Here is a 70,782-nt window from a genome sequence, read left to right on the forward strand (position 1 = left end):
CCAAAAGCCCACTGCTGCAGGCAAACCCCTCTTGTCTGGACACAGTTACAAAGCAGAGCTTTTTCTTTTGCTGTAGCCTTTCTTGGTGGTGATCTTCTCACATTTGCATTTCTGTAACAGCCTCCTGTTTCTGTCAGTAGGGTTCACTTATAGCCTATGATACACTGCCAGGGCAGAGCAGGGCCATGGAAGGTATTTTCATTAGGAAGCATGCATAGGAAATGACCAGATTTTCACAGAATCATCTAATAGTTTGGGTTGGAAGGGACCTTAAAGACCATCTATTGTCAACCACGGGTACTGGACCAGGTTGCTCAAAGTCCCATTCAGCCTGGCCTTGAACATTTCCAGGGCTGGAGCATCCGCAGCAACCTGTTCCAGCGCCTCAGCACCCGCACAGCACAGAATTCCTTCACAGAATGGAGTTTCCCCCTGTCCATCAGAGTGGTGCTGGGGGAGCCGGTGTGAGCCCCCAGCCCCTCCTGCCCTGCCCCGGCTCCTTCTCCGCCCGCCTTGGGCCCGGGGCCGGGCGCGCTCGCTGCGAGGCTCCATCGCTGCTCCACGCTGGGTTTTGGAACTTCAAGGGCGAAGCGGATCCGGAGGCGAGCACAGATCGAGGTGTGGGACAGGCGCCGTGCTCCGCTCCGGTCCCTCCCAACGGGCTGCAGCGCACTCCGGTGCCCCGGGCTCCACAGCGCCTTCCCCTCACCGGGACACGGAGCCCCGCGCCCTGTCCGGACAGCGCCGGCGGGGGACAGCGCCAGACGGGACGGGACGGGACGGGACGGGACGGGACGGGACGGGCGGTCCCCTCAGCGTTCAACCGGGCGGTCACGCCGGGCCGGGCAGCGCGGCGATGGCCGTGACGGTGACGGTGCCGGGGCCGATCCCGGTGCCGGTCCCGCCCGCGCCCCGTGACATCAGCGGTGACGCGCTGGGGGCGGCCCTGGCGGCCCACGTGGGCGCTGACGTGGCGGCGGCGGGCGGGCCGGAGGCAGGTGAGGCGCGGCGAGCGGGGCAGCCCCGGGTGGGTGCCCCAGGCTGATGGCAGAGAGCGGGATCTGTGCCCGGGGCCCGGCCTGGGCACGGCTTTCCCCTCCAGCCGGTCTCCGGAGGGTCCCCAGGCCCAGCCCGGGTGCCCAGGCCCCGCAGGGGATCCGGCACTGACAGCCGGGCCCGGCCGGGGTGGCCAGGCCCAGGCGGCTCCGTCAGTCCTCTGGAGGGCTGGGGGAGGCTTTTAGCCCAGGTGGGCACGAACATCTCCCTTACGAGGAGATCCGGTGGGAGCTGGGCCTGTTCAGTCTGCAGAAGAAAAGACTGAGAGGGGATTTCATCAATGCATGTAAATGGTTTGAAGGTGGGTGCAAGAGGATGGTGCCAGGCCCTTAGAGGTGGTGCCCAGTGACAGGACGAGGAACAATGGCCATAAGCTAAAACACAAGAAGCTCCACCTCAACATGAGGAAGAACTTCTTTACATTGAGGGTAGCAGAGCACTGAACAGGCTGCCCAAGGATGCTTTGGTGTCTCCTTCCCTGGAGACATCCAGAACCCACCTGGGTGTGTTCCTTTGTCACCTGCTTCAGGTGACCCTGCCTTGGCAGGGGTTTGGACTGGACCAGAGGTCCTTTTCCACCCTAACAATTCTGCTGTTCTGTCTGGTGAGTTTGAGGTGCTGCAGGTGCTGTGGAGAGGGGACAAGCAATGGCCTTGTGCCAAAGTGTATGGCTGCTTGGGCTGCCCTGTGTGCAGGGAAGCAAGAGCAGCCTGCCTTTGAGGTGGTGCTGCTGGCTCCTGACTATCCAAGCCAATGTGCTTATTTTGAACAACACTGTTCATAAAAGAGAAAGTGGAGAGGAAATTATCACAAGGATGAGCATATCTGAAGAAAACATGACATAAACGCTCAGGGTGGTCTACACAGCAGCCACAGGCAGACCCAGCTGCAGCCAGAGCTGCTGGCCTTGCTTCCCTTCCCCAGAGTGGCACTGGCACACACCCTGACACAGGGAGCCTGGTGGCCATGGCCATTGCTGGCACTGGGGCTCACAGCAGCCCATCACTGTGCATGCATGTGGGAGGCAGGAGGACGTGTCTGCTTCCTCTGGCAGCATTTTCGCGGTTGCTCTTTGCCCCATGTGTCGGATGGAGATGCTGTCCAGGCAGGATCTGGTCTGGGCTCTTGGAGAGCTGCCTCCTGCAGTCTGAGTGAGGTGTAGATAATATATGTCTAGACAGTGGCAGATTTTGGGATCCAGCTCTGACTCTTGTCATGCTACAGTGGTACTTTGCATGTTACTCCTGCTCTGCCTTAATTTCCCCATCTGTAGTATGGGGAGTGGGCCCTGATAGAGTGACTAAGAAAACAAATTGGCATAAACCAGCACACGCTTGCAAGATTTAATCATAAATCTTGACAAGCAAATGCCTGACCCTTGACATTCCCTTTTCCCTCATGGTTCACCCTCAGTGCATCTCTAATCTTACCACCAAGAACACAGTGTTCATGCATGTTCAGCTCAGGCTGGGGGATGAGAATGTTTTATGGGCGGGCAAAGTTTGTTAGCCACTTCAGTTTTGCCCTTTGCTTTCTCAGGCCTGGTGGAGCTTATGAAGGCCGAGCAAAGAGCTGGATGGTATTTTGTGTGAGCAGAGACAAGTGGCATCCAGACGCGGGGAACTGCAAAGACAGGTAACAAAGGAGCCTGATACCTTGGAAAAAGTTGGGGCAGGAAATAGGGGTGGTTCTTGTACTGCTACAGCCACTACCTTAATTTCACCTGTGTTTCGTTTTAATCTGATTAAATAATGATAGAAGTAATGATAGAGAAGCTGTTTTAACTTTGTAGAGGCTTGTAATTATGGCCAAGAAAGGAAGAGTAACCTGTTAAGGCTTATAGGGGTGACCAGAGTAAATGGCTACCAACTATCTCTGAGAAAACAGCTTCTATTTCTCTGGAAACTGAAAACAATTTTTATTGTAAAGTTTGTGAAGAATCTTTTGAAAGCCATTTCTTATAATGTGGGGGTTATCAAAAGTGGAAGTACTCCTTAAGTTGGGTTTTGATGCTAATCTACCTTAGTTGTGTTTTTAATATTGAAAGCAAATCTTTCAACGGTTAGAATACTTTTAAAATTAATTTTTTTTGTCCTTGAGAGAATCTCATCTTGCTAAGAAAACCATGGCTTGTCAGCAAGGAGCGTTATTAAAAGGCAAAGCCTTGTCATGCCTTGCCTATTTATATGAGACTTCTAGACTCCTGGAGACAAAGCACAGGCCAAGAAAGGAAGCTGTGTCCTTATGAGTTTGTAGAAGGAGATTCTTTTCTGCTGGCTAGTCACTATGTTGTTGTTCTCTCTCCTGTGTGTTTCACTCTATCTGAACATAAATCAGCAGCAATGTTATAGAGTATTACAGCAGCTCACTGTGGAGGACAAACAGAAACAATCACAGTATTGTAAAGTTCAGTGTAGCTTGCAAACACTGTATAAAACAATGACATTTGTGCTGGAAATAAATCTGAGGTGGAATCCCCTGCAAAGGGATGAGATACCAGTTTGAGGATACACCAGTATGGTGCCTTTTGAGATTGATTTGCTTATTGTGTTCTGGGTTTTAAAAGACTGTACCTGTGTACCTGACTCTGTGGGCAGAGTCAGTCTCACACAAGTCTGGTGTGCTCTAAAGTTCCTGTGATGAGACATGTGAATGGTGGTCTTCGGTTTTCTTTACACCTGAATGCACCAGATCTTGGTTCAGGTTGTGATTTGGTCACAGGGCTACTGTGTGACCTCGGTCAAATCAAACCTTGTGAAAGGGAGGCAGCTTTTCTGCCTTCCTGTTCAGATGGCAAACATCTCAGGGGAGGGACTGTGCCTTATTGTGTTTTGCCATAAGAGTGTAATGTCATCTGGGAGTCCTGGTAGCTACTCAGGTGTAAATAGAATAAGTGCCTGGATAAGCAAAAAATGTTTGAGACTTGCATGCTGTTTGCTTCTCCCCTCTATGACCCATTTGTAGACATGGCTGTGAAATGAGCTGTGAAATTAACTGGTCAGAATAAAATACTTTATAGCATGGCCTTCAAGCAGCACATAACCCACCTTGCCCTGGAAAGCGACAGCATTAAAGTTATAAGAGTTCTTAAAAATGTGAGAGGCCTGGGGAGAAAACTGGGAAGGGAATTATCCCTCTTTGGGAACACTTTGGAGATATGAGTGAAGAAAAAGGTGGAGAACCTCTGAGGTTCAGGCTGCTTGATTTATTTTCCTGGTTTTTCTGGCCAGTCATCCTCTGCAGCCAGCATGTGCCTCCCACTGCAGCCATCTCTCGTGCCAGCACAGCAGCAGGGCCTGGTGCGTCACTGTGCTGGCGCTCACAGCGGGCACTGGCTCGTGAGGGTTTGGGGGAGCACATGGAGAGGTTGGTGTTCACTGCAGTGCCAAAGACTCATCCATTGCAAAAATACACCCAGGGAGGCTGGCCTGTGCCCTTGGTTTTCCCTCTGATCTGCTATGTGCCACCCAGGCTGTGCCCCACTCCTGCCTGACACCAGCTGAGATCTGCAGAGCATTTGCCAGAGGTCTTTAGAGAATATTCCCACGTTCCCATAAGCATCCTTGGTTGTCCTCTGGCAGTCACTTTGAGAGCTCAATGGGCTGTTCCTCCTGTTACAGCTAGGTTCTTGCTAGGTGAACTAGTGTGCAGCCCTGAGGTCAATGTAGCCAGTGAATACATCCCTCTGAATGTCCTTGGGAGCAGATTTCTTTTGTCTGAGTTAATTCAGTCAGCAGTTCACGATGAAACTCTGGGCTACGTAAAACATCTAAAAGTTACATGTATAATTGGTCCATTTCTGAGTTCCTAATGGGCATGTCTTCCTCTCCCAGCAGCCTGTGCTCCTGTGGTGTATAAGCCACAGCATCCCTAGCCCTAAAGTGAAAAGACTGAGAGTTTCTCTCAGTGCACTTGGTAGGTGGGGTGATTCTGATCTGTGTGTACTTGGCTCCCATGCCAGGACCTTTCCTGGCTGTCACAGGGCATGTCTGAGGTGCTTTGTTCCTGATGCTCTCCACGTGCAAGAAGGGGTTGACCAGTGCATTAAGCTTATGTGTATCACCACAGGGCATGCCATCCTTCACCAGGTGGGAAGGATCCTTTCCAGGACAGGCCAGCTTTGACTCTCTGGCCTTAACCTGATTTCTTGTTATCAAGAAATGAAGAGACAACACAGGTGAAATTCTGGTCTGAGAGGGGTGAAGTTGGCACAGTTGTCCTCAAGGGGAGTTCCCAGTGGAAACAGCTTCCTTCAGCCTGTGCACGTGGGTGACCTGGGATGGCTGGGAAACACTGAAGTTTTGTGCTTTGTTTTAGTTGCAGGTAGGAAGATGAGTCCAAAAATTACAACAGAGCTGCTGAAGCACCTGCGACAGGTGATGAAGAACCCCAGATATGTACAGGAGCCTGTCCAAGCCTACATAGTGCCCTCTGGAGATGCCCACCAGGTATGGATGGATGCATTATGGGAATGGTCATACTTTCCTTCCCTGCAAAAATTAAAAGCCAGGTATTACTAAAATCGTCTTTCGTTCACTCACTTTAATGGTTCTAGCATAAAAGTCTGGGAAACCTGAGAAATATCATGTTGGAAAACATTTCTGGGGTCTGTTCAGGAGATGGAGGTTTTCATGTTCTTGTAACAAATCAGGGTGGGTGTTCCACCAACAGCTTTTCATCACAGTGTCTTCAGGGAGCTCACATGGCAGAAAAGGGAGCTTGCCAGGGCACTTGCTGTGCCCATCCTGGCTGTTGGGAAGAATGGGTTTACTGGGGGAGGAACAGGCCTTATCTGGGCTTTACTTTCCCAGTAGCATCTCTCTCAAGCAAGGTAGCAAAGGTTTAGTTGCAGAATTTTCTCTTTGCTAGATCCAGTTCTTGGTGGAATTTGTTGCCTTATGCTGGAGCCCTTCAGATCCCAGATGAAGGGGCCTTAGGAGAGGCAGGGAAGGAACAGGCCACAGTGGCAAGTTGCCTTTCCATGCTGCTCTGTGCACTAAAGACAGGAGGCAAGTCTGGACCCAGGGTGGTAACCCATGGCAGTAACTGTTGTGTGCTGCTTCCACTGTTAGGAATTTTGTAGTCCATGACATAAATTTTAAATTGCTGAACTGCCTTTTACCTCCCCTGCTTGCTCATGTGTAAGGTTCACTCTGTTAGGAGACCCAAGAACTGCTGAGGGTTTTCCCCTCCTCAGCCATTTTCAGGAAACAAAAGACCTGAAGCTTTACTGGCACACACCCAAAGCTCCCTTTTACCCCAGGGTGCACAAGAGCAAAATGCAACTGAATCAGAACCTTTGCCCTTGACTTGGCACTGGGGTGAGCCGGGTCCAGACTTGCCTGTGCCCTGGGACCATGTGTGCAGCATCGTGTTTCCTCATAGGGAGATCCAAACTTGGGCAGGTAGGGGGAAGGCGTTTTCTGCAGCTGCTATTGTCTGCTGCATTCCTGCCTCAAGCTGCCTCTGTCCATATATAACTCTGGTTTCATTTCACTAGACATTAAATGCTGTCATGTGAGTTGAAGAATGTGACCCTCAGGACTTCTGGGTTTTTCTGTTGCTTTCTTTTCCTTGACAAAGTGCAGTTAAGCAGAGAACCCCATGTTGCTATTTCCTGCCAGGCGAGTTGGTCAGGTTTCTCTGCAGAGGGAATCTATCTGAATAGGAATGATTACTAAAAACTGCTGATTCTGGTGCCTCCTGAATAGCTGGTGCAGGATTTTTTTCTGTAAGGGTTGGGAATTGATGCAGTTTTTGCCAATGACAGAAACCTGTTGATCCCAGAACAGCCTTATTGATTCCAGGTAAATTGTGATGACCTGTGATTTGAAACTTCTCCATGTTCCAAGCAAGGGTTTGTTTCCTGTGTGCAAACAAGAACTTTACAGCCTTGCAGTCAGATTTTGCTCTTAGGCAGCTCCCTCCATGAGTCAGAATACTGTAGTTTAATGATACCCAAGTGTTTGGTGGCCTAAGCCATTTCCTCCCTACAGTCCAAACAAGATATTTATTACTGTCCTTGCCTCTCTCAGCTATTCCTGAGGCTGTCCTGGCATCTGCATCACAGAACTTGTCAACAAATAGGGCTTTCCCTCCTGTGGTGTTGCCACAGGGTTTAGATTGCGGGAAACTTTATTCCCTTCTGGGTTGCAAAAGAACCCTTGGATTGGACTGATGCTGATACACCCTGGTGCTGCAACTTGCTGACTAATTTCACTTTGTAACACTGGGAATGTTGATGAGCTCTGAGTTCTGTGATGCTTTTAATATTCGTTTTCCTGCCAGGCTTGGTGGCTTAGATTATTATACTGCCAGGAGTCTTGCTACCAGTTGTATCCTTTGCTTTCCATGTTTAGTTGTGTAAGGAACTGAAAGACTTGAAGAGCTTCTCAAACACACCTGCCTCTGACTCAGACTTAACCAAGGCTGCCTTGGATTTGTGGCTCTTACACTCAGCCCTGGATATTGGTTGGCTGTTTTAATTTTTGAAAACTTTGATGCTGGTGATAAGAAGTCAGAGAAATAGTCTCTTTCCTTGGGGGCCTGGGTGGTCCAGAGGCTGATGAGAAAGGAGGACGGTCCCAGCCAAAAGTGGAATGAAACTCAAAGAGTCCCACTTCCTTTCATGAGTGCTGGGTGGCTACAAGTACCCAAGGATCGTGAAGGAATGAAAAACCATGCTTTTAGGAATGAGGTGCCTAAACCCTCTGTGGTTTGGTTAAAAATGTTAGAGCTTTCGGGATGTTGCAGTGGTAAAAGCAGGATCCATTTTTATGTTGAGTCAATGTGTGTTTACATTGAATCTGGAGTCTGCCCATATGGGACTATTCAGAGACTGGAAGAGCTGCTTCTTAATGGGAGGGAATGAGGTTTGGATTACAGCTTGGGTTTGGAGCCAGTCACAGCTTAACTGCAGCTGGCTTCACCCTCCAGGCCTTGACTCAAAACAAATTTGGTCAGATTTGGCTGGTTGTCCCCATGAAGGAAGCACCTGCCCAGCTTAGGGCCCCGTGTTTGGGTTGGCAGAGGTGCTGTCTTCTGCTCAGGGCTGGCTCCTCTGACACACACTTGTGCTAAGCTGAGGAATCAGCCAGGTTATAAAGCAGGAGATGGCGTGTGCACAGGTTGCTCTGGTGTGTTCCAGATTTTAGCAATGCAGTTGTGTTTTTGGCAGTGAATGCCTCCCTCCCTCCAGGTACACTGCAGTGTTTGTTCTTTAATGACACCAGTGTCATGCCTCTAAGGGTAGCCAGATGCACTTTGCATTGCTGATCTTGGTTGACATTAGACTAGAATGAGCTTCAATGTGTTTACAGCACAACCATGCAGGCTCTGGGGATAAGCAGCACTGATTTTTTGGGGGTTCTTCCTGGCTTAGATGAGGGGTTTTTGTGATGTAGCCCCCAGTTTTGTCTGTGTGACTGACAGATGTGGTGAGAAGCAGATGTGAAAGGACTGAGGAGGGCCAGGCTGAAGGCCATCAAAGCTGCAAGACAAGCCCCAGGGAAATACCTTGTTCTCACTGTGCTGTGATCTATGCTTTGTGTGGCATACACAGGTGTTCCCCATGTAATTTTAGCTTGTGCAAAACATGAGCTCATCTTTACACAGTGGGGGTTGCTGCATGGAACAGAACAGGTGGGTGTGCAGGAATTCAGACTGGCATGAATGAACTGTCTTTCCCTCCAGATCCCTGATACTCCCTTTTAAAGCCCTTCTGCCTCATTGTAAACACTCAAAGCACTCCCTGGTCTGTGAATGGGATGGTTTTCACAAGCGTGAGGTATTCACAAGCAAACCAGCCTGTAGTCTCTTCTGTGTTGGTCAAGAGAAATGGAAAATAAATCACTGCTCTCATTTGTACATCATTTGGGATGTATTTAAGTGATGTGATCCATGATGGGAAGTTTCCAGGATCTCCTGTTGGCATTGGACCCTGGGAGATGATGTCCCACCTTTGAGCTGGGAAGTGTAGGAGAGGGGAGGCATAGCAGTCAGCAGGCTGAATAGTGTGAGTGTTGAAAGGAGGAATCCTCAGGTCTGGCTTCTCTCTGCCTTCATGTTCTGTCCTGCTGCTCTGAGGCAGGCAGTGAGGAAACAGACACTTGATTCTGTTCCTCAACAGCTTTGTCCACTCTATCTGCTGATGCCTTTGCCATTATTTTAAAGGGGCTCAGAGGTGATCATGTGCTGTGTGGGGTTGAGGGATCCACCCCATCAGCTGGAGCTGGCTAAGGGCACTCATCCTTTCCCAAGGTGGCTATCCTGACCTTCCTTCTCCCCACAGGAGACGTGTGACATGCTGAACATATCACAGCCCTGTGGGGCTGAACAAGAAAAGGCACAGGAAACTAACTGGGCCCTCATGGTCTCCATACCCCCCTCCTTTCTGCAAACTTTCACTAGTGTTTGGATAAAATGGAGGATTTCTTTGGAGTATATACCAGGAATCTTCCCTGGCAATTGGGAGCAAAAGCCACTCAACAAGATCCTCTAAGATTTGCTGTCCCAAGTTTCAGTTTCAAAATGTTAGTGGTGGATGGTTGGTTGGCTTCTGCCAGGAGGGGACAGACATGGCTGTTGTGGAAGGGGTTTGATGATGGAGTGATTTGGAGCAGAAATAAAGGTCCCAGGTGCTGTAATTTGTGCTGCTCACTCATTCCTGTGCTTTGAACCCTGTCTTCCTTAGAACAGTGAAGAGTAACAGATTTGAAGGGAGTATATTTTAACAATCAGGTGATTCTATCACAGTAGGGACTAAAAGCACCTGAGAATTGGGCTGTGATTTCTTAGCTCAGTTCCTAAGATGTTTCTTTTGCCCCAGCACAGCTGGGGGCAGAGAAACAGACTTGAATTTCAGGCCATTTGTAAGGTACAAATCCAGGGGTTTTGCAGCTCAAACGTCAGTGCTGTCAGCCTGGATTAAGCTGATTTGCTGATTTGCACTAGTTCATTAACAGGCCTACTCAGCAGTTCTGACCTACAAACTTGCCAGAATGGAATCCCATAAAAAAGTCATGTGGGTCATGTGAAGGTTCAGTTGTTTTAATTTTGGCAGTTCCTGTTAATATCAGGTGTCTGTGCATTCTCAGGCTCTTCAACATTTTGAAACGATGTATCCAGAAACACAAGTTGTAACAGGTTTAGGATGAAGATGAACTCTTATTCCCTCTCATCCATCAAACCATGCTTTTGTGGTTTTGGCTGTAGTCTGATTTTGAGTAGGCAAGGAAGAAGTGAAAGCATCAGCATCTATTTGTCCCAAGTGTTAAATTTTTTACAGTCTTACCACCTTGATGATTTTCTTTCAGTGTCACTATTGCAGGAAAAAAAAAGTCTTAAAGGAATTCTTATAAATGCCTATAAAGTGAGGGGGCTTCAGTGGAGATAGTGAATTTTACAGATTTTATGTGCTGATTACCCAAGAACAAGGGGTGCTTCTGGTTTCCCTTCCCTTCACGTTGCAGCTTCAAAGGCATGATTTGTTTGTTGCCCAAAGGGGAGGCTGAGTGTGAAATAAACGTCTGCAAACTCTGAAGCACTTCAGTGTTTACAGATGTTTGTGGGAGAAAAGTGCTGCAGCTTAAAAAAACCCACCAGTTGAACATAAATACAGTATAATCACAGTGGAATAGAGCCCAGGAATTTTTAACTCATTTTGTTCTCTCTGAGGTGTCCTTTAGGAGAAAAAGCTTATCAAAGTATTTGTCATCAGCTGATTGTTTTTTTCCCCTGCTGCTATAAATAATTGCTGCCTCTTTTGTTTTCTAGAGCGAGTACATTGCACCCTGTGATTGCAGAAGGGCGTTCATCTCTGGATTTGATGGCTCTGCAGGTACCTTTCCAGAACTTGGATTCTTGCATAATTTTCCTCTAAAGAAATAGTTCCTTTCATGGCATAGAGGCAGGATGGAAAAGAAAATCTATCCAGCTTGTTTGGACTGTTTTATTCCCATTTCAGCATCTGCAGAATTATGTCTTGGCTACCCGCTGGAATTATGTAATATCAGCGGAATAACAAGTTTTCACAAAATGTGTGACCCCTAAATGAACCTCTCATAAAGTAAAATCCTGTTAACTGTTTCATGTGGTGCCTGTAACCTGTGGTCATTTCTTTTGATGTGCAGCCAGTATGAACAGATTTTTACGTTGCCCGTTTGGGCTGGGTGAATAGTGGATGGGCTTTAGCTGGCCTTTCTGTTTGAACAGAGCCAGGGCCAGAAACTCTGCATTTGGAAACTGAGCACTGTGGAAAAGTTTGCTTATCTTGCCGAGACAGGATGTTTTCTTGGCTGTAGGATAGGTCTGTGTTTCAAGAGACCTAGTTTTTACCCTAGCTCTACCCTAAGCTGTGCAAATTACTCTGTTCTGTGGTTGTTGGAAAGTCACTTTAGTCTGCTGAAGTTATTTTCCCCTCTAATTGTATACCATTTTAATAAATACTGGTACCTATGTTTGGAGGGTCTATTCATCAGTTCCTATGAGCTCTGGGACCTCATTTGGAAGGTGATAAATCCAGGGCTGTGGGCTGCTGTTAATGGCTAACATGAATCCTGTATTAATTCTGCTCCTTCTGCACAACCGCTTCATAACCTTCCTCTCTAATTTTGCCCTTGTTATGTACTTGGAAGGTCTGTTCCCAGCCTAATGCACAGTGAGGTTTCACACAGGGGCTCACCTTGTGTTTCTTGCTTCATCTTTTCAGGCTGAAGCAACTTAAATGGGGTTTGTGTTGGGGGAATTTGGTAGAAGACAATGAGTTAATAATTGGAAACTCTACTCTGCTAATCTGAGTATCAGTTTTTTGTGACAGAGTATTGTCAAGATACAGACTCCAAAGACTTGGATTCAGTTTCAGTTTGTGCCATGGTTTGTTTTGTTTTGTATTGTCAAGGGCAAAGCAGCTTGAGTGCCTTGCTGGGATGTCGCTGCCCCTCAGCTGTTTGCATCCCTCCATCTGGAGTCAGTGGAATGGGACAGACAATGAAACCAGCAGAAGTTTATGTTCATGTTTCCTGTTCAGCCATCTCTGCTAGAGCTGTAACATTTGGGAAAGGGGTGCAGCTGACATATGGGGGTGATACCCGTGTCTGCAGGCCTGCTATCAGCTGTGTTTTGTGGGTGGCCAGAGCCCAGGCTTCCTCTCCAAAAGAGGCTGGGATGGAATTCAGAGATGTACAGTATATGTTACTGTGACAGCAGCCAAGTTAGACCACAGTCTCTGTTACAGAAGGTTTGGAAAGCCCCACTTACCCAGTTCCACTGGCTGGCTGAGATTTGCTTAAGTTGAGTTCATCTGAGGCAATTCATTAAGGTGCATCCTTGTGCATACTGTCTCCAGTAGGATTTGGAAGGTCACAGGGCAGGGGAAACAGCGAATATCTCCACTGAAAAAGGAGTAACTTGAACAGTGATCAGAGGTGCCTTTTAGGGAATTAGGGTGAATTTCAAACCCTGTCCCTGCTGTCTGTGTCTCTGCATGGTGGCTGCCTGACCTGAATCCCCTTTCTGCCTCCCTGCCTAGGTACTGCCATAGTCACCGAGCAGCACGCAGCCATGTGGACTGACGGACGCTACTTCCTGCAGGCTGCACATCAAATGGATAGCAACTGGACACTCATGAAAATGGGTATGCAGGAGCTTGGGGTACTGCTCCACTGATCAACGAAGAACAGACACTTCCCACTAGTACAGCTTGTGCTGTAGGGATATCCCATCTTGCAGGGACTTTGGGACATGTTGGATACACAGCTTCTGCTTTAGTGTCCTGTGAGAACTCTTGCCTCTGGGTCTAGACATTCATTAGTAGACATATCTAATGCATTAGCTTGGACTTTTTGCATAACGTGGGAATGTTTCAATGTGACTGCTTCTTTGAACTTTTTTTTTTTAATCCTTGAAGGTCTGAAAGATACACCAACTCAGGAGGATTGGCTAGTGAGTGTCCTCCCAGAAGGCTCAAAGGTGGGAGTGGACCCTTTCATTATCCCAGCAGGTTGGTTTTACTTTATACTCATAACTCTGGGTAGTGCAACTGGATTTTTCTTCCTTTCTTCTCTGGCTGAGCTGTTGTGTGATGGTGTGCAGCTAACCGTGTTTCAGATGTAGTGGTGGTTAAACTGTTATGCAAAACAAGTTGGATTTTGGTTTAACCACATATCACAAGAATTACATTGCAGTGCATTGACTCCAAAGCACAAGGGATGAGAACTGCTTTCTAGGCTTGCAGTGACTTTACCTGAAAAGCAGAATTCTGATCACCTCTTTTTGTCTGTGCTTTGGCTTGTCATGGGCACTTCCGTACAAAAGTGATGAGTGCCTAGGTCAGCATGTGAGCAAGAACACCCAGGCACAATTCAAGCTGTTATTCCTGCTTGGTGGCCTTGGGATCTCTGCAGCCTTCCCTGTAGGAAACACAGGGAGAGATATCATTTATATCAGAGTAGCCATCTATTCATGCTTCAGAACATGAGGCACAATGCAAAGGTCACTGGAGGCAAGGAGAGATACTTGCTTGTTCAGATGGATTAAGGACCTGTCTTGTGGCTGTGTGGAAGTGACTCTTATCTTGTCTAGCTTAGATCTAGCATGGTTCTGCACTGAGGGAGAGGACAACCTTAGGGCTTCTTCTGCTGGAAGAAGCTCGCTGTGCTTCTTCCAGAGACTTCTGTCTCCCAGGTGGAGCAGTTCTTCTTCAGCTCAAGAATGAGGCTTCAGTACCTGCCACTGGCTTCTGTGGCATGTTTGTGGAACTGTAACTGCAGTAGATTTTGCTGCCTTTTTTAAGGAAATGGGAAGAAAAAGAGGCTGGAAGGAAAGGAGAAGACTGAATTTTGAGTTTGACCTTTGTGAAGAGAGCTGTTGTTGAACATATGTGTGTTCCTTAAAGCCCCCACTCTTGACTTTATTCCCTTTGGCAGACCAGTGGAAGAGAATGTCCAAAGTCTTGAGAAGTGCTGGCCATGACCTTGTGCCTGTCAAAGAAAACCTGATTGATACAATCTGGACAGATTGCCCTCAACGCCCCTGCAAGCCTCTCATCACACTTGACCTGAGTTATACAGGTGAGGAGCTGAACTCCCAATAGATATAGGTTGTTCCTATTGCCCTATATCCCCCTTTTGCTCCTCTCTTACAGAGGAGAGGTAAACAGTACCACAGCACAATGTGGTCACTGTGAATAGGTGAAGAAGGTGATCAAACCTTAGCTAATGACCCCTCTGTCCTCAAAACTTCAAATAACCATTTTCTAGAAGTTGGATGACTTCAGAACAAATCCACGGGCATCTAGAAGGCAGCTCATTTGAGACAGTTCATATCACTTATTAGAAAGGAGTGAGGAGCACAAGTATGATATGTTGGTCTGTGTTTACATCATCATCCCCAACAAAGTTAGAGACTGTAGCTTTTCCTGTTGTGTTTTGCAGGGGTCAGCTGGAGAGACAAAATTGTAGCCCTCCGTTCAAAAATGGCTGAGAGGAAAGTGATGTGGTTTGTGGTAACAGCCTTGGATGAAGTAGCATGTAAGTCTTTGCATCTCTTTTCTCAGTTCTTTCTACAAAATAAATGTTCTTCCTGCCTTGGAAAGGAAGAATCATGCCAGGGTGAGAGGCCCTTGTGAAAGCATGTTTGTTAGACATGAATTAACTTCCTAGCAAGTGCAGCAGTGGTAACAAGTTAAAAACAGCAAGCCTGTATTTCTGCACAATGCCTCATTACACCAGTGCAGCTCCTGAGTACAGTTTTGGCCCAGGAAATGCAGCAAATCACCACCTTTGAAAAACAGCCCAGACAAAGGGAGAAGGTCACAAAGCCTGAGGCAGTGTGATGGAAAGAAAAAGACCTGTGAGATTTTCTGGCTGTTAAATATCCTGATGCTGCCTCACCCATTGGAAAAATGGAGACTGTTTTCTGCTGTGGAGTCTGGGCTATAAACAAAGCAGTGCAACATGTGGCTTTGTATACATAAAGCAAGGGTGGGGTACACCACATTCACAGTAATCTTCCTAATTGTCACAACTTCTTAAGTCAGTCTCTACCTCTCCAGTGTTCAGCCACTGCTTTGGTTAAAAGAAGTATGTCAGGGCTCAACTTGTTTTTCCAGATCATTTCAACCCAGGGTCTCACTAGAGTCCCCTCTGTGTTTGGGGCCCCAGGATGGCTGGGTCTCTACACCCTGGCTCCCAGCCCAGTGTGTAGGAAGGGAGAATGGCCAGAAACAGCAGTGATTTCCCCAGAACTGCTGTTCCTAGGACTGTGTGTCCTTTTTGCAGAAATCATCAGTGCACACACTGCTGTAGGGGGAATGTAACACTGGCAGGGTGCGAGTGCTGCTCAGCCTGGGCCCCGTGTCTGATCTGGAAAGGTAGAAATGGGGGTGCTGTTTTCCTCACTCCAGCACTGCCAGCACAATGTCCCTGGCACTGGGTGAAGCCAACCTGATGAGGTCCCTGGGCTGTTCTGGATCTGGGACACTGAGCAAAGAGCTTTTTTTGTGAAAGAACTACTTCTGAGAGTAGTGAATATGACTCCTCCCTGGGGAGGCCTGCATGAGCAGAGATTGTATGTCTTACCTTTTCAGGCGCATCTCCAATTAAATTAATGATAAATTGGTGCCCTGAGGTGGTTTCAGATTAAATGTCTCCAGCAAAGTGAAGCTTGGTTATGAATCAAGTGTGTTAAGATGAACCAGAGAAGGCCACGAGAGCAGCTCATTTTCGGGTGCCTGGTTGATTTCTTATCCTACAGGGGGAAGGGGAGAAGTTGTTTTAATTTTATCTAATTCAGTTCACTGTGTTAAACTCCAGGCAAGTTTCTGGGGACAGAAAAAGAGCCACAAAGGAGATTGTTGCCTTCTTACTGCATTGGGAGTTGGCTGAGCGAGGAAGTTTGTACCCATGCACTAAAAAGTTCTTTGTGTCTCTTTCCTGCATTCAAGTGACCTGCTGCTTCCCTGGAGAGAATTAAGCTCTATTTTTACTTTCATGGCAGAATTTGCACAGTTCGATGAATACAGTGCTGGGTTGTAATTTAGGACATGTTGGTTCTTTTCCCAGCTGTCCTGCTGGCTGGCCTTATTGGCTTGAGTAACTTATTTCAGCTAATTGGATACCCTGGAGTTTTTATTTGACCCTAAAATCAGGATTTTAGAGATGCTGGATATCCACTTCTCCTCTTGACTTTGCCCGGAGTTGTGTGGGACAAAATCTTTGTGAAAAATAGCTAAGACTGTACAGTCTGAATCTGAGATATTGGAGGGGCCCAAATGAGAGGCCTTTTTGAGGTATTGTAGTCTTGCCTATTGTGTTTTCCTCTTACCTCAAATGTCAAAAGGATTGGAATGAAATGATAGTTTGTAACCTTGAAGTTTTCTGGCTGTTACAAAGTGAGCTTTTATTGCATTGCACGGACCAGAAAGGGCAGACCCTACCTTTGGTACTCGTGTCCTTGTCTTTCGTTGCCTGTACCTGCTTTTTTCTAAGCCAGGCCTCCTTTAGAAGTTAAACACCAGTTTAAACACCCGGGAGTGTTCATGCTGTGGTTCTGGTGCCATCTCCTGGCACAAATTTGGGATTGCCAGGAATGAAGCAGGCTGTGGGACAGCTGGGTGGGAGCTGGACTCACAGCCTGCACCCACGATGTCTCATTGCTTGCCTGTGTTTTTGTGAGATTATTTTTGGCTTTCTCTGATGTTGCAGAAGATGAACCAGGACTGTGATTCTTGGCGTTCTTATTTTTCAGGGCTTTTCAACCTCCGAGGCTCTGATGTCGAGTACAATCCTGTGTTTTTTGCATATGCCGTCATAGGAATGAACACAATCAGGTGCTTGTATTCCCTTCCCCAAGATCCATTTTTCTGGGGGAGAGCTGTTCTAGCCAAGTATTTGTCTTTTCAAAACCACCTATGCTTGGTACTTTAGTGTCCTTCCTGAGCTCTTTTGTCTCCAACACTCATTACCCTCCTCCCCTGATCAGGGCTAGAGAGGCAGCCAAGAGCTCTGCTGCACTCCTCAGCACCTTGGCTGGCTTGCTGGGTGACCTTGGGCATGATGGCAGAGTCCTCTGTCTGTCACCCTGAGATAATGTGCAGGGCCTTTGGAGCTCTGGGTGAAATGTGGCTGGCCTGGACATTACAAACTTTAGGGAAAAGTCTTATTGCTGAGTCACTTCAAAACTGCAGGGACAGTGCAGGAAAGTTTCAGGGCTTATAACAGAAGGCTTCTTTCCTGTGACTGCCCCATATATTGAGCCTCAGCAAGCACAGTTCCTTTGGAGGCATCTGTAAGCTGCTACCTAGATCCATCTAAGGTAAAACCTAGCTGGGTGGGTGAGTACAGGCTGTGTGAAGGTTGAGCTGAACTTTTCAACTTGGTGAAAGTGAGAGCAATGTGATACTTAGAACTACAGTAGCTTTTCTCTTTCCAGATGGTGCCCTTAAAAGTTAGAGAGAGGCTGTTACTTGCCTCTGTTACTTTCCTGTTTCAAGCACAGTGATGGGATGTAGCCATTTTGACTATGTCATACAAATAGAAATGCTATCAGCTCCTCCCTCTCATTGGGGTGGCACATCTTAATTTCAAGCTGGGATTTAAACTGTGATTTTAACTGTGTTAAAGCTGGTGGTTAAAATGACATAGGACAAAGTAGAGTGCATAATTCATTATTTCCTTTCTCCCTGAAATGTTGCCAGAATGGTTTTTCCTTCCCTCCTTTATTCCAGCCACTGTTAGATGTTGTCTCACCTATTTGATCTCTCCAATTTGTTTCTCAGGCTCTTCATTGATGGTGACAGGATGATGGACCCAGCTGTGAGAGAGCACTTACAGCTTGACTCCACCCTGGAACCTGAGTTCAAAATCCAGGTGCTGCCCTATGGATCTATCCTGTCGGAGCTGCAGGCTGTTGGTGCAGGCCTCTCACCCAAGGAGAAAGTGTGGCTCAGTGACAAAGCCAGCTATGCTCTGACTGAGGCCATTCCCAAGGTCAGTGGCCCTAGCAGGGGAAAATGCTTTTCTCTTCTCTGCTCATTGTGGTTAGCAAGGGTGTTAATGAGGGCAGCTGGCCTCAGTTTCCCCTCTGCAAAACCCAATGCAGGCTGGAGCTTGTGCAGAAGGGACCCAGCCATGCTGAGGTATTGAGGAGTTGTTAATTCTGGGGTTGCTCCTGCTGGAGCTGCCCTTCCAACTCGCTAAGCCGATTTATCCAAAGAATTGTCAGCTTAAGATAAAACAAGTTCAGTGAGAGAGGGGAGGGAAGAGTCAGCAGGGTGAACTCAGGTCATTCTGCCCATGGGTGGAGCATCAGCCTCATGTGGGTGAGCAGCAAGACCTGGGAACTTGCAGAAATTGAAGCAGGAAAGTTAAGCAGGACTTGTGGGAGAGTGCATTTGGCTTGATTTGAGTGTCTGAGGGTGGTTGCCTTTATTTAGTTCAGTGGCTTGAGGATATCAGGCAATATGTGATGTCCTTTACTGAAGGCAGGAGGGAGAAGATGACAGTTGTTGTAGCAGGGAATCTTGTGAGGACACAGATAACCTGCAGGCACTGGTTGTCCATGCACTTAGTGCATCTGCTGAGGGACAGTTGTAGCATCAGAATAATTTCTGCACAGCCATACATGCTGTATCTTGCTATCCTTTTGAACTTGCTGTCTGGGACTTTCTCTGTCCAACTAATATTCTAGTAGCCATGAAAGATACCTGGGGAAGGAAGGACACAGCAACTGTGGACAAATGAGCTGGTTTCCATGCATCTTGTGTACATCTCTTGTTTGCTAGAGATCACATTCTCTGGAATACCATCCAGTTTATAGTGATGTCTAGTAACTAACAGACACTGTGAGTAAATACACAGGTTTTTGTCTCTGTCCAGGGTTAAATATTCAGACACCATCAGTCTATTTCTAGGCCTCCTAATACAGAATACTGACAGCATAGTGTCTATGGAGCATTCAGAATAAATTGTTGTTCTTTTGACTTCAGAGTAGAAAGCCCCTTGCTGTAGTTGCAGTCAGTGGTCTATCCCCAGTTTGGGTAAGCTGCTGTAGTTGATTTATGTACAGTATCCATATGGAGAAGTACAGAAGGTCTGACCTAGAGAAAGGAATATAATGAGTTGGAGTGACATTATTCTGTGAGCACTGGAAGTTTTGGCTGGTTCTGAGTCATTACAGTGCTGCATGCCCTGTGTGCAATGGGGAGAGTCCCTGCCTCAAGGAGCTCTGTGCAATAGAAAGCAGGAAAGGAGGACTGAAATGTCTTGATTAAAAGCCACTTAGAGAGTCACTGAAAGAGCCAGAGTTTTTCTAGTTCCTCCCTGGCTCTCCACCACTTCAAAGCACTCTAGGCCAGTTGCTCAGCTGGTGTGAAGAACACCAGTACTGGAAGTCCATCTACTGTCTGTCTCCATCAGAGCCAAATATTGACACTGGCAAAAATCCATTCCATTATTAAACACAGATCTGCAAACCCTTTACAGATTTGTTTATAGCTGCCTGTAAATATACTTTTCACAGAAGATTGATAGTACTTACCAGTATCTATAAAGGCCAAGCCAAACTAAGAATCTGACTGTTTATTCTGACTGATAAAAGGACTTTTCTGACTTTCTTGTGACTTCTTCTGTAATTTAGTTTCTGCATTATGTAGTGTAGTTGTTTTGCTGTTTTTAAGAATTTGGGAATTGTAAGCCTGTAGGATTTATGTGAATTCAGTCTTTGCAGAGGATCTACTGGGCCTTTCCTTGAATTTGAGTGATATATTTGTATATAATGCTGATGCATTTAAAGTAGGAAACAACATGTTGCTTGGGCTGTGCTTCTGTAGGTGTCATCCCATCTCCTGATATATAATGGGTAGGGCAGAGAACTGGGCAAAATACTTGGTTCTTTTTCTGATGCCAAGTGTGATGAGATTTGGGCAAGTCACCTCAGCTGGTGAATTTCTGAAGATGTGCTGAAACCAGCCAAGCATTCCTGCTAATCTAAGGACAGCTGGTGTTTGGGGAAGTGTGCAGTAGTAAGGGATCAGTTACTAGTTGTTAATGCAGGGTCACCCCATCCAAGCACAGGAGAGCTTTGTCTCAAACCACTGGTGTAAGCTCCTTTCAAAACTGGCAGCGTGTAAAGCTGAGCTTTGCAAGGGCCTTTCATGTTTCCTCAGTTCTTGATGTGTTTGTCAGAGCTGCTGATCATTAGCAGTGGTGGTGCTCAGTATTTGGTACCTGGGCTGGGTACCTTTGCTCCCTGCTACTTGAGGGTGGCTGTCAGGTAACAAATCAAGGTGTCTTTTAGGTCATTTCCACAGCCTAAGTTCTACCATAGCATCAGGGATTAGTGTTTCTCATTGGCCTCTGGGCCTTCAGTGTCCATCAGCAACAGGAATCTGTAGCACATTGATATAGATATATGGTATTTAGGATATGCAGGTCTTCACCCTGCTTGACAAGCTGTTGTTTAGTTCTTTGGATTTCCCTATGGCTGTTCTTCTTTCAGTCAGGGACTGTTTCTCCTCTCTGTTCCCCAGTGCACTTAGCTGACTGTTGGCAACCAGCATCTCACAGTGCTGAAGGTTGAGAGAGGCTGCCAAAGTACAAATTGTGGCCAGGCTGAGTTATTAAATCTGTAGGATTATGTAGTCTGACTAATCCACAAGTAATCCCTGTCCTTCTGCTGCAGGCTTACCGATACCTCACCCCATATACCCCCATCTGCATTGCAAAAGCTGTGAAGAATGCAGCAGAAACAGAAGGCATGAGAAGAGCACATGTAAGTGAAGCCTTGAGTGTCTCCTTGCACATGGCAACAGGTTTGCTTTACTTTAAGGGAAAGAAGTAACATTTTCCTTTCAGTTTTAATGTTTTGGATAAAAAGCAAATAAGAATTTGGATGGCAGGATAAAAAAGGTCTTCTGTCAGACATCTACTGCTGTTGAAGCAGGTTTTTTGCTTGTTTTGCATTCCCTTGAAGAACAACATTTGCAATAGTGTGAGGAAACAGCTTTGCTCTGTGGGAAGACTGTGCAGACTTGAGAAATGTTTTTTGCAGTGTGGGCCCTTAAAGGGATGTTGTTTCCCCTTTGCTAGTTCTGTTGTCTTTGTCAGTGGAGTCTTTAAATTGTTATCACTTGAATAAACACAGCCTAAATAACACACAGAAATTCTTCGACACATGGTGCAAAGATCAGGCCAAGATGTTCAGAAGCAGCCAGTGTCCTCAAAGCACTCTCTTAGTCTTGCCATCATGACACTGAAAATGAGGCTGATTTTCCAGGAAGCTTCATATTTTCAAGCAAGCAATGTGCCTGTGAGACAGGTTCATGGTGGGGCTGAACTTTTCTCTTGTTTATCTCCTGTTAGTTTTCAAGCAGCAGTTTTCACAATAAGAGAAATGTGCCAGTTGAAGCAGGGCTGACAGTTTTGGGCTTGTCCCATATTTTCTTCAGCTTTTTGGGTACTTTCTATTTCAATGCTTTTCTCTCTCTATTAGTTAAAGGGAAGTAAAAATAGTTGTACTGAGAAGAGACACTTTGTCACCTGCCACCTGAGGAAAAAATTGTGCCTTGTTCTTGTACACATCTCCTGCTTCTTGCCCCAACATGCTGCAAGCACGCAGAAAAAAAAGGAACAAAAATGGGGGTCATAAGGCAAGAGAGCCAGAAGCTGTGTGACAGAGACTGTGTGGTGGCTGTGTGCCCAAAGGACACGTTCCCCTGTCACATCACCAGATGTGTCGTGTGGTTGCCTTCTGCCATCTGAGATGCAAGATCTTGGCTGCTAAAGGAAAATAGTCTTGAAAGTGATGTATGGGGTAAAGCCAGACTTCACACAGTAAGATATGTCCCAGCAGTAATTATTAACATTCTTTTAGCTCTCCAGGTAAATTTCCAGTGTTCATATTATAATATGTAATAATTACATGGTGCAAAACCTGAAAATACCTCTTGGATTATCTCTTAGTTTGTGTTTCTGAAACTTACAGGTTGAATGCTTTTGCATCAAAACCTGTTCATACTGAGGCTTGATAAATCTTCTCCTTCTCAATTGCCTTTTCTTGTGCCTATTTTAACACAGATTAAAGATGCTGTTGCCCTGTGTGAGCTCTTTAACTGGCTGGAAAAAGAGGTATTGTATAACTTTTTTTTAACTTGAAGGTTCTATTGCTGTGTAAAATTATTCATTAGCATAAACTTTGTTGTTAGTCTTTATAATGCCTTTACTAAAAGTGGGGAAACAGTTGGGGGTTTATCTGGTGGTTTGGGTTTTTTTGTGAGGATTTCAAACATGCTTTTGTCCAAGGCTGAATTTTTTTTTTTTTTAAATATTCTCCCATTCATTTTATACAGACAAGTGAGAAATTACCTGAGCAGGCTTAGTGTAGTGTTAATGCTGTCTTGTAGTGTAAATCATGAAATAATTTGGTAGTGTAAATCATGAAATAATACTCAGCTTCATACAATACTTTGGAGTTATTCTCATGATAATCAGTGTTGTCTGCCAGTATGAACAAATTTGGCATTTATGAATGGGAGATGCAGTGGAAATGGGATAAAAACAAATTATTTGTGTATTCACTGGGTTAGAAGTACTCAGTGGATGTGCAGAGTGCCAGGTGTTACACAGCAACTTACTAAGCCGTGCCACTGCATGTCTGAGTCTATTGCCTTTATTTAAGGAGAAGGCTTGATGACTTCCAGAAGGTGCCTTTTTACATGTCTGAGTACCTCAAGAAGTCAGCCTCAGGGGTTATGAAACCTAGCTCTTGCCTTGCTTCACTTGTTTTCCAGTCCAGGGGAAGCTGGGTCACAGGTTTGAATTTATCAAATGCCTAAAGTAAAATTTAACACGCTTTGTTTTTTCTGCAACTGTTTCCATTCCTGATTTAACAGCATAAAATTTCTAACAGCATGGGCTGTTAAAGAGAACTATTTAAGCTTAGTGTCACCTGACTGTGAAGAGATGTTGCCTTGTGAGATGTTGCCTGTGCACATCTCAGTGAAGTTAGTACTGCACTAACTGCTCCCTAGTCAGGGTTCAGCAGTCCTGCTGTGACCATCTCCACTTCCTTCTTCTCAAATGCCCTGCACAATGTTGCTGGGTTTGTGTTTGTCATTACTGAGGAATGAGGACAGAAAACCTGGAAAGAAGCCACTTCCAGGGTTTCATAAGGCACAGACAAGACCCAGTGTTTAAGCATTTAGGGTTTTCTTTGCTTGTTTGCACTAATCCAGCCCATGTTCTTGTCCACCAGGTCCCAAAGGGAACAGTAACAGAAATAGTTGCTGCAGACAAAGCAGAGGAGTTCCGCAGGTAAAAAGTAAATCTATTCTGAGGAGGTTTTCTGGGTGGCATTCTTTATCCATTGTTTTTATTTTATTCTTTAGAAATGCATCTCACTTGCAGATATATTTTACCTGAGGACTTTACTAATGGATTTATTTGAAAACTTGAAAGAGTTGGGAAGAATTGGGTCTCTTGGGAAATAAAAGTCCCAGCCCACTGGATCCTGTCCACTTTCCTTTTGAGATAGCAATGAGGAGTACTGCAGGTTAGGACACTTAAATACAAGGCAATTGTTTCCTTACCACAGAGAAATGTATATTTCAAAGTCAGATTTCTTCCTCTTCTGATAGAGAAGGAGCACCATTTATTTTGAGAGTTACTCCCATGTGTACATCAGCAGGACCTCTAAAATGCCTTTGAGTAAATAAGGAACAAAGTAGAAATTGTTCAGCACATATATTCTTGGGTGATTTGGGTTGTGAATTTTCTTCTTTTAAGGAAAGAGTAGATCTGGAAAACAGCTGGCTGGGAGAAGAGGGCTTCAAATTGTACATTTCTTCTACCCAAATTTGCTTGTCTTGGTGGCTTTCAAGGCCAAGGGGAAGGCTGAGGTGATGTGAAATTGAGGATGGGGCCCTCCAGGTGCCCTAGGTGCTTGGTATGCTCCTCTCACTTGTGTTGTAGTGATCACAATCTTTTCTTTCAGTCAGCAGAAAGACTTTGTTGAATTGAGTTTTGCTACCATATCAAGCACAGGTCCAAATGGAGCCATCATTCACTACAAGTAAGAGAAACACAGCTTCTCCTTTCAACCTTCAGCAAACATAGTTGGAACGAGCTGTCTCAGTTCCCCATGGAGTCACAACAGAGTACTCCAGGGAGATGTTGCTTGCTATCTTTCTTTACTCCTTACTAAGTAAAGATCTTTCTCTGCTGGCAGCATGCATGTATTATGATGCTGATTTGCTCAGGGCCATAGGAAAAGGCTATTTTGGGGCTGGAAGTCTGGGAAGGATGAGTATGAAGTGCCACAACTGTTCTGAAATACATCCAGAAGCAGATGTTGAGGGCTATGCTGGAAGCAGCAAAGCTCTGTACTGTAGTGCCATTTGCTGTATACAAATCCTCTCCTCAGTATGATCCCTGGCTCAGCATGTGTGGGATTTCCATCACTGCCACAAGAAATCAGAGCCAGCACATCCAAGCTTGTAGTTAATATGGTTTCTGGACTGCAGATGTGGGCTGGAGACCTTAAAACTGTGGAACAAAACCCTTTGTGTTTAACTGCACAGGCCAGTTCCTGAGACCAACAGAACGCTGTCGGTGAACGAGATCTACCTCCTGGACTCAGGAGCACAGTACAAGTGAGTGCATGAATGGTGCTGAGCTGCCAGGTGTTCTTTCCCCATGACCTCTGCAGGGTCAGCTCACATTTGCCTTGGCAAGCAAGGCAATGTGGAGGTTTGAGTAGACAGATCAGGGCTGCTGACAGGCCTTGCTGGGGTCAGGGACAAGATGTCAAAGTACAGTTCCCATCTGAATCCCATCCATCCCCAGTGATGGGAGCTGTGCTTTAGCTGGTGGTTTTGGTATTAAGTTGCAGGAGCAGGGAGCAGGCCTGACTGCCCTGGCTTAGCCTTGGGCTGCCTACTCAGTAGCCTGCACAGCTGGGTGAGGCACCTACCCTGCCAGGATCTGCCCTGTGGGCAGATTTGACTGATGTTGAGCTCAGGACAAGGTGGGGTGAAGAAGCAGGACAGCACTGCCCTCTCTGCCTTTTCAGAGAGACTCAGAGTCAGGGTTCCTCATCCCAGTGGCCTCTTGGGTATGTTTTTGGGAGGGAATCATGTCTGAAAACTCACTCAATGCTGTTTTGACAGTGCCATTCAGTGGCCTCAGTTCCTTTACTGTGGAACTCTTGACTCCATGGAAAATGAAAGAAGTGATGTTTTTAACCAGTGTAAATAGATGAGAAGTGGCTTGTTCAGGAAGATGCAGGACAAGCCTGGCTGCTCCTTTGAAATGGGCTTTGTCTTTAGAGCTATGCCTTTTTGTTATGTCAGTCAGGAAGAGCTTTGAAAAAGAACCATACAGACATCCTTTGATAAGATTTTTACAAGGAGATCTTTTTTCCTCCCCTCTGATGGCCTAATTAACGATTTCCTTAGTGCCACTATGAAAAGCAGCCCTTTGGATACAATGTAAGCTGGACATCAATGGCACTTACCACAGCATTGTGACAGGGATGCTTTGCTTGTCCCTGCTGAGAAGTTAAACCGTGAGCTCTTTGTGCCCAGAGCCTGTGTGTGCTGGGGAAGAGCACAGGGACAGGAGCAAGTTTCAAAGGGAACTCGTTATTTCAAGAGCCACTGTGTTTTTGACAGCAGGCTGAAAATGCTATTTGCAGAAGGAACTTAGAGCCAGTTTCTGATGTATTAGATTAACCCCTGTCCAAATGCAGGATGATTTGCAGAAATCTTAGCACAAGACATTCTGAAGATGAAAGGGATACTATCCCCCCTTACACTTCCCTTTTCTGAGCTGGTAGCTGTCATTTTTGCACAAATGTGTGTTTTAAAGCTTTTAGTGAATCACCTTCCATACAAATAGGCTGAATTTGGCCTGTTCTCAATGGACAGGTACCTGTTGCTAAACCTCAAATTAGCATCGTTTTTATGAGCAGTTTAGATTCTAATTTGGGAAGAGCTTTGGGGTGCTTGTGATTGAAAGATAGCAGTGTGAATTGTAAACCATTATTGCTACATCTGGGGCATTGTGTTCAGGAATTTTTGAGATTAGGAGCGGTTACATCATCAGCCTTGTGTAGCACAGAGCAGATGAGTTTATCCATTTATGAGCTTGGTTGGTTTGCTGCAGTGTGACTGGGTTTCCTGTGCATTCTCATTTTGATCTTTCTTTTCCCCCCATCCCTTTGGTTCCTGCATCTTTGCTTCTGAAGAGATGGTACAACAGATGTGACCAGGACAATGCATTTTGGCACACCATCAGCCTATGAAAAGGTAAGTTGGGATCACAGTGTGGTTTGTGATCAGACCCTTATTATTAGAGATGCTTAAATTTGTAATGTGCTCTATTGCTATGCAGTCAAAGTTCTCTATGGAGTTACCATTTATTTACCAGTATGTGGCAGCATTTGGATAAGGACTGAAAAGGAGACTGTCATACTTCAGACTTCCAAAACATAAACTGTTCTAGAGAACTGACACCTTTCTATCTTAAAATGCACAGCTCTCATCCTCAAAATAACACGTTTCCTCTAAGAAATAAGAAAATCAGCAGATTGAGGATAAACATTACTGGTTTGTCCAGTAAGGGAGCCAGGGGGGTCTAATTTAATGCAAAGCTCAGTGTGTGATGCAAGGCTCCAGTCAGATTGTGCCTAGTGTATGATATAAAAAATCAGTCTCAGACTTACCTGAAAAGGTCTGTGTTCGAAATTTAGCAATGTAATTTTGTTTATTTTAAATTGCTTTTTAAACTTTTTATTAGTCTTAACTAAAACTAATTTCATTATTAAAGTTCACTTAGTGACAAAAATAAGCTGTAAGGTGTGCCCAGGAAGTAAAAGTACAGCCACAAAGAGAATCAGTCATGTAGATCAGGGGAATGCTGCTGCTAAACCTGCACTCTGAGTTTGTGATAGTCTCTCTGTAGTTACTGGAGAGGGATCTTCAGAGTGATCTAAACTCCTTCTGCTCATGGTTTGCTTTGGCATTACCAGCCACACAAGAGCATGAGCAAGTTTTTCCATATCCTTTGCAGTTGGCTACAAGATGCATCCTCTCTTTTCCTTCTTGGGGAATACGAAGCTTTTCCTTTCCCTCTTTACTTATGGCACACATTTCTTTGACAGGAATGCTTCACATATGTCCTGAAGGGACATATAGCTGTCAGTGCTGCCATCTTCCCAAATGGAACCAAAGGTGGGTTGGTGAGTTGGAGTGTTTTGACCTCTGAAGAACCATTAAGTGGTCTGATAACAATGTTATGATTGACAGATAGGCAGACCAGGCAGATGTTGTACTGTCTGTTTCCATCACATGACTTTGGATTCTGGATTACTGATGCCTTTTGTCTCAGCATCAACCAGTGCTGAAAATTCTGAGGCAGGCAGTCTGAAGGATTTTGTAAGCGCTCTGTTTCTAGGGTGATAGTGACTTTCATCACTCAGTGGTGCTCTAACACATGTGCTTGGAGGTTGTCTTTATTCTTTACTAATGGCCCTATCAAAGTGAGAGGTCACTCTCCAGCTTCACAAGGACTGGCTAATTCTCTTCCAATTACTGTGGAATCTCTTGTATCAGTGGGAAAATATATGGGAATATGACACACAAAGGAGTTATTATTTTGTGCAGGAGAAGTAGTGACATATCATCCACTCTGGATGATATTTTCTCCCTGGTCACACCTTATACAAAACCAGCTCTTTTTAGAGATTTCTTCAAATTTGCATTCTTGGGTAGGTAAGGTAAAAGCAACAGCACAGTGCTATGAAAAACCCAAACTGAAACTGAAGGGTATCTGAATTCGGATGCATGGGCTTGGTGCCACATGCAGGCAACAGAAATTCTGTGCCCCCTGGTTGAAACTGTGTGAAATGAGTGGCCTTCCAGGCAAAAAAGCCTGGATTAGTCTGCCAAACACAATTGGCAGGTCTCCTATTTTCAGTTCAATAAGTGCAGCTCCTTTTAAGACGGGTACTGAATTCTCTGTGGGACTTTTAACCATTAGATTCTTTCCTGAAAATGTCAGTAGAACAAGCAGCACTGCAATGTTACTGTTACAACCATCTCTTGAAGACCTGTGTAATGGAAGAGAGAAGAGCTCTTCACCTGAGAAAGGGACTGAATGTCAGAATTGACAAATCTGCCCTGTAACTTCTAGCCATCCAATGACTTGATTTGTTTGTGGGTGATGAGGCTTTTTGAGGGGGTGGTGGTAGATTTCTTTTTTTTGCGGCTTTTTTTTTGCATGTTTTCCAGGTTTGAACCTTCAGCATGGTTCTCAGTGTCTCTGAGGGAGCCTGACTTGATTGAATTTTCTCCCTGTCTGTCTGCAGGTCACCTTCTAGACTCCTTTGCCCGCTCTGCCTTGTGGGACTGTGGCCTGGATTACCTGCACGGGACAGGACATGGAGTTGGCTCTTTCCTAAACGTGCACGAGGGTCCTTGTGGCATTAGCTACAAAACCTTTGCAGATGAGCCCTTGGAGGCTGGCATGATTGTCTCTGATGGTATTTAGCACTGGTGATTCTCTCTGGTCACTGGGGAGGGACCAAGCTCTTCAAGATGCAGAGGGAATAAATGTGACTGATGGAAAGGCTGGATCAAAAGCTCTGGGCCTGCCTCCTCAGCTTGCTGGTTTAGTTGTCATTTAAGCTGTCTAGGTAAAGACCCTCACATCAGCTTTTCACCTTCCATGAAGCACCTTTGCAGTGGGGTGCTGCAGGACTGCTCCCTGCAGCACAGCCTCAGAAGAGCTGTGCTGACCAGCTGGCTCTGGCATACTCTGGAAGAACTGGCTGCAGTACAAGGTGGACACCAAGCTTTCAGGAGCTAATCCTGTCTTTGCTATGGGCTATTTGAGGCAGCTGTTAAATCTTTGCATGCCTTATTCTTCCAGTAGTAAATTAACAGCCTGCTGGGGTTTGCTGAGAGACTTACATTCCTTCAGGGCTGCAAAGTCCTCTCAGGAAGTCAGGGAAACAGTCTCTAAAAGAGTGTTTTGAGGAAGGGGTTACCTGCTCATGAAGACATTAATATTTTCAGAGTTTCTGATATTTGAACACAAGTGTTCTGTGCTTTCTTGAATTCCAAGGAGATTCTGAAGCTTGAGGGCTGTCTGTCTTGTTTCTTCTCTCTTTGAGAACTTCTGCTGTCACCTTGCTCGGGGCTTCTGTGCAGATTTAGTAGCGTCAGAAATTTGCCTCTGTGGTTGCCTGATGTCAAGATTGCTTAGTGACTTCAGTGGACTAGAGACATAGAGGGGAAGCTTGGCCATAGGGGATAAGTACTTGCAGATTGCAGCAATGTGGCTTAGTTAATTACTGTCTGTTTCTGCAGAGCCTGGCTATTATGAAGATGGGTCCTTTGGGATCCGAATAGAAAACGTTGTCCTTGTCATCCCTGCTGAAACCAAGGTGAATGACCTGCTCACAGTGCACCTTTCTCCATGACTTGCTGCTTATAAATTACTGGAACTTGATGTGGGGCTATGCTGCAGACAGTTAAGTCCTACTCAAGATTCCTGGTCTCCAAAACCCCTTATTGATGAACACTGGTTCTAAGTCTCCCCTGATAATGGGAGCACAAAAGGCAGTTTTGCTTCTGCAGAGTTTCTATAGGTTGAAATGTGTGTGTGAGAGTTGTTCTAAATTGTTTTCTGTCTGTGTGTTGAAGCAACTTTATTCGTTGGAGTTATTGCTGTAGAACTGGTTGATCTCATGTTGGGATTTTCCTCTGTGGTAGGGAGCTGTCAGTGCAGTAGAAACAAAACTACAGGCAGATTTTGACATTATAGTTGCCAGTCTGGCTGGGTTATGCTTTTAGAAATACCAGACTGAAAATGATCATGTAGTCATCAAGCTGAAGTCCTGTACAATTTTCACCTTTAGAAAGGAACCATTAAAAGAAGTAACTAAGGTTTATATAAAGATTCTTTGTTTGAGCTTTAAGAAAAATGCTGTAAGTTGCTACCCTCTCATCTGAATGTTACCTTGGTTATTCTGTAGTGATGACATAACCAAGGAGTAAGTGTGATCAGGGTGGAGCTGTTTCTAAAACTGTACAATCTCTGTCTTTCTGCTGCAGTACAATTTCAAAAACAGAGGCAGCCTGACCTTTGAACCCTTAACCCTGGTTCCAATCCAGACAAAAATGATTGATGTTAATTTGCTGACAGAAAAGGAGGTAAGTAAAACAGGTTTGCATTGCCTTCTTTGCACTAGAACCAGCTTATTTTGTTCTGTTTGCTCGAACCACTGGCCACAACAGCCATTGTTCCATTTCATAGATCCAGAGAGCAATCCTGAGCACTCTGACTTATTTTTAAGCTTGACCCACTTTGAAGTGGGGGAGTGAACTAAACCAGCTTTTCAGACATCCTTCCAATCTATTTTATACGATGAAGACAGTGAGGATCCCACCAATTAATGTTGTTTTGGTAGTTCCCTTAATATGATACTTGCTGCTATCATCTCTTTCCTATTCCTGCCTTGATTTGCTTCTGGCAATCGTCTGTCTTACCATGCTGTCTCCCCAAGGACAACAGTGATGACTGTCCTGTCTCATTGTCTGCATCTGCTTGTGACCAGTCCCATTCAGGCACACCCCTTTGCTCAGTACACATGAACTCTGAGCAGCCTTCTCTGATACCTGCTTAGCAGCATTTATTTCCTGAACAGCTTCATACTCTAAGCTTTCTGTTTAAGTCTCCCACTACCTTCTCCATGGCATATTTCATCCTGTTTTTCTACTATACTCCTTATTTTACCTCAGCACATCATCCTTTTTGCATTTCCATTTGCTGAATAGGGCTGTGAAGGGTACCAAGATCTGCCCTAGGGTTACCTGTTCAGATCAATAGAGCAGCTTGTGCCCCAGGAGTGCATTGTCCAGTCACAATTTTGCAAAGCCATTTATTAAACTGTGCCAAGGTAGCTATTCAGACTTGCTGGAGGCAGTGATTTGCAGAGACTTTACTTGTCAGCTGAATTGACCCTTGGCTCCTCTGAAAGCCCAGGACGAATTCCTTCAGTTCCTACCCTCAAATGTACAAGTCACTTCCACATAATAGAGATGTGTCTCTTCAGGACAGGATCCCAGCCCAGCCTAACAGCTCAGACCCAAAGAGCACAAGGGCTTACAAATGTTTTTGGCTGTACATAACTTGTAAGGTCACGAACTCTCCTCTGTGCTCATGCTGAATGTCCTGCCCCTCCGTTTCTGCAGCGGAACTGGGTGAACGAGTACCACCAGAAGTGCAGGGACGTGGTGGGAGCAGAGCTGGAGAGGCAAGGCCGGCACGAGGCTCTGCGCTGGCTCCTCCGGGAGACGGAGCCTCTGGCCCCAGTGCAGTAGCACCAGGACAGCTCCGTGTTCCCATCACCTGCGTCTTCCTGGAGCCTGGCACCGCTGGGAGGACGTTCTTCAATGAGCATTTGGAAATCAGGAAGGGATTTTGTGAAGTGTTTCTTGCCCCACTGCACGTGCGGGTAACGCGGGGCTGAGGAGGGTAACTGTCTGAATAAGTGTTTTGGGGGGAGGGGTTAAGCATAGAAAACAAACAATAAATAAGCACGTTGCCTTTGAAACAGAGGTCTTATTTCAATAATGGTTCTAAAAGGCAATACTGGAATATTTTATACTGTCTGGTTTTTCACTGTGAAAACTCAGTATTTTTGCATACTTGGGTTCCAGTTGCTAAGATGTTACCCACACAGCAGGACTGATTACTGAATAAAAGATTCCAATCCACTGTTTGCTCCATCTGTCTTCTCTTGCAGTCAGTGATGTATGTGTTGGGTTTGGCAGCGTGAAGAAGGACAGGAACCTCATCTTTCCACCCTTATGTGTGCATCTAACTCAGACAGAGAAAAAATATGTTTAGGACTGCCTGGTTCCAGGCGCTGGGCAGAGGTTATGGAGAGAGCTGGCAGGAGCAGTCATTTCTGATTTGTGACAGGTCCTGGAAGGATATGGAGACGCTCGGCAGAGGTTTGTGTGTGCAGAGTGCCCGGGCCAGTACTTCTGTCTATTGTTATGTCTTACTGAGTGCTCGTATAGCCTGTGGCAGTGCAGGATGCGTGGGCAGTATCACGGAATTGCAACTCTTCCTGGACACAAAGCAATTAGTAAGTTAAAATAAATAAATGTGCCCACAATGGACAGAGGACGAACTCCGCGGCGGGGGCAGCGCGGCCGGACCGGGCGCAGCGACACCTGGTGGCCGAGCGAGGCAGTGCGGGCTGAGCGGTTCTTGAGGCACTGCCGCGCTCGCTGCAAGTGTTCGATCAAAACTCCAGTTTTGATCAGTATCAGATAATAAAGGAGCAATCGGGAACAGCAAAACGAATTCCTGATCTTTCAAAGGCATTTTCTGAGCAAATGGAAATGTTTGTGTACATAGTTTTCTTTCCCTCTTCCCCCCGCCCCCAGCCGCTTTTTTCCAAGGAGGTGATAAAGCAGAGGTGCAACAAGTGCTTTAAAAGGTCAATATCACCTCCCAGCCACTGCAGACAGGTACATGTATTTAAATAATCAAGTGATTTCTCACCACCCGCTGGAAGCAGCAGCTTTCAGCTCAGCTGTGTCTGCGGAAGACCTGCTCACACCTCAACCCCTCCCAGGTGTCTCATCAGGATCTGCTGCCAATTAGAACGGGAAGTGGCAACACATCCTCATGAGACGCCTATTAAGCCTCACCTTAATACCCTCTCTGCCGAAGGAGCCTGTTACCCGTGGCTACAGGGTCAAAGGACAAGGGAGGGGTCTCCGCACAGGCTGTGCTGTGGCACGGCGGGTCTTTCCCCGAAAATCCCCGTGTTCGCTGGGGCTGAGCTCGGGCCCGGGCAGCCCGGCGCTGCAGCCTCCCCCGGTCCCTGGAGCTGCTCTGCAGGGCAGGGCGGGGGGCTCCGGCAGACTCTGCTGCTCGCTGCAGGCCTGTGCGGAATGCGCTGCTCACCCGGGCCTTCCCGAGGTGATTCGGCATCCCGGATCTCCCGGCAATGACCCGGCCGGGAAAGGTCTCTGTTCAAATGTAAGGGCAGGTGTTTCCACAGAAAGGTGGAAGAGGAGGATTTCTACCAAACAGAGAAACGCAGAGGCCAGGCATGCTTTTGTCCCTGTAGTGCCAGTGTGGCTGGCTTGGACACTGGTGTGAAGGGGGAGCACAATACCAATAGGAATATTCTAGGTTTGAATAGCCTTATTAGACCTTTTCCCCACCTCAGTATGCTCCTTGCAGCCAGATGCCACCCTGGGGCCATTCCCACACAGATCACAGAAATTCATGGCTCGTTCCCATCCCAAAGCCTCCTGCACAGGGTCAGAGGTAGGACGAGCCATACTTGTGTCCTCCTCTGGGCACCAGTCCTGAAGCCTCAGCAGATCCCTCTCCCATTCACTCCCCAGCCCATCCTCCCTCCCCACACAGCCCTGTGGGCTTGCAAGGAATCTGACACCAACCCTTGGTCACAGCTTGGAGATCTGTGCCCCTTTCTCGGGTTTGGCACCTCAGCAGGGGCACACGGTGTCAGGGCAGGGCTGCTGACACACATCCCTAGCTAAGGCATTTATCTCTCTCCCTATTCACTCCTTGAAAACACAGCTGCCTTTTGTATCCTGTCCTGTCTGAGCTTTAGGTTTCCAATGGAAATTAAACTTGGATTCTCTTCTTTTCCTTTTATCAGGTTTTCATTTATTCCATTAGTGCCTGCTTTCCCTGAGTGGTTTCTCCCTTCCCCTCTCCCGGTCAAAGAAAGAAGTTAAGGAAGAGAGGAGCAAGGATAAAATTGAATGGAAACCAATGCCAGGTTTAGGTTTTATTTTTTTATGAACCATCCACAGAAATAGCCACAAAATTATGTTCTTCAAATGAAAAAAAATATTTAATTCTGGTAAAAAAAAAAGTCCATAGCGGCTTTTGTTGTTGTTGTGGGAAAGCAGGAAGGAAGGAAGGAAGGGGCATTTTCAATAACAACATACTCAATGTTCTATTTTCAAACAATTTTGTTTTGCAGTACTTTTAACCTAGTGGGCATCTTGTAGCTTTAGATCATGCTGCAAAGCACATTTCTGAGCTGTGAGATAACAGCTCCTGCAGGGGTGTTTGTGTGTTCAGCCCATCTAGTCCTATCCCTGCACCAACCCAGGAGCTTGGTGGCTGTACCTCATCACCACCACCACCACATGATCCTGTTTGTACCCTTGGGACGGGACCTCAGCAAATGCAAACTATACTCAAGGTCCATGTGTGGCCACCCTGCTTTATGTCACCAGAGCACTGGCCTCTCTGTCCCCTTCCCAGCTGTTTGTTAGTGTTTGTGCTAGAAATTTCCAGCTACACTATTGCTGTGTTCAGGGGCTCTGGAATTCTTTGTTCCCTTGGAAGCAGGAGACAGACCTTATTTGCCAATGAAGGAAAACCCACCTCAGCTCCACAGTTCCATCATGAATCATGATGCACACATTGTTGGTGTGCAAGGCTTTTGAGGCAAATAAACCATTTCTCCTTGAGCAGAGGGATCATTCATTCATCACCAGGTACTTGTGCTCCTTGCCTCCATAGGCAGGTGACTGCTTGGCTTCTCCAGTCACCCCTTCTTCCTCAATCTGTGTGTATTACCTTAGGTGTACTTGGTAGCAGTAAAAATCAGTTGTTTTTAACTTAAATGGCTTGTAACTGACCTGTAATCAAACCCCCACTATTGTTTGCGTGAGTATTAAATGGTCACTTCCCACAACAGCTGTTGGAGCAAGTTTTGATTTACAGTGGTAGAAAGAAGAAAACTTTTGAGAACACAGTCACTGAGGGCCTCCTCAGCAAATCCATCAAACCAGCCTGATGTGGTGGCTGCACACAGGAAAATGATTGCCCAGAAGCACTGAAGGGCTGGGGGTGTTGTGGGGTTGGTGCTTGTTCCTTTGCTTCCTTCAGCAGGGGACAGTGAGAGCCAGGTGGTGGGAGCAGCCAAATATCAAAGCTCTCCTGGGGATCCAGAGATCCTTTGCCACTTCTGTTCCTCAGGAGTCTCCTTTGGGTGGCCTGAGGCAGAGGACAGCATGGAGCACTTTGGAAGATATTCATGGCATGCTGAATAAGGCTGTGTGGTCATTCAGGCAATGGACAAAACCCCCACCTGCTTGTTGTCACTTGATGCCTGCAGAGGCCCTGTCTTTGCCCAACACCATTTCCTTTTGGCACTCACTGGGGTCACTTGGCTGCTGGTGCTAAGGATTGTTGACATTAATTTTTGTTGACTTGTAGCAATTCACACCTTGTTCCTGGAGTCCTCTGGCTTGTTTTTGGAGAAGAAACTGCAGGCCTGGACATCTGGCAGTGGTGTCTGGAGATCAGGAGTTAAATAACTTGCATGGTGTCACTGCCCTCAGCTTGTTTTACATGATTAGGACAAAACTCCCCATGGCTTTGGATGTAATAAGAAAAAAAAATGAAACAAGAACCTCTGGAGGGTAGAAATATGAACTGTGTTAGTGCTTAATTAAGTTGCCTATTAACAGTTGTGTAGTGGCCTGGAAGAATTTTAATGTACCAATTAAAGCAAGGAGCTATCTCCTCGGCTTTCCACCACCTCTGGGGACGCTGTCAAGAGCAGGGAGCTTGCAGATCAAGTGTTGTTTATTTTGTTGCTTCCAGCTTGTTAAAAATTGTTCTAAATTTGGGAAGTGGCGGATGCCCGTGGATGTGTTTGCTTCCACGAGGCAGCAGTGATGTCTGTCTGATGGGGATCCACATGGTAAAGGAGCAGAAAAATGCTGTCTGACCCCATAAACTCCCTCCTGTTTCTTAGGGTTCCTCTGAGTTGCTGCAGGAGGAGGAGGGGGCTGGCAGCCCTGGGGTAGCTCCATGCTGACAGTGGGGTGTGCTGCTTTGGCACATCCAACCTGGACATCTGGGTGTGCCAAGTTATCCTGCCAGTTCCCTGGCTGTCCCAAGCTATCCTGCCTGTTCCCTGGCTGTCCCAAGTTATCCTGCCAGTTCCCTGGCTGTCCCAAGTTATCCTGCCAGTTCCCTGGCTGTCCCAAGCTATCCTGCCTGTTCCCTGGCTGTCCCAAGATATCCTCCCAGTTCCCTGGCTGTCCCAAGCTATCCTGCCTGTTCCCTGTCCCATCACTGTATCAAACCTTTCAGGAGTTTCCCCCTGATTTAAGCCACAGGGATGGGAGTTCCCCCTCCAGTCTTGTGTGAGGTGGTCAGAGTGTGGCTGCTCTGATGCCTAAAATGGCTCTGATTTACAGCCAGAAGGTACTTAAGGCTATTTTAGTGCCAGCAGACGTCAAACTAAGACATAGCAGCAGACAGAGAGAAATGCATTTTTTTAAAAATTAATTTAAATTGCTTGTATTTTACTGGCCTGAGGGCTTGTGAAGGTTGCAGGGGAATTGGTTCATCAGGGCTGCCCACTGCCATGGGCTGCTGAAGAAGTGTTGCTCTGCTCTCACGAGACACCATGTGCACAACTTCCATTCTCACATGGCATTTGAATTTAAAAAAATCCATTTCTGTCCATTTTGTGTGTCCCTGTGGATGGATGGCTCGCTCTGGTTCCTGGTGTCAGGGCAGGATTTTGCTCACAGGGCCTGAAGGTGGATGGCCTCCCACGTGTGTGCTTGGCTGTGAGCCCTTCCTTGCAGCTCTCAGAGCCTGTGACTGCCACTCACCAATCTGCATTGGGCTGATCCTGTTTAGGAACAAGGCTGGGGCCAGCATGTTGTAAACATCTTCCAAACATGACCCAGCTGAAGGGTGCCTGCTGTGTCCCTTTGGCATCCCCCTGCCACCCCAGCATCCTGTCAGGCTTTCCTGGCTGGGCATCTCTGGAGCTGGAGGAAGTCCCCACTCACAGCCAGCTGGCCCTCTGTGCATCCCCTCTCCTGCACAAATGCTGCTGTCCCCTCTGTGGGAGCAGACAGTGTCCTTTGCTGCCATCTGCCTCTGGAACACATCTTCCAATAAACACGTCTTCCAACAAACACTACCACATTCCTCTTGAGGCCTGAATACAAAATGAGCTGGGGAGTTTCAGACAAATGTAGCAATAGCTTGGAGCACCGTGGTCTTCCAGGAGGGGATTTAAGGGGCTTAGAGTGGTTGTGAGAATATCTGTGCTTCAATCCAAACAGGCAGCTCGGTAAGTGCAAAGTTGAGGAATGTGTCCTCTTCTCCTTGTATTCTATTAATATTTAGGGCTGGGCTTCAATTATTCATTCCTTCAGGGTGTGCTTTTATCATCTCAGTGCTATAGCTTTAGCTTGTGCACTGTCTCTGGGCATTCAGAAAAGACCTTTTCATAGTATTTGTGAAATTTCATATCTGAGAGGCCTTTTGCAAGCAAAATGTATGCCATGCCATTAGTCAGAAAAAGCAAATCTTCCTCATCCCCACCCAAAGCTTTTCTAAACCCACAGAGAGCTCAGCCTCAGCAGATACACAGGAGATGGCCTTGGCTGGGGATGTGCTAATCCAGCACTTGTTGGTTAGAGATTATTTCCTTTTTTTTGGGTACAAAACCAAGGATGTATATAATGATATTAGACCTAGACCAGTTCCATACACACCCATGACCCTTGGCACAGGCGGCTCGTTTGTCTGAGCTGAGGACAAATTGAAATGTGCTGTGATTAAATACTCCAAATTGTTGACATCTGTGCTGTAAACACCTGACTTGTTAACAGCCCATCTTCCTGCTGGGGCACAAAGCCTGACACTCAGTTTGCTCAAATGAGGATAATCAGATCACATGTTTCTGAGTGCAGCTTGATCAGGGAAGGGACTGGGAAGAATTCCTCCTTATTTGCACAATATTTGGGCAAGAATATTTTTATTTCATTAAGTAAAGCCAACCATGAAATTAGTGTTCACTTTCTCCCTTCAGGAGGCTAAATGCCTATGGGAACTCAACAGTGCAGCAATTTTAGACTTGGTCAAAACAAGGGACAAACAAAATCTTTCTTTTTTCTGCCTTTTGAAAATATTTTGTAAGTCTATCCTGTTCTTGGATGAGATGATAAGATCATGAAAAATTTTGTTTACAATAAACCATGGAAAAATTGTTGAGCTGAAAGAGTCACATCCATCAAATATTTTAATTTTTATTATTATAGAGGTACTTTGTAAATACTGGCTATTCTAACTAAACTGAAAAGATTGGATTAGTTTTCAGAGCAGTAGAAGAAATATTAGTTAGAGGTTTTTTGTTGGAACAAGGTAGTCTGACAGTTTTTGAAACAGTGCGAAAATATTTTTTGACATAAACCTGATGAAACTGGCCCTAAACTCCTATGCGAGCTGAATTTTGAAGAACTTGAACTTTTCAGACAAGAAACACAAAAGCATAAAAAAATCCCCTGAAGTAAAACATTTTGCTGAAAATCTGCTAGAATGATTGCAGTGCTTCTGAGAAAGAGGAGTATGAGCTGAGACAGCCAAGTGTGGGTTCATCCTATCGGGGCTATGACCTTGTGTTTGCACAGGGAGCAGCTTACCAGGTGAGCAGCTGGCTGCACCTTGCTTGTTTGGGCATCCCTGCTGATGCTGAGTGCTGTGGGGTCTGTGGGCAGCCAGCACAGATCTGTGTGCATCCCCCCTCTGCTGCCCACAGCTGAGCTGTGTCCTGTGCAGCCCCTTGCCCAGGTTATGGCAAGGCAGTCTGAAAGGGCTCCCACCTGGGGCAGGGGCAGCAGGTGCTGTTACTGTCTTAGGTTAAGGCCAAATGTTTCTGCTTGGGAGCACAAATAACCCTGGGCATTGGTGCCTCTGCATTTTCCCTGCTGAAGGCTGTGGGTACTTGCACAGCTGGCAGTGCAGGGGATGGGATGGGATGGGATGGGATGGAGATGTCTCCTGCAGTTTGCCTTGCTTCTGCTGCAGAGTGGAGGTGATGGGAGGCAGGTGTCTGGGCCATTGCTTACAAAATAGCCCCTCTTCACAAGTGAACTCTTCAAAGAAAAGAGCACTGGTTTTATTATTACCACAGGAGCAAAGTTGTGTGTTTCTATACCACCATGAAGGGTGAGCTTGTGTTTGCCCCACAATAAGCAGAGAGTCAACAACACAAACCTCTTCCTGGGCAGCAGGCAACAGGTGAGACTGTGGCTGTTTTGGGGCAATTAGCCCCTTATGCTGCCAGGCTGAATACAGCCTCTCCTGCAAAAACTCCTCTGAAAGCATTGTGGTAAAGCGAGCAGCCTGATGGAGAGATACCCAGCTCCCTCACCTTTGCCCACAGGGTCTTTCCACCAAAAGCTGCAAACCCATTTTATATTAAAGGTTCTGCATAGCTACAAGGAGGCTTAGTGTGACTCAATTTTTCTTTGTGAAATATCAGTAGAGACAGCTTTTTTGCACGCTCTCTCCTGCTCCTGCAGCAATGGCTATAATTCCTTACCAGCTCTGGATTCTGCAAGCAGCCCCAGCTGAGCACCAGGCAGGTGCCAGTATTAAAGAGGGAGCAGTGTGGGCCCTGACACCAGGGTGGAGAGCAGGAGTGGTAGCTGGCAGTAAAGGCTGACAACCACAAATTATTGCTGCTTTTAAGTATCAGCTCCCAGTAGAAATAAACCTTGAATCCTACCAGGCATAGCTGTAAAATTGCATGGATCTCACTTTAATCACCAGCTGAGCACCCTGAGCTCTCTGTTGCTGTCTTGGGGAGGGTGGCACAGTGCCTGTCTGTCCCATTTAACAAAAAGTGGAGATAATGTGAATTGAACACTCTAGGAAAGGGTGTTGGCACTGTCCAAATGTGGGCTGTCCCCAGGGAGCAGCCTTGTCCAGGAGCATTCCCAGTTGTACCAATGTGGCCTGCTATGTCCTGCCACTCCTGCTCTGGACTGGAAGATGAGCTCCAGGGCAGGGCTCACCATCCTCTCCTGCCTGTGCTCTTCCTCCTGAGTGGTGCAAACCATCTTAACAACAGTTGGGATACCCATCTTTCCCTTGAGCCTGAAGATATGAAATTAATCATGCACCGTGTGTGATCACAGGCTGCTGTGCAAGATCTGGATAAATGCAAAAGTTCCTGAGAAAGTAGGAGGTTTTGTGCAAGAGAAAAGTACAAACACTGGGACAGAGAAGGCTGTCTAGAAGGTGTTCCAGCTCCACTTATCCAGTTCTCTGTGTGCAGAGGGACATCACTCAATCACAGATCAGATATTCTTTGTATGGTGAAACATCAGGGACACAGTTGGACCTGCAGCAGGGGAAAAGAGTTCCCAATGTGGGGTGGAAAAACTGTAAAAACTCAGAAAAATTCCAGTTGCTGAATGAAAAGGAGACATGCAATGGCATCAGACAGCAGCAGACTCACAACCTACCTGGTAATGACTCTGAGCAGAGCAGGATCCCTTTACCTTTAAAGAACAAAGCAAGGGAGTGTTCTGCTGCTACAGCCAAGCACTTAAAAGTGCATTTCATAAACAGAGAATTTTTAATACATGCCATCCCACCACTAATAACAGTCTTTCAGCATTACAAATTGTACAGCAGATACATGGTTTTGCCAGTTTTGAAACATCAGCTAATTTAGTTTTAATCTGCTGTAGAGCTAGAAATAGTCCCTGTAAGGATGACACTGTTTTGCATTCAGTGCATTTCTTGAGATGAGAAAACCAGCAAGCATTAATTTAAAGTGATTAATTCAGTAACATGCAAATGTGAAGGCTCTGTGGAAGCAACAGATCACATGCTGCAAACCAGAGTTCAGTTCCTTGGCTCCCCTGGGTTCACCACCGCAGAGCAAACCTCCTGCACACAGGGAGAGAGAACACAGTCTGAAGGAAAAGTGCTGACACCGAGGGGGGTGGTCCAGGATGGGGTTTGGGTTGGCAAAAACCCATCCAGGAGGGTGCTGGGCAGTGATCTGGACATAAGCCTGGCTAGGTGGGACACTGTGGTCCAGAGGCTTCATGCACAAGGGGCCTGAAAGGAATCCTACCCAAACAGAGTGTAGGGGATCTCCTTGGGGGAGGAAGGCAGAGTGACCCAGCCCTGCTGTGTATATTGCATATTGAGCATGACTCTCAGCTATCTGTGACATTTTCACAGGACTCAACAGTGCCAAAGTGCTCTGAAAAGAGAGGAAACAGCCCAAGAAGAGGAGTCTTTCCATAGCCCTCATAATTTGCAGGAGAATGGTCAAGGGACCTATGGGAGCTCTGCCCTGGTGAATGGGGCAGCAGTGGATTCAAGCCCAGCACAAACTGGTCTCAGTTACTGCTTCTTCCTCAGGCTCAGGATGACTTTTGGGAAGGTGGCAGCCATAAGTCTCCTCCATCCCATTGGGGACCCCCTCCACCCTGGCTGCAGTAAAGGAACCACTGTAGTGATTTGCCTTCCTCTTCTGAAGGCCAAACCTTGGCTTGGTCTGTAACACACACGTTCCAGCTGGCAGAGACAAACTGGGTCATTAAGAAAATAAAAACAGCAAACGTATAGAGAAACATGAAAAAATGACCCTGGGATGCATTCACATTTTATGCAATTACTGGGATAAAACCTTGAGTCTATAATATTAAATCAGAATGTCAAAGAGATAGCTTATGCTAATTTAATTAAAGGCAGCATCCTGGTGCATATGGGTAAGGAGCTGAATTAATATTGTGCACCACCCACTAATTTTGCCTGCCATGGCTGTGCTAAGGCTGGGTTGTCCTGATGTGCTCTTGGCTTTGTTTTTTCTGGACAGGATGGGTATATCCCTGCACACACATGGTCTACCAAAATTAGGCAGAATCAAATTTAACACTTTGAAGTCCCAAAGCTCACTAAATCTGTGATAATTACACTTTTAGACACCTGGGCACTAATTTATCCACCTGTACTAGAGAAGTGGGAGATCTTGCCTGCCCTTGCTTCCTGTCAGGGGAAAAGAGAGGGGTTTCTCAAGGAAGCCTGAAGTTAAATACTGTGAACTCCCACCCCTTTCCCTACATATGGAACAGGATTGAACCCTTCTGGAAAAGAAATCAACTTGTTAATGGAGTTTGAGATATCATAAAGGTACCATAAGCCTTCAGCTTCACACTTCACATGTCTATATCCTAATTTTGTTTTGGGCATATTCTCTTCCTTCATATGTGTGGGAAAATCATCCTTCAAGAGCCACAGTAGGGTGTGATTTTGGAAAGTTTGACCTTTACCTAGGTGCCAAAATAGAGCATCATTGGCTGGTGGGCAGGGACAGGGGATGGTGAGCTCTGTCTGCCCTTTGGGTGGAGAGATGCATCCAGCCACCTCTCTCCTGCCTCCCAGCCCTGGCCTCCCACTCCTGACAGTTTGAAGTTACAGGTGTGGGTGTCCCTGTCATTTATACAACAGACACATCTTAAATCCACAAAGCAGGAACAAATACCTCACATCCTCATATGCTGGACCTTATCAGCAGCTAGGTGACTCTTTAGGAAATAGTCTCTGGTGCAACTCAAACCTCATCCAAGCTAATGGGAAAGTGGGCCTCAAAGAAATATGGATCAAATGGATCCTTGTCCCAGGGTTGGGCACAGAAAAGAGCTTTATGGCTTCTTTGTGCAATGCACTGCAATGTGCTGAACTTGCAGAACGTGTTGAACTCCCCCAAAGTTTCTTGGTAGCACCAGAGCTGCCAGACAGCTTCTGAACTGCCAAGTACTCACTGCTGCTTCTTTGGCATGGTACTACTTGTGAAACAAACCTATTTTTCTTACCCAGCCTGGGTTGTGAAAAGGGACAACAGGCAATTAAAACACTGTTTTGTGAAACCTGGTTATCAATCCATAATACAGATTTCCCATTTGGATCTTCAAATCTTCTTTCAAAAAACTTATTGAATGCTTTTGCCCTCTGTAAATCAGGCAGAGATCTGGAGTCCATTGCAGATGGAGCTAACTGGGGCTGAACCTGTGGATTAATTTGAGCCCATCAGAATCAGAGGCAGTGTGTTTGTCAGTTCCCTTCACTGGGGCACAGGCACTCCTCCAAAGTGCCAAGAAAGTGGAGTTTCATTAGTAACTGTGAGAACTGTGGAAGGAAGTGCATCTCTGAGGGAGTGAGGATTGCCTTGCTGGGGAATATGACTGTCATTATAAGCTGGGCTAGGAGCAGTTTTGATGAGAAGAAAGTAAAATAGGAATAAATTGCAGTATAAAGTTTCCTGTTAGTGCTCTTTTTCCAGGCAGAGGAAGCACTAAGCATGAGTGCACTGTAAGGCTGCAGTAATACCTTCTGCTGATAAGTTATAAGGAGAGCAAAGCATTCTCAGGATGGCACCTGTAACTCCTCTCTGTTAGGCTAAAAATGGCTTAGGGATGTCTAAGTGCCTTTGCAAAGGAAGCTGCTGGTGTGCAGAGATGTCTGTGCTCTGCAGCAGACTCGGTCACAGGGCCAGTCCTGCCCATTAGCTGTGAACATCCTGAAAAGAGTTATCATGGAGCAAAGCACCCAGTCCCACGTGAGGGGCTAGGACAGCTCTTAGACAGCCCAGGGGTCGGCGAGAATGAGGGGTCACTGCCACCACCAGGGACATTAAGATGGGACCTTTCTGGAGTGTGTCACTGCTGGAGCAGCAGTTTCTATGGTCTGTAGAGGAGGTGCTTCAGAACTTTATGAGCTGCTACCTCCCTGGTTTATAGAAAACCTTACTGCTGCCTTATAGCACTGGCAGAAATCTGGCACACTGCTCCTAGGAAAGGTGCAGCTGCAAAACATCTGTATTCAGCAAACATGAGGGTGTTTTTTCTTCCATTAAAGCTGAGCTACTCAGGTGATAAACACCTGTTATGGGTAATACGGCAAACCAGGAATGAAATCTGAAATACTTGGGACTTGGATTGGCACTTAGTACTGCTTCCCACCAAAGGGTGTGAATGAAGCAACTTAATACCTTACTTGTCTGAAGAGTATGTAATGTCAGACCCCCAGAGGAGTTGGAAGGACCCCTCTCACCCCCAAAATTTCCTGCTGGCTACCAGGTATTCTTTTATCATCGCACTTTAAAGTGAAAACACCTACGTTATTCTCTATGAACTGTATTGCAGAACATGACTTGGGAATGACCTGAATAGGAAGGTCTGACAGATTGCTTTTACTAAAGGCTCTTCAGGGAAAAAAGCAGACATGACCCTCTGCTAAATTATACCTGTGTTAAAGTAGTGCATTGCCACTGCTACTGACAGCTTTGCACCTGGCTAAATGACTGTGAAAGAAGGATTGGAACCAGCATCAAATTATTTTCCACTTAGTAGAATTGCTACGGTCTTCTCTAGCCCAGGGGAGTTTAGAAAAACCTCCTTGGTTCTGACCTCCTTGCCCCAGGTTTGACAGGTCATTAGAGGTGGTGAATCATCCATATCTTCAATACAGTGATTTGGGGCACTTAGAATGTAAATAGTGTTCTAAATAAGATTTCATTATTTTGGACTACATCAGTGGGAATGTGCTGTAGATGATTTGTGAGGAAAATATTTGAAGACAATTTGTTGGGTACGAGCTGCTGAACTCATGAAAATTGCTGTTGGTCCATCCTCTGCCTGCTGCACTAAGATCATTCATCCTTTCCCCATTCTGCCTTCTCTTCCTATGTGGGAATTTGGAATTTGTGTCTCTGTCCCTGTTGAGGGGAGGACTTATAGATTCATTTCCCTAAGGCTGGGGAGGAATAGTGTTTTCCATTCATGAAAGTTCAGATTATTTGGCAGCCTGAAAACCTGAGTGCAGGCAGTGCCTTGTTTTGTGTTTGGGTTGTGACCTGCTGATCCCCTCCCTGCTCTGAGGTGGAGGAGAGGATGCTGTGGGGCCACACTGCCACATGCACTACTGTAGGAGCAAGTAATCCTATGGCCCTGGGAGTATCTGCACTGTCCTGGTACATTGCTGCCTGCCCCAGTGGGCTGAGCACCACAATGGGATCAGATCCAGGGATGAAAATCCCACCTGAAAATCATAGAATCATAAAACTGTTTAGGTTGGAGAAAACCTCTAAGATATTGAGTCCAACCATTTACCCATCATTGCCAAGACCACCACTAAAGCACATCCCTAATCACCACATCTGCACTTCTTTCCAACACCTCCAGAGATGCTGATTCCACCACTTCCCTGGGCTCCTATTCTGATGCCTGACTACCCTTTGGGCAGGAAATTTTTCCTAATATCCAGTCTAAATCTCTCCTGGTGCAACCTGAGGCTGTTTCCTCTCACCCTGCCACACTTGTTACCTGGGAGAACAGGCTGACCTTGTCTGGCTACACCCTCCTTGTTTGTATTGTTGGGAATTGTAGAGACCAGCAAGGTCACCCTGAGCCTCCTTTTCTCCAGGCTTAGCATCCCAGCTGCCTCAGCTGCTCCTTGTATGATGAGCGCTCTAGACCCTTCTCTGCACACCTCGCTGCTCTTCTAATACTGAAAACAAACACAAAACCGAAAGTAGAAAATTGAGTCCAGTGTTGCTGGGCTGGACCGGGGGACCCAGCGCATCCCAGGCAGGGTGAGTGGTACCCGGGCTGTCCTGGAGCCAGTGCATCCCGGGCAGGGTGAGTGGTACCCAGGCTGTTCAGAGCCAGTGCATCCCGGGCAGGGTGAGTGGTACCCGGGGCTGTTCAGAGCCAGCCCATCCCGGGCAGGGTGAGTGGTACCCAGGCTGTCCAGGAGCCAGCGCATCCCGGGCAGGGTGAGTGGTACCCGGGGCTCTCCGGAGCCAGTGCATCCCGGGTAGGGTGAGTGGTACCCGGGCTGTTCAGAGCCAGCCCATCCCGGGCAGGGTGAGTGGTACCCAGGCTGTTCAGAGCCAGCCCATCCCGGGCAGGGTGAGTGGTACCCAGGCTGTCCTGGAGCCAGTGCATCCCGGGCAGGGTGAGTGGTACCCGGGGCTCTCCGGAGCCAGCGCATCCCGGGCAGTTCCGGGCAGGGAAGGCGCAGGGGCATCCCTCGCTCCGCTCCAGCCGCCGCCGCCGCTTCCATCGGCAGAGGGACCCCTCGGACCGGCCATGGGGAGCTGCCGGCCGGGGACACACCACCCGTGCCCTGCGGGAGAGAGCTGACGTGGGAAAGACCTGCGGACGAAGGAAAAACAGATGAGGTGGAAAGGAAACAGCGAATAATCAAGTTTTCCAGGTTACCTGCTGTTTTTTCAGCAGTTTTTGTTGACAAAGTGTTTGAAATTATGAAGGTAAAGTAGTCTTGATAAAAGTAAGGCCTTTTGCTACTAAGCTTGTTCTGTAGAGTCTTATTCATGATTTTGTGGGCCCTAAGACAAGTAGGGAGTGATTATGGGTTTAGATGGATGCAGGGTGCAGGTGTCTTTGCTTGGAGAACAACATTTGCCTCTGCTATGCTGCTGCCTTAGCCAGTGTCATACCTGTCCCCATCCTCTCCCTCCAAAAAAAAAGTAAGAAATGTCCCATCGATGTCCTGGAAGTAATGAATAGAGTCATAGAATCATTAAGGCTGGAAAAGATCTCTAAGATCATCAAGTCCAACCATTATCCTAAATTAGCAATAGGAAAAAAAGCAGAGCAATCAAAGGGCATCTGCTGCATCCTAAGAAACTGCTGGGCTTCACTATGCTAAAAGCTGCAATTATTAATGTAACAGATAATGGGGTTGATTTGAAAGCTTTAGTGAAGTCAGCTGTAGCATTTCTTTTCACCCCATCAAGGCTAAAATATGAATTATGCACTTGTAAAGAATAGTTTTTCTTAGAGGGAGTGCAGCTCCTGGTTTTGAAGGAGAACAGAAAGTCCCCCGCTTCAGCTCTCTCTGAGAATGGCCCTTTGGAGAGGAGTTTGCTGTGCAGCCCGAGGCCCGTGTGCTCAGGCTGCTCCAAGAGCTCCCTGGGTACCCCTATGAATTCTGCTACTGAAAATGCCTCAGAACCTTCTTGTCTTTCCACTGTCCTTCAGAAACTGCCAGTTGGAGGGGGAAGAATTTTAAGTGCATTGATCAAGATCTTTTCAGGAAGCCAAACACTTTTTTCAGTTTGTCACTCTTTCTTTTTGCGAAGGATTCCCTTTCTTTCATAATTACCAGCTGCAGTGTTGTAGGTGTGCCTAGGAGATGTCAAATACAGGTTGGACAGACCTGAAGATTTATACCCAGCTGAAGTGGAAGATGGGTCCCTGTCCTGGCTGCTTGAGTCATCTGTATTCATGTGTGCTCCAATAATCCTTCCTGCAAAGCCAGCCATGTGCCTTCGTACAGCTGCGTGACTAATCCTTAAGTAATCGTTTATTTGGGGAATGTCACCTCTGGGTGTGCAATTTATTGGTCCATAACAGTACATTTTGAAGGGAGCAGGTTGGAATAATCTAATTAGCATTTCCTGAAGGGGGATAGGACCTCTTCCTCTTTTCTCCTTGTCCCCAGCAGAGTACGAGGAGTACATGGTGTGCATGTGAAGAGATGGGAATCTGAGTTTCAAGGAGATGAGGGGTGTCTGAAGGCTGATTGCAGTGTGAAGGACAGACTGGGGAGGAAACACAGGGAAGCACAATGTGGGAAAAACTGCTTTGCCTGGCTGCCGGAGCAGTGGAGTCCCAGAGTGCTTTTTGAAGACATGGTGGGAGCCATAACACCGTGCCTTGCTATGGGATGCTCTGTGGCTGGAGAACACCTGGGCTTCTCTGTCTGAGGCCTCATCATGGCCACGCTGTGCTGCATGAGTTGTATGCAGCCCAAACATTTCTAGTTCTCCTGAAATGTCCCTAAAGGTCATGACCCTCCAGGTGGAGAGTTCTCTGGTGTTGGTCCCTCAAGAGCTTTGGTGGGCTGCAGGAGTGTAGCTGGCTCTAGGGGTGTCTCTCCTGCTACAGGCTGCTGTGTTGGGAAGGTCACAGCACAGCCAGTGAGTCTTTAAGGGCTCTAGGAAGCCAGGAAGGATGTTGTACCTGGAGCCAAATCCCATCCCAGCAACCCCTTGGAGTGGAGAACTTGCCCTCTCAAAGGCTGGATCCTGGACATAATGCTCCAACTTTGATATACTGCTTAACACCAGTGAAAAGAACATTTGCAGTCAAAATTCCTCCTGTTTTTTTTTTTAACTTAATTTTTTTTCTCCTCTTACAAGACAACTTAGGAACTTACCAGCTTGAAGAGGAGGATGCTGGCAGTCCCTGGGGCTGGTTCCTTGCTCTGGCCTGAATACCAGGACGTGATTTGAGTTGTTGATAGGACTCAAGAAAAATCCAGCTCGTTGCAGGACTGGTTGCTATGACATTTTTTATATCACCATATCAAGAGCTATTGGTGTAAGAGTAACCTACATTCTGCTTTGTGTCTGATTAAAGCCTTTTTGACAGGAACTCTATGTGTTTGACATGAATATGGATGGTTTGGGCTTCATAAACCAAAAAAATCTCTATTTACACAGTGGTGGTAAAGCATAACTCCAGTGGGACAACTTCAGGGTCCTTATGCCTTTTAAGGGATAAGTTAAAAATAAAGCTATTTTTATTCATCTGTTGCTTCCTTTGGCAATAATATTCATTGCTTATATTTTGGCATGGTGGGGAAGAATTTCTAGGTGAAGATTTGATCTGAAAAGTCAGAGGAAATGTTTCTACAAAAACTGATTCCCACAATATGAAGAGTGGGCTGTTTTTTCCTCTAGTATAAGATACAGAGATCAAAACTGGGCACTTCCAGACAAGGCTGAAGGTGTGTTTCTGTTCTGCTCACTAAAACCTGAAGATAGTCAATGGGTCCTTGGTCTTTTGTCCCAGAGGCATTATATGTAAGACAACTTTGCTGACTTTCAGTCAATCTCCTTAATACTGCTGCAGTGGAGGAAAAAATAGCTGGTTCAAATGAGGACCAAAATCTGGATGTCTGATTCCAAGAGGACTTTTAAGGCAATGCAAATGTTTCTTAAGGCTATTTTTTTGCATTCTAGTTCAAACTGCTCTCTAATCCTGTGTAGCATCTGGTACTTCAGAGGAAGGAAGGGAAGAATGAAATGAAACCTCCCTGTAGACCCAGAGTATGCAAGTAAGCTGCAGTTTTTCTTGTCTTAAAACAAGATTAGCAATCATTAAAAGGACAACTGACAGAAGAAGAGTGTGGGGCTGTGGTCACTTGAATGAAGTTATCAATACATCCCTGGGCATGAAATCTTCATTTTCAGTGCTTCCCATTAAAAAACCAGCTCAGTGGGGTCATCATGAGGTCACTGCCATGACGTGCATTGGTTACTTTTCCCAGCTGATGCCATTACCTATTTTGACTTTGCCCTTTGGCTTGCCTTTGGCACTTGAGCTGTATGAACCACTGGTGATATGAATCAGCGCCCAGGACTGACAGACTCAGCCACTCAGGCAAGCTGGAGATGTGCCAAATAAATAATCAAAGCTCCTAATGAGGCTGCATAATGCTGGGGGCTTGTGGGGAACTTTCTTGCATTGTGGTTGTGTCACAGTTATTTGAGAAGAAGAGGAAAAACATAATGTTTGTTACAGCAGAGAGAAAATCCAGCTAGAATATTTTAAGTCAAGTGATGAGCAGCTATGGTGCTGTTTAGATTTTCTTGCCACATGGCTTATGATGTTTATTATTTATGATAGTACTGTTGGAGCTGCAGTGGTATGAAGAGAAGAGCAGAAAGATTTTTAGAAGTAGTAAAAGATCTTAGTTGTAAAGAAGCCATTGCCTCTATCTAAACCCACTTTTTTTCATTGTTTTCACATACGTGTCCACATCAGCAGAGTGATTGTGCAAATTGCAAGCAGATCATCTGCGTTTTTTTGGCTAGAATGATTCCTCAATATTGCATTTGAAAGCTATAGGCTTATCTCCTTCAGGAATTTCCATGTGTTAAAACATCAATTATCAGCTGGGACTTGTGGTAGCTGATTGACTACTGTGGTCACTGAGGAAAATGCTGCTTCTGCACTTCAGATTTACCAGGAGAGTGGAAAGAAAGGAGATGCAGAGTTCACATGCAGCACTGGGAACAAATTGTAGCAACTCTCAGTAACCTTCACCACTGGAACCTGCTGTTCATTTTGTGGAAGGCCAACATGGTCAGGTCTTGCTGTAACAAACTACCCTGAGCACATCTTTCCTCATCTGGCCAGCCAGCTAATCCCTGCCTGTCCTCAGTTGTGTGCAATCTTGCTGTAAGTCATGGCCAGGGAAGGAGGAGAGAGTGGGAAGCTTGTCCTTTCCTGCCCTGTGCTGTAACATGTATTTTCAGCCTCTTGGTCTCTCTCTCCCACCCCAGAAAGAAAGTGGAAGGGGAAAATCTGATTTGATAGAGGTAACTAGAAGAGTTTGCTAGATAAAAGCCTGTGGAATTGCAGGCACACTTCATCAGTTCTCTGCAGGAACTTCTCATCACATTTTGAATATTTCTGGGAATCCTTTCCTCTTTCCCCATCTTTCTAAATGCTGAGTTTGGAATTTCTCAGCCCTCCTTAAAAACCCCCCAAGCAATTAGATGTGCTATATAGTCCCTTCTCGCAGCCTCTTTAAATTTGCACAATTTTGATTCAGTCACAAGGACCATGGTCTCTCCTCACTGTCCTGCTGGGAGCCTGCCAGGGCTGTGACTTCTAAATCCACCTTGGTGCCTCCCTGCATTGGGAGGGATGGAGGACACAGCACATGGGACATCCCTGTCCCCCCAGCCCTGGTCTCAAAGGACCTGGATACCATTTTGCCTGGCTGATCCAGGGCATGTTGCCTTTGGGAGCAGCTCACAGAGCCCAGACAAGAGAGGCAGAGCTACCAACCACGTTAAAATCCTCAGGCACCTTATCCAAAAGTCAATTAATTATGCCCCAGCCTCAAAATCATTAGTCAGCAGTGGCCATTTTTTCTTTCAATTACGGGGTTTAAGGGATTACTGTGAGTCATCACCCTGAGGCATTAATAGCTGCATTGCTTCCGAAACGATTCAGGTGAGGTGGTGGTGCAGCAGCTGCACCCAGGGCAGCAGGGAGCTGGGAGCATGACCCTTCCTTTTAGTGTCTAGAGCAGATCTGGAAGGAAAACATGCCCTTGTGTTAAAAATTCAACTCATCCCACAAGCTTTTCACTTTGTCTCTCGAGGGGTCAATTAAAGCTTCACGTTCTTTCCTGCCACACTGGCAAAAAAAGATCTTCATCTCCCTTCCTTTGATTAACTGTGTTGTTATAAACAGACGATGCAGCACAAGCAAGGGAAACTAATATGCCTTCCCCCCAGCCAAGGTCCTTGTAAATGAATCCATTAATTTGAACCAGGGCACCCCTGTGCTCAAAAAGGTGCAAAGCTGGCACACAGCTAAAATCCTGCTGAAATCTAGGTGCTGTGGGGACAAGTGGCCTCAGATATGGGAAGCACTCACAGACCTCACACATGCGCCTGGGCAGGAGCTTGCTGACGTGGTTTGCTGCAGATCCTTCCCCCAGTTTGGCCTCTTGGTTCCACAAAAAAAGATGCTCAGAGCAGGCATTTAAATTTTTATGAAGTGCTTGCTTTATTATCTTAATAAATCCTTGTTTGGTTTGCAGAATGCATCCCCATTGAAGTTAAGAGTTTATATGAAAATTAAAACGGCACTGTATCTTCTTAATTAGACAAATGTACAGATAAAAAGAAACAAATGTCAGCTGGCACTGGAATTTAGCTTTGCTGGAAGGGCTATTTTATATTTCTCTTTCAAGATGCTTGCAGAGGTTAATGCTGGTCCTGAAGGCATTCAAAGGGACAGCAAAACTGCCCCTTATCAGCAGGCAAAACACAGGTACAGTCTGCTCTTCTGTGTTGTGACTCTCATCAGTGCTGAATTATTTACTTCCAAAAATAAGTTACATAATTGTTATCACATAAAAATTAAGCATATTTAATCTTCACAGGTGAACAGCCAAGGCTGAGCCCATGAAACCTTTGCTCTGGCTCATTATTTAAGGTGCACTAACTTACAGGCTTAATTGGCAAAAAATGGTGGGAGAATATCGATCAATTAATTTTTTATTCAGATTGTTTTTGGCTTTCAGAAGCAAGACATTTAAGAAGGAGGTCATAATTACTTCTTACTTACATCTCCTAAAGGCTCCAGCTGTAAATCAAGGGGAGTCACCCAAAAAGTTCTCACAAGAGAGCTTTTTATTTTTTTGAAACAGACAGGAAGCAAAATTAAGCTGAATTGTGGGAATAGTTTTCTTCTAGCTCAGAGCTGGCTGCGTTTGGATCTCAGGCTGCATTTGCTCTCTTAGCTACACATGCCAGAAGAGTATCTGGTTCTCAGAATGGAATATAGTGGGAGAAGCTACTGGGTTATAATGTAAACTCTTGTAGTTACTGGCTCTGATGTCCAGGGTTTTAGTAATGAGTTGTGTTCCATGTAATAGGTTGGGATAAGAGATATTTTGCAGCAGGTCTAGTGCAGCAGATATAGGCCTGGCTACAGAGCTCCTCATCTTCTCTCTTGGGATGAAGTGGATGGAGACTTGGCAGGAGGCATCAGTCTGGAGAAGTCCCAACAAATGGTTCTGAGACACTTGGTTGTACAAGGAGCTTCATAACCCAGCCCTGAAGCAGGAAGAGATGTGGCAAAGCTGTCACTGCAGTGGCTGAACTAGGGGTAGAAAGCAGAGAACAAAAAAAAATGTAATACAGAGTTTAAAGATATCTTAAAGCAGATCAGATACTTTCTGTTTACTGCACAGTTTAAAACACTATTGTCAATCAACTCTGCTTAAAAGGTTTTTTGTTTTGACTTCTCATCCTTCTTTTAAAACTTTCTAAAATAGGGAAATTGTCCTGCTTCTAAAGGGAACATAACAGACTTGAAGAGACTTCTAGAATGAAACCAAGACCATCAAAACAAAATCCTTGATTGGGGCAGTGTTTTTGTCTAGCAGAAGCCACAGGAAATTTATTACAGTGCTGCTACTGGCAGGGTGAGAGGAGACCTGCAAGTGTCACTGTGCCATGGGGGGCATTGGTAAATCATCAGCCACAGGGGAACTGGGGCCAGTTCCACAAGCACTGAGAGTCTGAGGGCAGGAGTCACTGATCTGCCAGCCCTGGGGGCCCCTTGCTTTGGTGACAAGCTCTGTCACTGCTGAGGGGTGAGCAGGGGCTGGGACTGCTGTGCAGGATGTGCTGCTGGGCTGGGATGGGCTTTGGGGAGCTTTGTGCTGTGCAGGATGTGCTGCTGGGCTGGGATGGGCTCTGGGGAGCTTTGTGCTGTGCAGGATGTGCTGCTGGGCTGGGATGAGTTCTGGGGAGCTTTGTGCTGTGCAGGACATGCTGCTGGGCTGGGATGTGTTCTGGGGAGCTTTGTGCTGTGCAGGACATGCTGCTGGACAGGGATGGGCTCTGGGAGCTTTGTGCTGTGCAGGATGTGCTGCTGGACCTGGATGGGCTCTGGGAGCTTTGTGCTGTGCAGGATGTGCTGCTGGGCCTGAATGTGCTCTGGGGAGCTTTGTGCTGTGCAGGATGTGCTGCTGGGCTGGAATGGGCTCTGGGAGCTTTGTGCTGTGCAGGATGTGCTGCTGGGCCTGAATGTGCTCTGGGGAGCTTTGTGCTGTGCAGGATGTGCTGCTGGACCTGGATAGGCAATGGGAGCTTTTTGCTGTGCAGGATGTGCTGCTGGGCCTGAATGTGCTCTGGGGAGCTTTGTGCTGTGCAGGATGTGCTGCTGGGCTGGGATGAGTTCTGGGAGCTTTGTGCTGTGCAGGATGTGCTGCTGGACCTGGATGGGCTCTGGGAGCTTTGTGCTGTGCAGGATGTGCTGCTGGGCCTGAATGTGCTCTGGGGAGCTTTGTGCTGTGCAGGATGTGCTGCTGGGCTGGGATGAGTTCTGGGAGCTTTGTGCTGTGCAGGATGTGCTGCTGGGCCTGGATGAGTTCTGGGGAGCTTTGTGCTCCAGAAGCTTTTATCAGGAGAACAGCCCACCCCAAATTTTAAAGTGTTGAGCTGTGACCCCTCTTGCTGGGGCTGGGCAGGAACTGAATATATTTGCTGCCTGGATTATCTGCCCTTCTTCTCCCCTGGAAAATGCAGGATAGAAGCAGCAGGATTCCTTGGGAGAGAAGCCTTTTGGGGGAGATATCCTCTCCTAGGCACACAGCAGCAGCCATCATTAGTTTTGTTGCAAGTGTATCTTCCAAATGGGGAGATCAATTCTGAATATTTTATGGCTTTAATTACACCACCCTGCATGTGATGCAGAGGATGGGTTATTAGGCTGCAGGATGCTAATTTCCTTCTAGGATGAGGGTTTGTTTTTTTTTCCCTCATGCTTTTCCTGCTTTAGATGGCAAAATATTGTATGCAAGGAGGCAAAAATTCATGGCTGCGTTGAACTAGCTGTTAGGCTTAAAACAAGAGCTGGCAGAGCAAAAGGTCTCCACTCCTTTCCAATATGACTCAATAGCTGAGTTATCAGCAGCATATGGATTTCAAAGGGCAGGGAAGGAATTATTTATCACCAAGTCATTCATATCTGCTGCCAGAGAGATTCTTCTGCAGTTCAGTCAGAGTCCCTGTGTTTGGATCTAACACCCAGGACACAGGGATGGTGCTCAGGTGGGTGTAATCCAGGCCAATGGTGCTGCCTGGCCCTTCCATGCCTGGTTCAAAGAAAGGGACCAAGCTTGCTGCTGCAAGGTGCCACCAGAGCCACTCCTAGCAAGTGCAGTCAGAGCCTGGGGGCTGGAGCTGCACGTAGGGCTGAATGAAACAGCAGCAGTGGGGCAGCAGCTTTCTCACACAGGGTCTGGACTCTCTCTGTGCTATCTCAGCTCACCCACAGGCAGGTCAGTCTGTCTATGCAGGGTCTGCAAGCCCTTGAAAAGCCAGGTCCAAGGAAACAATCAAGACACTGTGAGCTCAGATCAGTGCTCTGATGAAGTTGTCTTTTCCCATCTGAGCCATCTGTCTGCCTCTCCCCTGGTATCTTCTACCAGATCTTTCAAAGCCATTTATTTTGACAGTCTGCACAATGACATGATGTAGCAGAGGCTATCTGCTCCAGCAAGTAATGACTTCAGGTATTTTGCTTTGCATATGGGTGCAAAAAGCCATTGGCCTCAGGTTGGATAGGTTGGCCTATCATCACATCAAATCTCATAAATTAAACAGGATTGAAACACAGAATCAGCAATTGTTTAGACTGAAGAAGACCTCTAAGATCATCATGTCCAACCATTAACCCAGCACTGCCAGGTCCACAACTAACTTGTCCTTAAGTGCCACATCTACACATCTTTTAAGTACCTCCAGGAGTGCTGACTCCACCATTTCCCTTGGCAGCCTGTTCCAGCACCTGAAAACCTTTTTGGTGAAGATTTTTTTCCCTAATATCCAATCTAAACCTACCCTGATAATCTTAAGACCTTGTCCTCTTGCTTGTGATCGGGGAGAAGGGACTGAGCTAGACCTTACTACACCCTCCTCTCTCTGAGAGTCTGAGGTCTCCTCTGAGTCTTCTTTTCTGCAGGTTAAACAACCCCAGCTCCCTCAGCAGCTCTCACAGGACTTGTGCTCCAGACCCTTCACAGCTCTATTGTCCTTCTCTGGACACACTCCAGCCCCTCAATGTCTTTCTGGTTGTGAGGGCCCAAAACTGAGCCCAGTATTCCAAGTGAGCATAGGGCTGGAACACCATTTCTGATACAGACCAGGTGCCATTGGTCTCCTTGGCCATCTGGGCACACCTGGCTCATTTTCAGCTGCTTTGACTGGCACCTGCAGGTCCTTTTCCCCCGGGCAGATTTCCAGCCACTCTGCCCCAGCCTGTAGTGCTGTGTGGGGCTGTGTGACCCAGGCACAGGACCTTTCACTTACTTCCCTTTGCTGAATCTCATACAGCTGGCCTTGTCCCATCAATCCAGCCTGTCCAGATCCCTCTAGACTAACTTCATCTTAGCATCTTCCACGGGAGTGGATCTGGTGATTGCAGGAACCATAGAATCTCTCCTGAGACTGAATTCCTGGTCTTGAACAGCCTGAGAGGGGCTCCACAAGCACACTTGTTCTGCTATTTCCATCTGTTTGAACATACCCAAACATTTCTGGGTAAGCATGGGTGTTGAGTTTGCAGGGGTCCCCAGGATGAGGTGAGAGATGAGCGAATTTGACTCCATGTTCTTAGAAGGCTGATTTATTATTTTATGTACTTATATTATATTAAAGAATGCTATACTAAAGAAAGAGTAAGGATACAGACAGAAGGCTTGACAAGAATGATAATGAAAAACTCGTGACTGACTCCTCAGAGTCTGACACAGCTGATGGTAAAGTAAGCTGATGGTAAGTAAAAACAATTCATATGAAACCAATCAAACAATGACCAGTTGGTAAAAAAATCTCCTGACCACATTCCAAAGCAGCAAACACAGGAGAAGCAAATGAGATAATACTGTTTTTTCTCTGAGGCTTTTCATCTTCCCAGGAGAAGAAATTCTGGTGAAGGGATTTTTCAGAAAATATGACAGGGACCCATGGGCTAGCTGGGGGATCCACCAGGGCTCCTGGAGCATGGCCCATGTGTGAGTGCTTGAGCTGCTTTCCTCTCCACAGCAGGTTATGCTGCAGTGCTGCTCTGTTTAAAAGGCTCAGTGCTGGCCTGGCAGAGGCTGTGCTTCAGAGGACAATGCTCTCAGGATTGGAGGAACCGGTTATGGCTGGAAAATAGCTCTCCTCAGTTCCATCATTTATCAATGACACATTGCACTTATCTTCCTTGGGACTGGATTTATAGTCTGATAAAGTAAATGGCAGTCTCTTTGTTGACTTAAGAGGATTTTTGGGTTCACAGTTAAGACTTGATAAAGTAAAAGTATACTGCCTTTACAAGTCAAGGAAAAATAACCCATATTAGACTAAATTTTACTTTCCTAAATAGTCTGCATTCTTGTTTTTTTGGCACTGTTTCACATAACTGCTATATGAGGATGTCTATTTTGTAATTGTGCAGAACAGATAGTTCTTTTCTTCTCCAAATAACTTTCAAATACATCTTTCAGCTGTGTTTTTTGCTCTTCATCCAGCACAGCTGAAGGCTTAATGCATCTCGACCTTTAGCAGATCTGCCTTTTTAAGACCTGCTTGACTTCCTTTGTGACTATTCTTTGTGGGGCAAAGAAATGCACTTTTCTTATTTTGCCTCCCATAGTTGGGATTTCTGTGAAGTGTGGGGTTTCTTTCCCTTTCCATTAAACCTGTGTGCCCCCCAAACCCCTGTGAACACTGGGGGAGGGGGGGGGGGGTGTCTGTGTGTAAATCAGGTGTTTCTTATTCACATCTTTAAAATTCTCAGTCTTTTCCTTTTTCCAAATGGTATTTTTCAGGTTTTTTTTACAATCTTGTGTGAATTAGCTGTGCATTTAGAAGCTGAGTTAAAAAGCTTATAGAGAGTAAATCTTTAACAATTTGCAGTCTGAGTTCTAATCTTGGTTACAGTGTTGAGGGAGGGGGAATTCCAGAGTGTTAGCAGAAACCTGGGAAGTTTCCTGAGAAGGAGCCTGGACCAGTCTCTTCCTCCTATCCGTCCCCTTACCTCCAAAGGGCTTGCTACTTTGGTGCCTATGAGAAAGCCATGATTATTATTTCTTACAAACAGGCAGTCGAGATAACAGGGTGGTTTGGCAGCATTCCTCATTCCCAGAATCATGTAGTTTCTCTTTTTTGTCAAAAAGAAGATTGTTTCTCTCTGTAAGTCCTCCCCTCTCTTCATTGATCCCCCGTTGTGGTGTGGCCAGGGGAGAGGAACAGCTGCATTTGCATCAACACAGATCATCTTCTCTCATCTTGAAGGTTTTCCCTTCCCAGCAGAGCAGATGATCTCCAGCTATGCTTATCTTTAATCTCATTCCATTGCCTATGATTCTTTTTGTGATTTCATTAAGTGTCCCTTATGCTTATCTTGGAGAAGTTTAGAGGAGCACAGAAAGATCCATGTGATGAGGAGGTGATGAGAAAGTGTGCTCTCAGGGGTACATAGCAGGTAGGGAAGAAATAATGATTGCAAGATATGTGAATACTATTGCTATGGGGGTCAGAGTTAAGGTTAATTAAATGTCTTCATTGTGCATTGTCTTCCCCTTAAGGTTTTTGAGAGCCTTCTAAGAGAACCATTAACTCTGAGCAGCCAAGGCTCTTAATGAATATTTTTATTGATTTTGCTTGCAACAGGTTTGCTCTCAACTTACCTCTATGTGTTCCTCATGTATTTTGCCTTGAAACTATATTTAAATTTTCCCAATTCAATATTACTAACTGGTACATTTTAAATCAGATATGGCATGTAAATATTCCTACTTTTTTAAGAGAAAGACATCAAAGTGTACATAGTCCTTTTTTTCCAGCCTTTTTACAAACATGATATGAATAAAATATTCTGGAAATTACATACAGATAACTAATGTGGCTCCTACTGAAATAGGCAATTAAAACATCTCCATATGAATTGCTTGGTGATATGCAGAAGTATATGTTTTAGCATTTCCTGCATTATACAGGATTTAGGATTAAAAAGAACATTGCATCTAGATAAAGATCTGAAAATTGTGGCGTCTCTTGTTTATAACCTCCATGTTGCTGTGAGAGATTTAGGTGGATATTAAGCATGAGCATTTGTGATTCATTTCTTCTGTATGTATGAGCATTTCCTTTCAAAATGCCTGCTTCTCATTTTGCATGAAAACTACTGTTTCGCTGCCATGGAAATGAGAAATTGTGAGAATTAATGGAATGATGAATCTCCATTGCTTGAAGACTTTCAATCAAAGCTGGCTGTCTTGAAGAGTTATTGTTCTCAGTGTAGGAGGAACTAGAGGAGGCACTGACCTATGCCTTTCTTTAAGGCCCTTTTCTGGCCCTAAAATGATGTTTCTGATGCAAATTTCTTTTTTTATACTCAGTCTAGCCAGATTCCCTGGAGGTCTCAGCTCCTGCTGACAGTGCTGTGTGTGTCCTTAGGAATGCACTTGACCTGACACTGGTGTGGTTAGAGCTCACTTAGGACAATGCTATGGGTCTCCTCCATGATATTTTGGTTTCTCACTTCCAGCAGATCTTCAAGTGGCTGCATTCTGTGTTTAGACTGTGGGGCACATGACCTACACAGAGGTGTCCAGAGTCCTCATCACTGATTCTCCAACCTGTGGATCCAGCTGGAGCATCCATGCCGTTCTGTGTGCCTACTCAAAAGACAAGTGGGCTGGGGACAGGGAGAGGGAAGTGGAATTTTAAACTTGCTAGAGGGCTTGTGTGTCTTACCACAAGTAACCACTGTGTGCTACTCATCTGAAAAAACTCTCAGGTCTCTTCTGTATTTACAGAAAGAAATGTTCAGTTCTGCTCCTGTTCAAACAATCTATCAGCTCTGTGTTATTAGATACAACAGTACAGATCTGAGACCATTAGTTAAAGACATAAAGAATCACGCCCAAAGTTGTAAACATAAATTTCTGTGAATTATTTTTTTATTGAAGTATGTTCAAGAGATTTGCATATAGATTAAACCCTAAATATACCAAATGTCAGTCTGTTTACATCCTGATGCCTTTGTGTTGCTGCTGTGAATGGATTGCATTTAGAGCTGGAGCATTCTCCTCATTGCCTTTCTAACTAAAATTCTGCAGCACTGAGGGTTACAAGGGATCCTTACAGGTCACAGACATGCTTGGGAGAGCTTTGACTTGCTGGGACTTTGGTATGAACATGCCACAATTTTAATGTATGTTGCCTGGAAAGCTAATGAGGCTCCATCTGGAGACTTATAACTGATTACAGGCTCAATTATTTCTCCTACCTGAGCAGGTTAGTCCTTTGTTCATACTCCTATAAAAACAACAGCAGCAGTAACACAGTGACATCTCCTCCTCAGAAGGAGAAGTCTTTTGCTGGAAGCAGTTATTCCATGGACTTGTATCCCACGCAGGCAAGTGTCTTTTTCTTTTTTTTTCCTTTTTCTTTGTCTTTTTCCCCTCTAAATTTAATTTCTTGGGCATTTTAAATGCCTCTTCCCTCAAGGTGATCTTGTAGTGGTTAGCAGTTCATCAGGATGGATGTACAGATGATATCGATATCCTTGCCTCCACAGATGGGGCAGTCTAATCTAATAGCTGAGGCACCTGAGGGGTCAGAGCTGTGGGATAATTTAGAGTGATCATTTCTAACTAAAATGTGATAGCACTGAAGGAGAAAAAAAAACCTTATGGAGCAAAAGGTAAAAAGTGCATTTGAGTTGTTTGTATGATGCTATAACAGTAGGAATATGCCCACAAAACCTTGGTGACAGAGCCTGGCTGTCAAGGAAAAGGATTTGAAATCTGCCTTGTAGACTCACTATTTTCTGCTGCAATCCTCTTGTTTTATCTTTCTGTCTTCATCTGGAAAGGAGGAAATGAGGCTATAATCTGACAAACAGAGGTTGTGCACAGCACCTGGTCTGTATGAGGTCAGCGCTCTGTGGATGCCTGGGTCACAGGAGTGAGGTTGAGCAGAGCTGATCATGGCACCCTGACTATGTGGAGCAGCTCAATGCAGGATTTGTAAACCAGAGGGAATAGAGAAAGTTCCTAAAAATGTCTTGTGAATTCACTTGTGAATTTCTGTTGTTGTGTTTCGTCCTCCATCAGTTTGAGGGCTTGCTTCTTATGGGCACTTTTATTTTGCAGAGTACCAGTTGTAACATTTTTCTTCCTGTCCCTGTTGCTTTAATCCCATGAGCAGTAGCCAGCCCATTCTGGTGACCAGGCTCCTCTCCAGTTCAATAGGGATGGAATATCACCACTTCTGCAGTGAATTGGGCTGGGCCTGTGTCAGCCTCTCTGCTGGATGATACCAAGATCACTGAACCATGGCAGGCTGATAGGGTGACAGGCTGCACTTAGCAGCTTCAGCCATGCAGAAAAATCTGGAAGATCTGTGTCAGTGAGGGAGCAGGGTCTGCACCATGATGAGACAACAGATACAGCCAGATGGTGATGGTGGTGATGATGAGGATATTAGGATCTGTGTCCTGCTTCACAGGAATGTAAGAGTGGTTTTTGACTTGCTGGGGACTGGAGGAAACTATTCTGTGCCAAGAGTAAGTGCTTTGAAAGAGCTGAAAAAGTTTTCCTTGCTTGGCTAAAACATCCATCTGAGATGGTAACTACCTATGCCTGGCTCCTGCAGACAGCCAGAGAAATGTCCCCAGGTCTTCAAGGCAGCTGTGAAATGAAAACTTTCTCCTAACAGATGATACATTCCCCCTATTAGTTACAGCCCGGTGGCCACTGTCAAACACATACTAATTATTTCTCTATTTCTTTTCTTTTTAGCACCTGCAAGAAGCTTTTCCCTTCCATAAGCAGCTCTTTATTGACCAGCAGTTTGTTATTGATTTCTATATTCAATAAAACCCGTGGTAAATGAGGACATTAAATTACTTTAGAGCTCTCACTTTTAAAAATGCAAGAGAAAATAGGACACCATGATGTGTTATGTTAACAAATGCAAGATAGGAGGAGAAACTTTGCTGGAGTGGACTGCCTGAAATTTATCTGGTCTGGTTACAAATAGACAAAATTTGTTCATTACATGTGTGAGTAGATGTGAATACATGTGCACAGAGAATCATGTGTAGTGTACATGATTTTCCTCCTGAGAGAACTAACTGTAAGTTGTCTCTCATTTGAAGCCCAAACCTATTCATTCTCATTTGGATGAAAAATAATTTGTGAGGCCAAATTATGACATTCATTAGGCAGAACTTTGAGAACAGTATCTCAGTCTGCTATCAGACCAGTCATGAGGTGTGATGTGGGGCAGGGCTGGGGAGTAAATCCAGTTTAGGTTATGACACTGGTGCCTTTTGTTCCCTGGGTAAAATGAGGCCTTTCTTTTCCTCAAGTTTCCTTTCTAAGTGATTCACAGTTCAAAGTCCCTCTCTAGAGCATCTGGACTGTGCTTCATTTTCTGTATGATTTTGTTTTTTCTACAAACAGGGAGATGAAAAGTGGGTCAGGTAGTGTAAATGCAACTAAGCAATTTGCTCAATGGGCAAAGTCAACTGCAGGACAGGGGTATCTCTGGGGGCCACCCTGAATGCATGCCCCTTACTTCCAGTAAGTTTAGGACTGGAAAAAGAAAAAAAAAACCAACAATATTGCTTTACCCTCTGCTTTATTTTTTTCCTTTTAGCACTCTGACAAAAAATATGCAACTCCTGATTCTTCTTCCATGCTTGTGGTAGTCAGGACAAATAGATTTTGAGCACGGTGGAATTACATGGTAATGGGGGTAGGGAAACATGATTCTTTTTTTCCTGCTCTGGTACTCTGTAATTCTCCCCAGCCACTGGATTCTTAGATTTGAGTTAAGGAACCAGCTGTAGAGTTAAGGAACCAGGTCTGTAGTGACCTGGCTTTGCTGCTACACAGAAGTGGGGATGAAGAGTGGGGTTTGTGCCCTGGTAGCTCCACAAGCTCTGCAGCCCCAGCACGCTTTAACCCCTGCTCCTAGGGCTTACACTGCTTCTCCATCTTTCCTTGAACTGGAACCTTGAGCCTTTTGGGCCATTTGTCATTTTTTATGAACACACCAATTCACTTGCCATGCTCCCACACTTCTTCCTCCCGGCTCTCTCTCGGTCCGTTTGGTTGATTGCCGCACACTCCTGTTAGTGCCGTGTTGGGCTGCTGATGGATGTTTAGTAACTCTCTTTAGTAGACTTGTTCTAAAAAAAAAAAAAAAAATACAGTGCTAAGAATTTCTGACACAGTGAGCTGAAGATATGTATTTCAGGGTGAAGCCCCGCTCTTGGCCTCCTGCTCTCTCATTGACATGGCACGATGGGATTGACAATAGAAATTTTTGTTCTGTGTCCCTGCATTAAGGTGAGTTAAACAGGGTTGGGTGTTTGGCAGTTAATTATAGTTTAGCAATCCTGCTTTGTGATGATTGGAGCAGCTCTGCATATAATAGATGTACTCAGGTAATTACCTTGTCTGTTTAAAAAGGCCTCATGGACAAATAAATTTCTCATTCTATTTTTTTCCCCTCTTTCTGAGAGGAGGGCGGGAGAGGAATGCTGAGCAAACAGGGGGTGTATTCTGACGGAGCCCTGACCTACATCACACACAGCCTGGCACACAGGCATGCAGAGGAGCTGGTCTGGCTCTCTCCTGTGCTGGGGTGGTGTGGTCAGACCCAGGATTCCCACCCTGCAGTATCTTCACGCTGCAACTGCACTAAGTAATAGCAAAACCTTTTAATGGGTTACGCTCGCTGCTTTCATGATATGAACCCGTCAGGCTCCATTTCCTTCCCACACATATCGTGCTGTTTTACAGCTTTCTCATGCCTTGGATGAGAATAAGCTTCCTCTTGCTCTCAGCTTCGGCTGGAGAACTATTTTATCTCTTGCTTGCAGCACTCCTGGGCAGAGAGGCTTGGCCAGCAGCTCCCTGCTGGCACTGGGGCAGCCCCACCGTGCAGGGGGATGAGAATGGCAGCAGCAAGGAGGACTCTGGGCTGCTGACCCACTGTGGGCAGGGACAAAACCACACAGGGCTGGGTCTGCGAGCACTAAATGGGGTCAAACTGCTCCTGCTGAAATGATGGCTCTGCTGGTGGTGCGCGGAAATTGCTCCAGGCTGGGTTTAAAAGGGAGGGAGCTCCTTTCTGCCGTGGGAGGGAGCAAGTGCCTCGCTGTCCGAGGTTACCTTTGAAAGGGCTGACCTGTGCTGGCAGGGGCTCAGATCCAGGCTCACTCCCATCCTCTGGGTCAATGGCACTGCTGAGCAGCAGCAGAAGTCATTCACAGAGGATGCTTTGATGCACACCTCGTGTCTTACACCTGTGGCACCATCCATGTCGTGGGTTGCCAAGAGAGTGGATCGGCCAAAAAGCTTCTGCTAATTAATGCAATAAGTCATTTTCTACATTCAGTGTAGCCACAGATACAATATTTTACATCTGGGACTAGAAGAAATCATTTGCTGGAATTTCTTTCCTTATGATTAAATTTCTAGTCTTGAAGTCTCCTTAGGAAAAGGAGTAATTATGAGAGGTCATTTGTCAAAAAGGGTTCATGCGTGTGATTAATTTACTTCACTTCAGCAAATTACGATGTATCAGCTGGAAGATGAAGACTATTTGTGTGTGCCTCGCCCTAAGCAATACATGGGCCTAGGCTAACATTGATTTACATAATAATACATTTCTATGCATGAATTTTCAAAACTGTAATGAAAAGCTGGAGATTTTTCTGGAATCACTTTTGTTTTTTGTCAATTACTGTTCTATTACTGTACTGATACTCTATTACAGAGCTCAAACTGTAACCTGGCAGTATTTCCTAAAGGTGGTAGTGCTGTTGTTTAAGTTAACCTTCCCTGTAAGATGCTTTTCAAGCCATATCTTATTAACAGATGAGGTTTTGCCCCCAGCTGTCAAATATTTCATCCTTGGTTTCATAAAGTTTCTCTGTCCAGAGAAATTCTATGTCATATATAGACTAAAATTTTTACTCCAATTTATTTTGATCCCCTACTTGTAACAACACTCTTGTCAATGTTTAATACTGAAGAAGTTTTTCTCATTTCACTAAGTTTATTTTGATGATTCTTATGTAATATATGTAATGAAATGCCTTGTGCAGGGTCATTCTGGGACAGTTGTGCAGTGAATGAGTGAAGGCACCATCAATCCAGTTCCGCTGAGTTCACAGAGCTTTTGGATCTGTTCCTAACTTTGTCCAACTCAATTGACTTCAAGAAATTCCTGTTGTTCCTTGATGTTAGAAGTTCATACAGTTTTCCCCAAGACTTTCCTTTATGTGTGGTTTAATTGCAGAAGGGGGAATGTTGGTGTGTACAAACACACACATGTGTATATATGTGCGCACACACAAGTTTTCTACACTTAAAGTGTTTCAAACAGACTGGAGAAAAAGCTAGGTTAAAGTGGAAATCCCAATTCCACAAATATCTGATTTATTCCACTGATATCTGATTGATACATAGCCTTATACAATGTCCTTTTAAAATTTACATTCTTTACAGCCATCACAAATACTGCATTTTGCTCCATGTGTGCAAAGAATACTCCAGACCTGTCAGCAACCTGTGAGATCATTGCTGGAGCCTAATAAACCAGCAGTGCTGTCCTCTTGTTTCAGGTGACCCACTTGAGTCCTCAGGTCAGAGCAGCCCTTGGAGCTGCCAGGAAGGCCAGGAGCCACCATCAAATGGTTCATTTTCAGTGGACTTGGAGCCATACTGATAATGGGAGACATTATGCATTTCTAGCATGTATTTTTTTGTCTTTCAGAGTGTGGTTTTATTGCTCTTATGTATTTTTATTGCAGCAATGACTAAATACCCTCCAGTACTGGGAGATGACCCAAACAATGTACATTCTAATAAGTAAAACAGAGGAAAAGGGAATATGGTTGTGCATATTTTAAGATGGTGAACTTACAGCAAATTTAAGTGGCCTTTCCAGTATTAGGTAAAAAGTGAATAACGAGCAAGGAATACACTGAGATATCCAGAGTCTCAGGCTGGAATTTTAATCACAAGACCATCTTTCCTGGTCTAGTTGCTCCTCAGAAGTAAGAAATTTGCCAGTGCATTTAGACAGCTCAGGGCAATTTTGTTCTTGTCACTCCATAAAGGAAAGTATTTGCATTCAAAGACTTCCCTTGCGTGGGCAAGTGGTGGTTTGGATGGGAAGAGGGATCTCAGCCTAGGATTTTTTTTGTATCATTCTCCCTGAATTTTCCATACAGGAAATGGAAAGTTCTCCCAACCCTGTGGGGCTTGCCTCTCCGTTATAAGGATTAAAAACGCAGCAGTGTTGAGTCCTTATAGACTGATGAGGTTTCACCTGCTGGAACTACACCTTCCCTGTGCCAAAGTACCTGTACTTCTCGGAAAGACAGCACTTACTCCTGCTTTAGACCAAGGTACTGTGCTTATACTGAAATGCCATCAATGAAACCTGGGCCAGAAGAGACTCCCTAGGTTTTCCTGTAATTGCCCACTTCACCTTCTGAAATGACCACTACTGGATGCAGTAAAAGGCTCCTCTGTCACCTTTGTTCCTCCTGCCCCAGCCCTTGAAACAACCACAGGAGATGAGCAAGAGGATGGGGAAGCTTCAGGCAGAACATTTTTGGGACTCAGAGCAGCTGTAGCTTGTCAAGCAGGGTTGTGAGATGTGGCTAATCTTCCTTTAAACTTCTCCAAGCTCAACCCAAGTGGGAATTAATTGAAAGTGTTGATGATGTAAGGTCTATTTTACTCATCATTTGACAGCGATGATGCCAGGTTTTATTATGAAATAATTTTGTACCACTTCCGAGTTGATTGGCTTTAGGACAGGACACCTGATGGGAAGGGCTTAGGATTTGATTTCTCTTGGTGAAATAAACTTCCACATCCTGCAGGGTCAGAAATCACATGCATAAAAAGTGCTGCCTAGGGCTTTCAGCTCCTCTCTTTGAGCAGAAAGGCCAAGAAAAAAACATGCACTCGTGTGTGGGAGGCTGAGAGGATTTATCAGAGACAGGTTTGAGCTCTGTAAAGGTGAGGACTTCCAGGGACTTTCTTCCAAGGCAGTTACCAGCTCCTGCTCAGTCGAGTCAGAAAGAGTTGCTAGATGACAGTGGCCTTTTCTGGTGCAGGAAAAGAATGTTTCCCTGTTTATTGCTCTCCCTTTTTCATGAAGCAGAAGCCAGGTCAATTAGTTGGAGGAGGCTGGAAGCCTGCTGGGAAATGTGCAAAGCTAAAACCAGTGGTAAGAGAGTACTTAGATAAACTGCTGAATGTGCGCTCGTTAACATGGAACAAAAATGCTTAAGCATGAGTTTAGGCATGATAAGCTTAAGGGACTTGTTAAACTACATAAAACCTAGGGCTGCACAAGCACTCTATCTTTCCTTGGAACAAAGATGACTGTGAAGATACCAAGCAGACAACGTTATTAAAGTTCATTTGTTGCTTAGTTGTATCAATCATACTATTTCTTGACATGAAAAAGTGCAAGATGTTTCAGGACTTTTTGGTTTATATTTCTCACACCTTAGAGGCTCAACATGGAAGTAAAACTTTGCCTTTTGAAGCAAAGTGTATGAACAAAAATACAAAAATCCACAGTAAGGATTTTCGAAAAGTCTTTTGAGGACATCATTGAGCTAATGACAGGCTCAAAGGTTTTCAATTTCCACTATAATTTTTCAGATGGAGGAAATATTATTAGTTCAGAGATGACTGAAGTCCCAACATTATTGCATTATTATTTCACCTAATACAAATCCAAGATCCCTGTAATCCTCTTCTATCCCTTTCCTCAACAAACAGGAAGAGCAGACAGGGGTGGTTGAGATCTGCAGTTATGAGCAGGCACAGAGCAGCGGGGTTGGGAATTCAGTAATTCAGTGTCTGTGCAGCTGTTAGCAGGAGGCTGTAGGCAGTGCAGGAATCCCATGCTTTTCCCCCTTTTCCTGGGAAGGTATATCCTCATCTGACTGTGAGTGACTGGATCAGTGCTTTGCTGTCCAGGATACTTCACAGGTGAATTGTTCTGCCTGCTGCTGCGGCTCTGGGGGATGAGTCAAACAGCCCTGCCTGGCTGGGCCAGTCCCAGAGGGGGCTGTGAAAAAGCAGCTTGTTTTCAGGCCAGCAGATGTAGCAAATGAGGCATTCATTGGATGGTGATAAAGCTGGAAAGGATCACTATGGACAGACCATTGGGAAAGTCAACAGGTTCAGCTGGACCCTTAACACGAGAATCGTGACACTGGATTGCACCTGACTTCTGGGGCTGCTGAAACCAAACCAACACAGCCAAACAAACAGAAAGTATGCAAAAAGAATTGTTACTAAAGTGAGGAACAGAGACAACAGAAGTTGTTTACCAAAACAGAGCAAAACAGTCTCAAAACAAAATGAAACAGCAAATATGTTTGTGCATATATTCCAGGATGTTCCCTTGTGTGCTCACTTCTCCTGCAGCCTCACCTCTGCTACTTAGATGATGGCACATGATCTTATCAGGAAAGGGAATCACACACCTGTTGGAAGTCATCATCAAATATCTTCACTGTGATATATTACTGTTCTGAAGGCAAAGATATACTATGACAGCAGTGCCTTCATTTTTATCTTTAAAATAAATAAAACATTTATGGAGTAATATTTATAGGCTTGCAATTTTATCTTATTTCAGTTACCTGCAGTACAGAAAAAAACTGTACCCTCCACGTTATGCACCAGGAGGACTTACCTACTCATGATCAGAAGAGACATTTGTCTCTTTTATTTCCCAGTAAGCTCATAAAATTGCAAATATTTTGGTCTGCCTGCTAAGTCCCTATGTAAAGAAATGTGTGCATATTTGTATTTAGAGTTGACTGAGTAATTGGAAACAAATCATTTATTTAACACATTTTCCTTCAGCTGAATCTACAAAGAAATGCAGCATAATTGGGAAAGCAGCTTTGTGCCTCCCAACACAGAGAGCCTTTGAGTAGGATTGATGGAAAAGTTGTCAGAAAGCAATTTCAGAAGAAAGTGTCCCTATCAAAAATCAAGGAATGAAACATGTTTTCTGTTTTTCTTTCATTCAAGCAAAAGGCTTTAATGAATTGTCATTTTATTAATTTTTTTTGAAAAAAACATTATGAACAGAGGAGTGGGAAGCAAAACCAAACAATTAATTTTCAAAGGCTGGGACAAGGAGCTGTTGCACCAAGGCAGAGGGGACCCAGCTCTGTAGTGAAACTCCAGACAGGCTGTAATGTCCTGGGGTTTGGGACAGGATTTGGATCCCTCCTGTACAGTTAGCAACCTGCCAGCCACTTGTAAGAGATCCTCACACATCTCTGATGGGCATGCGACACTTGGCTTGGAACACTGCTTCTCTCTGGTAAAACACAGCCCTGAGGAACACCTCCCACAATACTCAATTAATTATAGAACTGAAGAAGAATATATTTGAGGAGCCACCTTACATCATCGGTGTCTAATGACAGAAAACCCAGCTGTTACTTTAAAGCACTTCTCAGCTCCAGTGGATCATATTTTACTGGAAATTAAAACTCTCCATCTCACACCAACAAATATCTGCTGTTCTTTGATAACAGGGTCACTCTTCTGTTTCACTGCCAAAAACTGCTGCAGGAATTGTTGACTGTATGGTCTTATCAAGTTGCTAAATGTGGAGCTCCACAGTGAGTGCACAGGATAAATGTGACTGCTAATTCAGTATCTCTGCTGGTTTTGAGCTTCCTTCATGTTGCCTTTACCTGGTCATGGTCCTTCTCATCTGAACAATATCACTTCATTACAACAGGAAAAATTTAAATATTCATATGCTTGGAAAAAAGCTTGGCATTGAGTGTTTTATGCATCTCACTGTAAGTTATTTGCCATGCACTCCATTGTCTTAAAAATTTATTTGGAATGATGATTATGATAATATCTCTAGGGGTGCATTTATCATTCATGCTTCTGAAGTGAATCCTGTGGAAAACAAAAGTTGACATATCTGTTTCCCTGTTCAATTAGCAACATTAGCTGCTCTTAAAATATTAATCTTACAAGATAAATTGCAAAAGAATTTGTGGAAAGAAGACTGTCCAGAGTTACAGGGATGCAGGAATGCAAAATCTCTTTGCAATGGTGCTGTAATTCAGAGAGGAAATATTTTTAACAACAAGCATGCTGCAGTTATTTGATACATTTTTTCTTGGGGTTACAAGCATCTCACAAGCCTCAAATCAGTGCTCATGTTCTCCTTAATGTTACAAGGCCACATAGAGACAAATGATTGATTGCAGATGGCTGGCAGGATCAGAGGAGTTATAGAAAGTCAAATCTGCACTCCTTGTCCATCAAACTCCCTTTTCTTGCATTCCCTGCTCTATTTATCACTTGGAAATATGCCTGCTCACTTATTTCACCCCAACCTGCTCTTCATCCCTTCCACTTGTGGGACTTTCTGGGAACCTATTCAGTTGACTTTGCAGAGGGTATTCAGGGACACGGTCCCTGTGTGGGACACAACTGGGATGCCTTGCCCACAGCTGGGACATCAAATATGAAATTTGCTGCTCAGGATGTGGGGACTTCAGGATGTGGGGATTTCAGGATGTGGCACTTTGAAAACCAGATTGCTTATTTATAAGACCAAAAGTGGAAGCACTTTGCTTATATTAACACTGCTGTAAATTAGTTTCATTGTCTTAGGCATGGCTTGAATGTATTCTGTGAGTGCCAGATATGCAGGAGCCACTTTACTTGGACACACACACCCAACTAGTGGTTGGCAGCAGTGCTATATGATTTATGTGTTCTGAATTCCCATGCTTTCACTAGAAAGGAGTGACCAGCACCCTCAGCATTTGAAGACACAGCCAATGACAAAATCAAGGTGGAATTACTGAAATTTGGGTACTGTTTTCAGTTGCATTTGGTGGAAGCATGGCAATACTCAGGCTCCAGATGCTGAAAGCAATGTCTCAGTGCTGACCCAGATGGTCACTTTGCATCTTTATATTCCTTCTTCCTTTATCTGTTGTCTTACCAAGGAAAGCACTGAGGGCAAGGAACATATTTTCAATCTGCATTTGCAAATGATCCAATAAGGGCATGGCTTATGAATGAGCCCTTGAGGCACTGCTGCAGTAACATAAGTGGTAAATAACAATAATTATGATAATAACGGAGATTGCATCTATTAGCAGAGACACTAATAGAGTTCTAATAAGAATCACAACTGGGTGAT

The 70,782-nt window shown here is 45.5% G+C and overlaps 1 protein-coding gene across 3 annotated transcripts; it reads left to right on the forward strand.

The window, feature by feature from the left end:
- The first annotated feature begins 912 nt into the window (after nt 1-912).
- On the forward strand, nt 913-31,832 carry XPNPEP1 (X-prolyl aminopeptidase 1). 3 transcript variants are annotated; one of them, XM_077182896.1, is made up of 21 exons: nt 913-998; nt 2,596-2,691; nt 5,374-5,504; nt 10,831-10,894; nt 12,584-12,688; nt 12,962-13,054; nt 13,980-14,123; nt 14,487-14,582; nt 16,801-16,882; nt 17,831-18,041; nt 20,734-20,823; nt 22,128-22,178; nt 23,305-23,363; nt 24,043-24,120; nt 24,629-24,700; nt 26,296-26,356; nt 27,211-27,280; nt 28,417-28,590; nt 29,420-29,496; nt 30,167-30,265; nt 31,307-31,832. In XM_077182896.1, the coding sequence occupies exons 3-21, from the start codon at nt 5,388-5,390 to the stop codon at nt 31,433-31,435; spliced, it is 1,872 nt and encodes a 623-aa protein (XP_077039011.1). In that variant the 5' UTR covers nt 913-998; nt 2,596-2,691; nt 5,374-5,387; the 3' UTR covers nt 31,436-31,832. The 3 variants fall into 3 exon arrangements, with proteins under 3 accessions (XP_077039011.1, XP_077039014.1, XP_077039013.1); XM_077182898.1 differs by lacking the exon at nt 913-998 and adding an exon at nt 1,025-1,357; XM_077182899.1 differs by lacking the exon at nt 2,596-2,691 and having other exon boundaries at nt 938-998.
- Nucleotides 31,833-70,782: the final 38,950 nt, after the last annotated feature.

Source organism: Agelaius phoeniceus, chromosome 9 (genome assembly GCF_051311805.1).
Source record: "Agelaius phoeniceus isolate bAgePho1 chromosome 9, bAgePho1.hap1, whole genome shotgun sequence".
Lineage (NCBI taxonomy): Eukaryota > Metazoa > Chordata > Aves > Passeriformes > Icteridae > Agelaius > Agelaius phoeniceus.

What these genes read in the sequence shown, in the direction of transcription:
- XPNPEP1 (XM_077182896.1), top strand. Translation starts at nt 5,388, where the DNA reads ATGAGTCCAAAAATTACAACAGAGCTGCTGAAGCACCTGCGACAGGTG. An exon ending in CCTCTGGAGATGCCCACCAG is followed by an intron (nt 5,505 to 10,830) that starts GTATGGATGGAT and finishes TTTGTTTTCTAG; the next exon opens with AGCGAGTACATTGCACCCTG. An exon ending in TGACTGAGGCCATTCCCAAG is followed by an intron (nt 18,042 to 20,733) that starts GTCAGTGGCCCT and finishes CTTCTGCTGCAG; the next exon opens with GCTTACCGATACCTCACCCC.